General features: G+C 58.7%; 1 long non-coding RNA gene across 1 annotated transcript; it reads right to left on the bottom strand.

Annotated features, from left to right (window-relative positions):
* Positions 1–27,621: 27,621 nt before the first annotated feature.
* Positions 27,622–56,721, bottom strand: LOC101684034. Its single transcript, XR_201096.3, has 5 exons — positions 56,470–56,721; positions 54,087–54,299; positions 35,228–35,375; positions 32,188–33,383; positions 27,622–30,007 (listed from the first exon to the last, which is right to left on the bottom strand). It is a non-coding gene; the product is annotated as an uncharacterized LOC101684034 (long non-coding RNA).
* Between the last annotated feature and the right edge of the window lie 9,666 nt (positions 56,722–66,387).

Below are 66,387 nucleotides of genomic sequence, written 5' to 3'. Positions count from 1 at the left end.
CGGGGCTCGATCCCAGGACCCTGGGATCATGACCTGAGCCGAAGGCAGAAGCTTAAGGGCTGAGCCCCCACCCCAGGCGCCCCTGGAATCCATATTCTCATACACCTTCTGATGCATCAGAGTTTGGGAACTATAGTGTGGGTCTCTCTGCTGCTGGGCCAGTTGTGAGAGGGCACACAGGCAGGTCGTCAAGGCCCCCATGTGGCCCGCCCCAGGCTGGGGGCTTGGTCTGCAGACTCCCAACTCCAGGGAGAGGCCCAAACAACGCTCCCCACACCTTCTGTCCCAGAGGGGGCAGGACAGAACCCTGCTGCTGAGGTCAGGACCATATGGATCCCGGCAGCCAGCTGGGAGGGGCAGGGCCAGAACAGGGGGGGTGGGGGGGGGTGGGCAGTGGCTCAGAACCAGCCCAGCAGGGGCCTGCTGGGACAGGCACAGCCGGGGGGGTCGGGGGGAGGAGGCGGGGGCAGGGAACTGGGCACTGCGTCCTGTGTGTCCCCACACATTGGCAGCTCTCCACCCTCCACCCAGCTCAGCCTCCTGCCCCTCCAGCCCCATGTCTGAGCTGAGACAGTCCTGACTCTCTGGTGCTCTTGAACTCGCACTCCCTGCCCACCCTCCCCGCCCCCGGGTGCCCTCTGAGGCACTTGCTGCACCGAGTCTGGCTCAGGCCACCTATGCAAGTCCAGCTGCAGACCCCCCCGCCCCGGCTGGCAGTGGCACCTGTTTGGGCCCAGACTTTGTGGGAACGTCTCTTCCCCGGGCAGGTGGCGGCTGAGGTCTCGCCAAGGGTTCCCGCCGTGAGCCCGCTCAGGGAGCCCCCAAGCCCTGAGAAGCTCCCGGAGGAGCCGCCGCCACGCAGCTGGGGAAAGCAATCAGTGCAACCATGGCTGGATGGAAAGGTTAGTACATAAATCAAGGGAAATGTCAAGTGCCGTTTTACACTGATTGAGATGTAATTTGGGGCGGGGCAATGCCGGTCGCTTGCACCCAGGGAACCGGGAAGGAATCATGTCCATAATCACACGGAGACTGATGGCCCCTCACCCTGAAGGAGGCTCTGCAGCCTCCCCAGACAGAGCAGGTGTGGCCTGCACTGGTCCTCTGTCCATGGTATTGACCAGAACCCAGGACTTGTCACACACATGGAATCATCCATGAGGGGCCAGGGACATGAGGCTCAGCCCTGGGCCTCTGACGACCAGACTCAGGCCAGGGACATGAGGCTCAGCCCCAGGCCCCTGACAACCAGAACTGGGCCAGGGACACGAGGCTCAGCCCTGGGCCTCCAATGGGAAGACCAGGCCCCGGATGGTCAGACCTGGGCCCCCGCAGGCCAGAAGTGGGTCAGGGACGGGAGGCTCAGCTCTGGGCCTCTTATGGACAGATCAGAGCCACAGACGGCCAGAAGAGGGCCCTCGACGGCCAGAACTGGGCCAGGTTCAGCCCCAGACCTCGGAAGGCCAGACCCAGGCTCAGTCACACACGAGGGCCAGTCACACACATGGGCCAGGCCATGAGAATTTCCAAATGCCCCAAGATAGCACACATCCTGGAATCATCCATAAGAGCCAAGGACATGAGGCTCAGCCCTGGGCCTCCAACAGCCAGACCCAGGCCCCTGACAGTCAGAATCAGGTCCAGGGCCACAAGGCTCAGCCCTGGGCCTCTGACGGCTAGAATTAGGCCCCTGATGGCCAGAACCAGGCCAGGGACAGGAAGCTCAGCCCCCGACTTCCAATGTCCAGACCCGGGCCCCCGATGGCTAAAACTGGGCCTCTGACAATCAGAACCAGGGTCTCGATAGCCAGAACCAGGCCAGGGACATGAGGTTCAGCCCCGGACCCCTGATGGCCAGAACCAGGCCAGGGACACGAGGCTCAGCCCCCAGCCTCCAACAGCCAGAACCCGGGCCAGGGCCCGAATGCCTGTGAAGGGTGGTGTCACGCAAGCTGGGCACGAAAGCAAACAACTTCTCCAGAGGTTAAGAGGGACAGTTGAGAGTGACAGACCCTCACTCGGCCTGTGAGACGCACGCAACACCACCCCGGAAGGGAACAGTAGACAGACGCACAGCGGCGGGGTGGAGACTGGAGGCTGTCCCTTTCCGAAGCTGAGGAGGTCCGCAGACAGGAACCCGAGCTCCAAGAGGACCCAAACGCCACCGTCTGGCCACACCAAGAGGAAAACAGTACATTCGAACGACAGACGCACCCGGACGACGGTGTCCTGCAGGCATCACACAGAGGGCGTTAGCGACACGCTGGGGCCCCTCACTCAGACCAGCAGGGAGGCTCTCCACCTGGACTGTGAGCGGGACGAGGGTGCCAGCTACCATCCAGGGGGACAAAGCCAGGAGAGCAACTAATAGCCACACGAACAGGAACGGAAGGTACAGACAGAAATTCACCTCTGTTCCTAATTTGCCCAGAGTTTATATTGGAAGCAGATACTAGTTTCTGTCAGATTCTTCTCTGGCACTAACTGAGAAATTATGTGGCTGTTCTTTGCTGCTTTGTTCATATGGTCAACTACACTGATCGATTCGCAAGCATTACATCACACTACCTACAAGGGAATATTATTTGGCCATAAAAAGTGACACCGTGCAGGCACCTGCTAAGACATGGACGAGGCTGGAAAGTGCTAAGTGAAAGGAGCCTGTGACCACAGCCCACGTGCTGGAGGTCGGCTTCCATGAAGGACCTCGGCAAATGTGTACAGACAAGAAGCAAATCCACAGCTGCCAAGGGAAGGGGAGGGAGAGGAGATTGGGGAGCGGCTGCTAACGGGAAAGGGATGTCTTTTTGAAGTGATGAAAAAGTTCTGGGTTTAGATATGCTGCTCAACCATGTGAATATACTAAAAACCACTGAGTTGTATAAGTTAAAATAGTGACTTTTATGCTATGTGAATTATATTTCAGTTTTAAAATTGCACACACACACACACCCAGCCTTGGTGAGAGCCCAGCTCAGCCCTTCACCGCAATAGAAACTGGGAGCACGTCCCTCTCAGGCTTTTGCTTCCTTGTGCTTGAAATGGGGGCAATAACCCTGACTCACGAGGTACTTGTGCCAATCAAGTCAGATAAGGCGCGGAACGCCCTGGGCTATTGTGCTAAATAATGAGATAATGCATGCAATGTCACCATTTACAAAACGTCACCTGGCCCCATTCCCACCACACCTGTGGGTAATTTGGGCCTGACCCCTGGGTTCAGCCCTCCCCCACAGCAGCTCCTCCAGGCTTTACCTTCAGCCTTCTCCCCGAGCCCTGAAGGCAGCAAGTGCCCCCACCTGCTCCCTGCCCGTGCTGGCCGGAGTGGGACTTCCGGAATCACACCATGCCCACCCCTTTCCCTGCCACAGTCTGGGTCCCTGCCAGGCTTCTCACGCACCTAGAATAAGTCCACCTCTGTGCCATGGCCCGAGGCCTGGGAGTCTCTTCCTCTTCACCCCACTTTCTCCTCCATGCTCCCTGGGCTCCCACAGCCACTCCAGCGATGGCCTCCCAGTGGCTCCCTGCCCCAGGGCCTTTGGACCCCGTCTCCTGGCCTGGAGTGATCTCCACTCTTTGTCCTCCCTCAGGTGTCCATGAAAACGCCACCCCATCCAAGCCAGCGGCCCCCCAGTCCCTGACCTCTCCCTTGGCTTTGTTAGTAACCACACTTTCCATTGCTACATAAGGATTAACTCCTCACTACTGTGGTGTGTTAACTGTTACAATTGTTGGCATTTGTTTCCTTCTTTATTCGCCTTTCACACTAGGGTATAGGCTCCATCTACAGACCAGACCTTTGTTTGGGGCTCTCCCTAGGCTCTCTGACAGTGACCCGCGGGCCCCAGGACCTGAACAAGAGAAGCCTCTGGAGCCTCAGTTTCCCCAGCAGGACAGTGAGGAGAGCAGCTCGTGAACGCACAGCCATTCCTAGCCCCCCAGGTGCAGAGCCCCTGGTTCCACGTCACAGGTGGCAGTGCACTTGTCAGGGACCCCTTTAGGCACAAAAGCTGAGTCCAGAGGCTGGAGCAGCTTCCCCTTCACCCCCACCCTCTCCCCATCACGCGTCAGGGTGCCTGGAAGCTCCTCCGCGGGGTTGGCCTCCCAGGAACACTCACCGCTCCTGCAAGTCCCACAGGTGAGGGCCAGAGGGTGCACGCTCGCGCGGTGACACCGGGTGGCAGCAGAACGCCAGCGACGCGCCGGCCCGGGGCGCCCGGAGCAGGGCGGCTGGAGCAAGCGCAGAGAGTGTCGGTCTGGCCCCATCCCCGCATCAGGCCCCGCCCCTGTCCCGCCCCCAGCCCGCGGCCCAGGCCCCGCCCCCGACCCCCCCATCCTCCCCCCCACCCGACAGAAAGTACCCAGGTTTAGGGTGCAGTCTCCCAGGGTGACTTCCTGAAAAGGAATGTGTGCCCTGGGTGATGGAGCTGGGGAGTGGGGACAGCAGGCAGGTTCTGCCCGCAGAGCCGATTAAACCACCAGGCCTTTCCAAGCCCCTGACACCCATGTAATCTTTACCAGGACCTGGTGCACAGAGGAGACACTGACAGGGAGATCCCAGCCGTCTCCCATCCTGGCCATGCTGGTGCCCTGGTGTGAGCTGGCCCCTCACCAACACCCCCACGGAGACACTGCTGGTCCCTCCCACAGACCGTTCAGCTCCAGCCTAAGCAGAGACACAAGAACCACCTGGGCCCAGATGGGCTCTGACCTCCAGCCCTGGTGGGTTTCTTGGCGCAGCAAAGCTCTTCCCCACTTCTTCCCACTGCCCCCCACTGTGCTCTGGTGGGGGTGGGCCTGGAGAACAGCTGTCCAGTGGGATTCACAATGAGACCAACCATGAGAAGACATGGGAATTAGACCCAGATCTCCAGGTCTGTTTGCCCTCATGTCCCTTTTCCCCTGTCCATTCCCAAATGCCCTTTCAGGGGCAAACTCAAAGCTAGTTTGCTCAAAACTCTGAGCAAACTCAAAGCCTAGTCTCTGGAGTTACTCCCAACCAGACTGGGAAAGCATCTTTTGTTCTTCTTAGCTGTGGCCAGAAGGGACCCCTGAGGTATTACCCTTGAGGGGGACCCTAGGAAGGTCTCTCAACGTGATGCCATCAGTCACCCCTCTGAGGGCACCATGGGGTTTAGAAATCCACATGTTGATTCTAACCTGTTCCCGTAGTGGTTTTGTACTAAGATAAACACAGATGTCCTCTGGCATAGAATTCAGATTTTCCATTAAATCCTATTTTAAAAAAACAGGAATGTTGAAGAAGTTCTGAATCTGAATAGGGCTGATCCGGGGCAAGGGCACACTTTGCGTGCCCTCCAGTTTTAAAAGTGTGCCCACAGATATGTTAGAGAACATCCATGGAAAGCCACCATCAGCCCTAACACCCTAGTAAGAGTAAGAGTGAATTCGGTGGGAGCCTGGAGGGTCAGCAGCACCTATAGGAGCCGGACACCGACAGCTTGGGTTGGGGAGGGGGGGCGCTGTGTGCTGGGCTGTGACACAGCAGTCCTGGGTGCTGGGGAGGCCTCAGGGAGGGGTACTTTCAGGAGGGAGAAGCCAGGCAGGGCAGCCGTGCTTGCAAACCCATCCCCCAGCTGGCATCTCCATGCTTGCAAACCCATCCCCCAGCTGGCATCTCCGTCTTCCCTGGAGTCTTCCCAGGCTCTCCAGGCCCTCCCACCCCTGAGCCCCAGAGCACACCTCAGATGACCAGGGGCTGTTAAACGTTTTTAAAAGGTAAAATCAGGACTATCATCATACAAGCATAAAATGTTTCGAAGACTTTATTGAACTTATGAATTAATGAGGAAACCAGTAGCATGCTAGAACCAGCTGGCAGGAGAATTCAAAACACCAAATTAAACAGGAAATTGGGAAGGCTGCAGGGAATTTTTAAATGATGGATGGCAGGTCTCCCCGCTGGGCAGTGATCGATCAGATTCTCTAAACAAACCCAACTTCATTTCTAGGGCTGTGCACCAGTTTTCTGTAACAGAGTGCACCCAAGAGACAGGGAGGGCCCAGCAGGGTGTGCTAGACAGGGCCCCTGCAGAGCCCCCCCCAAAATGCCCCTGCACAGCCAGTTACCGGCTTGCTCTCTTGTCGCAGACCTCACAAGTCTGAAAGCCCAGCTGTGGGCTCGCTGGAGCCAGGCTCCCCACCCACTGGACCCCCTCGCCTCCCTCTCCGAACCTGTCAGCCTGCCAGCCCTCTCTGGGTTTAGGTAGCTTGGGCGGGCCCTTCTGTTCTTGTAGAGCCCAGTGCTCCCCCACGGACATCCCTTCCCTCTGCCACAGCTGTGATCCTGTTTCCGGGGATGCTCTGGGCAGCGGGTGTGCTCGGCTCACAAGCCAGCGGGCGCTTTGAGCCAAGCTCCCGACGACTCCACAGAAACAAGGCTTGTTCAGAGCAAGGCATGCACGTGTTCCTATGAGGGGATCTGAGGGGGCCTGGCAGTTGTCACACGGCTCTGGACAGGACAGAGCAGATTGGCACAGATGTCAGGGACGCGGGGGTCTCCACGGGCTTGGAAGCCTTTGGAATTTTCTCTGTCATTATTCCCTCCTTACCAGCCCTCCAGGACATACAGACTAACCCTCCAGCCCTCCAGACCAGAGACGCACGGAGAAAGGGGCTGGCCCCACCAGCTGGCCCTCGTGCTCCTGAGTCCGTGTCTCAGTCAGCAAGAGCCCACCAGCCCGGGAGCGCTGGGCATGCTGGCCTGGGTCCCGTGTTTTGCAAATACCCTGAAATGCACTTCACGATTCCAGAAGCTTCCACCAGCCTGCCATTACAAGGCACCCTAACTAACAGTCCGCTCAGCCTCCCCTATCACACAAGATTAATCAGTAACAAGCTGTAATGTTATGAGGTCATTTCCCCGCATGCAGTAACTCCAGGGTGACCCTATCTGATTGGCCAACGTGTAAAGCCTGGGGACCTGGCCCGCCTCTACCTGGGCACCGTGAGCCTTGCACGAGGTGTTTGCCTTTGGTGGATTTAGAGTGGGTGTTGTATCTCAGGGTAGGTGTATCCCACAGGGCCTACGCCACAGAGACGGTCATCTCGTTCAGGCTGGGACCACGGCCCCGTGAAGGGGAGGACCTCACCCTCATAGCTGAGGTGGGGTCCTGACTGTGGGCTGCATCTGCCCGGGTACTGCTCTCTGTGAAGCCACCAGAGTGCGTCCTCGTGTGTCCCCCAGATCCCACCATTCACTGATTTCTGATATTTGCTCTCAGTGGGTCTCATCATGCTCGTCCTGGCCCAGCCCGTGAGGCCCGCCACCCAGCACGACTGGCAGCCGGGAACACAGTGGGGGCTGCCGGGGTCCAAGCCCGGCTCCGTGGCCTGGGTGGGGACGAAGGGGCTGCTTTGTAGTTATGTGGCCTTTTACAGGAACAGAAGGGCAGTTCTCCCTCTAAAGTGGTTTCTGCCTCTCCATTTCTTACTCCATCCTACACGCACACACTTCTCCGTGTATGTACACACGCATATATACATCTCTCTCCATATCTGTAGGTGTCTTTACGACCTCATCTGAGGTCATAAATGCCATTAAATGTTCTTAAATATCACTTGGAAAGCTGCCCGGAGTCCCATCGAGTGGATGGCATAACTCACTGGCTGGTCCCCGATCCTGAGACAGGTGGCAGGCCCGCTGCCGGTGCTCTCCTGAGAAGAACGCCCAGAGCAGGACGTGCCCTGAGGCTCTCCTGTGGGTCATCCAGTTGTCCTCGCGAAAGCCCATCTGGAGACGGGCGTGCAAACACACGGTCTCTCCCATGGAACGGGATTTCCTCTGACTCTGGCTTTCGTCACTCGAAGAAACCTCTGCCACCTGGTGGGCAAATAAAGGGCCACTTTGCAGGCACGGGTGAGAAGGGCTCTCTCCAGGTGCACGATGTGTGTTCCTTTGTCCTGTGGGGACGGCCGGGCTCCCACCACGCGGCAATGCTGCCCCATCTAGCCTGCGGCTCCCGGGGCGGCCTGACCTCTCAGGAGTCTGAGCGCCCAGCACAGTCCACCTGTGACCACGTGGTCCTGACTGCTTGCCTGGAGCCGCACACCCGTCACCAACTGGGGTGCGTTTTTGTGTCCTGTCTTTTTCAGTAGATTCCGAACGATTCCCAAGGACTCAGTCTTCAATCCCCATGTCTCCCAGTGAAGCCTCTTCACTCAGAAAATATTTTAAACACTAGCTAGGTGCTCAATAGCCGTTTGCCATTTGTCTACCTGGTTGGGTTGACTTTATTTAATGTTGCCAAGAATGCCGGCCTCAGTGACCAGCAGAGAGATTAAGCAGCATATTTTAGCAACAAAAGAGCAAATTCCTAGGAATAAACATAACAAGAAACTGCAGGATATACATAAAGAAAACAGTAAGATGCTATCAGCAATGTAGAAAGATAGTCAACCAACTGGGGAAAAGACATTAGCAATGATAAAATAAACCATGAGCTACTCTCCAAAATATGTAAAGATCTCCTACAAAACAATAAGATAAAGGCTGGTCGTGGTGGAAAGGGAAAAAGATACAAAGAAACAAGTGGCTTTGTAATATCCGGAGAGATGCTCAGTCACACTCAGTGAGAGAAAATCCAGATCAGACTAAGGGGGATTCTGTTTTATTATCCAGATTGAGAAAGAGCAAAGTGCTAGCCAGCGTTCCCTATCGACAACCTCATACCAGCTGACAGAAAAGTTAGCACAGCCACACGTGGTGTCAGTGTCCCTGAGGGATCCTGCCACCCCCGGCTGTGTAACTCACTGACCCCGTGCAGTCAGCGCACATAGGCAGACGGTTTCCACGCATTTTTATAACCTAAAAGCCCATTAATAGCAAACTGTTAAATAAATCCTAACGGGCCTATAAAATAAACAGTTTTTAAACAGAATGAAGACCCAGATTTTGGCTTTGGTCGGCCAGGTGGGAGAAAGCCCCAGGCCAGTCCACATCAGAGCGGCTGCGTGGCCAGTGAGGCCCGGGACATCGCAGAGAAGGGACGCCCTGAACTCAGTGCTTCTCGCTCAAAGCAGGGGCAGCTGTCTGGTGGTTGGGGGAGGGGCGCCGCAAAGATGCCTAGAGACCGGGGGAGGCCACCAAGACACCCAGCAGGTCAGCAGAGCTTTCCCTGCAGTGGGAGGTGGTCTGGGGCTTCCCACACAGACAGGCACTCGGGGGCAGGGTCCCAGGGCCAAGACTTGCTCCGAGCAGAACAGGTGCGGTCCTGGGGTGCTGGGTCTGTAAGCTGTGGAGTGGGGTTCCCTGGCCATGTGCCAGGGGTTCCCTGGCACATGGCCATGACTTCCTGTCCCCCCCCACGCTCTGCCTTGATGTGTCCGAGAGGCTCAACATGCGCCAGACAGCCCCACGGGCACTGCAGGCAGGACGCTCCGTACCTACCCCTTCCACACACACCTGCTCCCCGTCGGCCACAGTCCTCTGGGCCCCTCGGCATTGGCATCCCTCCACAAAGCAAAAATCAAGACCCCAACTCCCTCAGAATGTCTGCGCGGCTGCCCCTCCTTCTTTTTTATACATGTTATTTTAGAAGACTTGTAGTTGACGGGAAAGTCGTGAAGACAGTCCAGAGAGCCCCCATACCCCAGCTCCCCTTCTCTCCTGCTGCTGTCTTCCACGTGGGGGACACCGGCCACAGTTACTTACCAGTGCTGCCAAGGCCACTAGCTGGAGCCCACTTGCATTTCATTGGTTTTCCCAACCTGCTGGAGTTTTGAACCATGAGACCATATTACCTGTTAATTAAGTTATTCAATTTCTTTTTTAAGCGTGTCTTGGTCCCAGTCTGGCCCATGAGTGGAGCTGGACCCGAGACGCCCTTGTGGGAACCACCGAGACCAGGTCAGGCTGGACAGAGTCGGGGGCTGTCCAGTGTGGGGGACACACGGATCCTCCGGCTCAGGATGGCGGATGACTGACAGTGTTGCCTCCTGACCTCCGGGGCCGATCCTGCCACAGCTTGTAGGCTGCTTTCCAGGAGAAATGCTATCTCGAGTGTGAAATCAGCCATTCCCAGGGCATGAAGTCACCGCTGGGGCTGGGCAAGGAGGGGGCCCCGGGCTCACCCCGAGCCCTGACCTGGAATGATCATTTCCCAGGGCAAGTGCGGCCGCCCCGCAGGTGCCAGGCACCCCGGGCAAGAACGAAGCCAAGGGCTCTCCCTCACCCACGCGCCCTCACCAAGCCTTGAACTGCCACAGAAGACACAGTGCAGGCTACAGACCCGCACCCTCCTGGCTGGGCAGGAGGGTGCACCTTGACCTCTGCCTTGGCCTGCAGCCAAGCACCTGCAGGCCCACGTCTGCCAGCAGGCGCACCTTTGTCTGACTCTCTGGAAGGGGCTGGAGTGCCGGTGACAGCCCCCCAGCAGCCTGTCCCCATCTCTGGCCCCACCCTGAAAGCAGGGGTCCGGCCCCCACTTTTGGTTTGAGGGATGAAGCTGGTAGGAGAATTTCCTCCAAAGGAATCCTGAGGTCTTCCCAGCACCCCAGCTGGGGGCTCCGAGCTTCCCCCTTGGACACCCTCTCTGTGCTTGCCTCAGGACCCTCTGATCCCAAGTCCCTGGCCATCCAGCTGGTGGAGCTCAGGGAGAGAGGGACTCCCAGGAAGGAAGGGGTGGGTCCTAGGGGTCCCTCCCCCATGGCTGCCCACACCCCTGACGGTGGGGCCGTGCAGCAGGGGCCCTGGAGGGCCTGGTCCTCAGGGCCATGCGGCTGTCTGAGCCCAATGGCCCCCTCCCGCCTGCCACCGGCCCTCTGAAAGGCCGTTTCATCCCTGTGTGGACAACACCACTGGCCGCATCAAAGAACTTCTTTGGAAAGTCTTATTTTTCCCCAAACCAGAAAAGTTCAGGCTCAGAGCACAAACATTCAGCTCATTATTTAGAAATAACAAGTCCTCTGGGTCCTGGTATCAGATCAAAGCTCAGAAATTAAATTCTCCAAAAGAGGGGGCAGCCTGGGATCAGCAGATTTGTGTTTGCTTATTATTATTTTTTTTTTTTTTTCATTCAGCAGCCAAAAAAAGGGAATCGAAATCTGCCTAGCGGTTTGGAAGTCTGGCCGGGGTTTGCGAGCCCGGGAGACCGCACTCCAGAGGCTCCTGGGCGTGGAAGCTGAAAATATTTGGTTGACATGACAATGGAGACAGCTTGGCCGTGTCCCAAGAGCAGGTCTGCGGGAGGGCGATGGTCCCACTTCCCCACCTTCATTCGCACACACATGCAGACACACGCGCACACACACACACGCGTGTCCCCAAGAGACATGCTTGTGTGTGCATACCATAGAGCGAACCCCAGCGAGAGGCATCGGAGACACAGCTCTGTCCCTGCCCTGGGGAGACCAGGCCTGACACCCTCCTCAGTCTCTCCAGGTGCCTGCCCCCCCCTTCACCAGGGCACTTCCTCTGCCTGATACACTGGTCCCGTCCTCTTCTCCACTTCCCCCTACATGTGATACCCTCGGGGCCCACCCACATAGCACAGGACGGTCTAAGATCAAAGCCCCATTGTCATATACTCCCCTGGGACAGCCCCAGTTTCCAATCACTAGGTTGAGGACGTCTTGGGTTTGGAGGAGAAGCGCGTTTGCCAGCCTACCACCTATGTAAGTAAGCCAAATTGTGTGCGTACATATAATCACATGACATGCTCACGTGCTCACACACAGAAACAGACACACTCCCGTCACCTTGTTCCCTGAAGGCAGAGCCTGAGACAAGGATTCTTGTGTGGTGGGTTGTTTGGGAGGAGTTCTCCGGCAGCAGGAGTGGGAAGGTATAGCTAAGAGCAGGAGCCACTATAAGAGGACACTTCCGCAGCCCCAGGCCCACCTGCTTCGGGACCCTCTGAGGGACCCCATGCCTGGAGTGTTGATCTATCTAACCCCCCGGTCCCTTTGCTTGTCAGCTGAGGGTCACTCCTAACATGTTACCGTGCTAGCACATCTGAGGTCCGCAGACAGAGCCTTGGTGCGAGTACACAGCGAGAAGCCTCTGGGGCCAGACTGAAATGTAGTGCTCTTTTCCTCAAAAAAAAAAAAAAGACAAAAACAGTATCATAGATGAGTTCGTCTTCTAGGCAATGTCATTTCAGATAATGTGCATTAATGGCATGAGAATCAGTGCAAACTAAGTCCCTGGGTGCCCAAGCAGATGCCTAGGGGCTGGCCTGGATGGCTGGCACCCCTGAGCAGCCTGGAGCCAGCCGGAGCCCATCCTCCCTGGACCCCCTCTGAGCAGAGCCGGGGATCCAAGCATAGCGCCCTCCTGCAGGGGTGCCCAGCGTGCTAATCTGCATGGAGGTCATGGGACCAACCCCCTTCAAAAGTGCGGGTCCGGGCACCAACATCAGTAACGTCAGCCCTTGTACAGCGCCGCTCCAAGAAAACTTGGAGACCCTTTCACAGGTGAGCAAACTGAGCCCCAGCAGGAGGACCAAGTCTCCCTGAGCCACGTTGCTGGGGGTGGAGGATATGAGTGTGTCTCACTCGCTGCACACCTTCCCATCCCAGGTCTTGGGAGTGCCGGACTCAGGATGGACGCACCCAGGGTCCCGCTGCCAGGATGGCGAGGGAGACATTGCAGAGGACCTACAGGCTGTCCGGAGCGGCATTCCCCTGGGGTCCTCTGGGCTCTCTTGGCTGGGGCTGGGTTCTGTGCTCCTTGTCGCCTGCATGTGGCCCAGGGCAGGCCCCCCCAGACACAGTTCCCCCTATGGCAGAAGAGGCAGGGAGGGCTGGATGACTGAGAGCCGCGTCTGGGACGGCGAGGGCAAAGTGCTCTGTAATGACGGTTATCACTGCTGCCACCAGAAGCTCTATGCCCCGGGCACCTGTCCTGTCATCTCGGTGACCTCATGCGCTGTGGCTGGCCTCTGCTGTCCTGGAGGTCTGTAGGAGAACCCCCTGCTCAAGGACGTTCCCAGACAGAAGCCCCTCAGCCGCTTGGCTTTTGCACCCTGCTTTCCTGAGGACAAAGGTTGTCGTGCGTTGTTACCTGTTGGTCCCCACAAACACTTAGGTGCTCAGAGAGTGTGGCTTGGCCGCCCAGAGGGCCAACAGGGGCTTCCTCCTCCTGGCACCATACCCAGCCCTACGAGGGCCCCCCATGCCCGGGGTGCAAGCCAATGGCAGAGATTATGGTGTTGCCGATGCCCGCCCCGGGGAGCCAAGAGAACAGCAGCCACTCCCACCCCCGGAGCCCCACCAGGCACGTCCTCAGGCCCAGGGTCCTCGTGCAGCCCCCAGGCTCCGGAAACACTGGGGTCTGCGCTCACTCACTCTGGGACTTCTTGGACCATCACATGTTTTTTATCTAGAAACCCGTTGCTGCCCGACCGAAGCGGTGTCCGGCAGGGGCGGGCACCATAAACCATGGCCTACGTGCCCGAGGTCACTGTGCACCCTGTCCCCTGCCTGCCCCTCTTTGACCAGCGGGGACAGCAGGCCTGGCAGGGGTGCGAGCCGGTCCCTGGCCAGCTGAGCCCACGGGGAACCGGGCTGTGGCCTGAATGCTCTCCTTGTCTCCGGGACCTCGTCAATAACTGCCCAGTGTCCTATTGACTCAAGATAAGTTCCGGGAGGCCCAGAGCGGCTGTCTGGCCCCGTGTCCACCAGCCAAGGCCGGGCCGGGCCAGCTGGGCTTGGCAGGTCCTGCAACCAGGACCCAGCTCGGCACACACCCTGCCCAGCCGCAGGCTGCACCCTTATCCGAGGGGCCCTCCCCCGGAGCCCTGCGGCAAGCACACCTATCAGCTCGACTTGGCAGTGCCAGTGTGTAAAGTCCGTCCCGTGTTCTCACAGCGCCGTCCAGACACAGGTGCTGGGGGTGACATCATCGCTCCTAGCAGGGATCACTCAGGCCTCCCGACTTCTATCAATATTTACGTTTCCAGCTCCGTGGAGGATCTAATCAGACTTCCGATGACACCTGCCTTGTGCCCACTGTGCTCCCGGTTGGGGGCTGGGAGGGGTTAAAAGTTTGTCCTGGTCGGGCCCGGTCAGCTGACAGGCAGGGCCTCTGGAGTGCCAGGCGAGGGCACAGAGCGGGGTTAGGGGATGAGGCACAGGAGCGGGAATGGATAGGGGTGACTCCAGGTCCCCGACCACGGTGGGAAGAGCGGGCATGTCCCCTCCCTCCAGGTGCTCAGATTGTAGCTGATCTCCCCGAATCCCACCATTCGTGTCCAGTGAGCAGGCCCCACACTCCGAGGCTCATCTGAGAAAGAAAGGGTTGGAGAAGCTCTTTCCAGAAAACTCTTTTTGGAACAAAGGCCACTTTGCAGTCTGGCCCCCAGGGGGCCAGTACAGGACTGGTCAGGCCCACAGCCTGGAGCTCTGCTGAGGAGGGACCTGGGACCACCAGGGCCGGGGCTGTGCTGTGGAGGTGCAACAGGCTTTCGTCCTGACCACCCGTGTGTCACCACTTCTGACCCCGAGGGCTGCCGGCTAACCTGCTCGGCTGGGGACGCCTGCACCCCAAAAACAGGGCGGCAAAACTCCGTGGGGTGGACGTCTGCGTAACGGCCCTGGCAGGCCCTCTGCTCCTCTGGAGCTTTGGTTCTGGGGAGAAGCCAGTCCTCCCTGGGTGCTGTGACCCCCATGCCTGCTCCAGAGGGCCCCCCCCAAACCTCAGAGAGACTACCCAGCAGCATTTGGGGTTTTATTGACACGCCTGAGCGGGAGATAAACCCCACCTAATGTCAGAACAAATACAAGGCTGAAACCCGAGAGGCCTGGGAGAGATAAGACAGGCATCCGCCCGGGGCTGTGAGGTGAGCAGGGTAGGGGAGGGAGAGAGGCTGTGCCCCCACCCCCACAACCACAAGAAGCGGGGAGCCATTCCTGGTGGGCCCAGGGACCCACAGACTCCATCCCTGCCCTCCTGGGACGCCAGTCCAGCGAGGGACATACTTACCAGGTGACCACAGAGTTGGGGGACAGTGACAGAGGGCCCTGGGCCCTCACCGGTTGGTGGCAGAGCTCTGGGTCTCTCACAGGCACGGGAGAAATGGAGACAGGTTCCATCTTCAGGAAACTGAATGGAGGTTGGAACGCGCCCCACGCCCCACACCCCTGTGCCTCTCATCATTATCTCAGGCTTGGTGTGGAGACGGGACAAAGACGCTGCTGCCTCCATGCCCACTGCTGGGGTGAAGCTGGCAGAGCTGGGCCCTCCAAAGGACTATTCCAGAATTCCAGGAGATGACCCCTGGCAGAGAGCCCTGCCCGAGCCTGAGGTTCCACTGCAGGTGCAAGTCAGAGCTGGACGGAGCCCGCCAGCCACCGTGGGCAGTCCTGCCGTCCAGTGGCCCCGTCTCCAGGCTGGGCCCAAAGAAGCCAGGAGGTCAGAGAGGGATGGGCTTGGGTCCCTCCTCCCCGAGAGCAGGCCGAAGAGCCCTAGGCTGCCCAGGAGGTAGGAGAGGCCCCAGTGGAAGGGCAGGGGTGGGGGGCAGCACTGCAGGTGACCTCTGCAGGAACTTCTCCGAAACTTGAGGGCAGGTGGCCTCCTCTGACAGGCTGGAAAGTCTGCAACCCAGAGGCCCTGAGGGGAGGGATGGAGAGCCCAGGGGCCAGCTGATGGGAGGCCTGGGCCAGAATGGCCCCCCATGGGCTCCATCATTTCCCTAATTTATGTCCGTTCAATTACATTATTATAATATAATAAGATGATTATAGTTTATGCCAACAAAGTGGTCATTTTAGATGAAATGGACAAATTCCTAGGGGAAAACAGCTGAGCAGGCTGTCAGGAGAAAGCTCAGGGAACGTGGATAAGGATTTGGACTCCCACTCAGTCCCAAACAAGGACTGGAGCCAGAGAGCAGGTCCGTCTGACCCCAGAGGCCTGGCTTTTTCCCTGAACGAGAGACACATTGGTTTGATGGAAGAAGAGCTTGGCCAGCCCTAGACAGGGTGTGTGTGTGTGTGTGTGTGTGTGTGTGTGTGTGTGTGTACGTGCGCATGCATGCGCACACACGTTTGTACATGTAAGCATGTGTGTACACATGTGTGAGAGCATTGTGTGCACGTGTGTGCATGTGTGTACACACAGAGTGAAGACATGCAGGCCCCAGTAACATCTGAATAGAAACAAGGGTACCATAATCTCACCTTCATTGATTAATGCCCAACGAAAAAGTATTTTCCAGAGCAAACTATTAACCCAATACAATGAATCCCATCCCTGCTGTGTGGGGCAAGGGAGTACCTTTTAGACCCTCGGGCTGCAGACTTGTCCCTGAGCTGGTCTGGCCAGACCTCGGTCGACCTGGGTCTGGTGACGTCCCTGAGATGGTGGGGAGCTGGCAGCCCAGTGGGATAGAGGGGCTTGGAGCGCAGCCCCAGGACAGAAGAATACTGGGGTCTGGGGCACTCCCATTCGAAGCCACACAGGAGGCTCTGAAAGCAGAAAGAGAGTCAAGGCCAGGGTCTCCAGGACTGGAGGAACGTAGTGAGAGAAGTAGCTCCGGAGGGTCATTCCTCTGCTCTGTGCTCTCTGTCTGACCTTTGCCCCCTGCCCTCTGTTCTCTGCTTCCTGCTCTCTGTTCTCTGTGCTGCTGCTGGTCATGGGCCCTGTTTCCAAGGAATCTGGGCGACTCTGAATTGCACAAAGGCAAACAGGGACGGAGGAAGGAGCCAGGGGCATCTGGCTGGCAGTCCAGATGCTCATGATTCAGGACCGCAGGCACCGCGCCCACAGGGAAAGCCCTCAGCACAAGCACCAGACACTGACGAGCTCCCGGACATTCCTTCCAGGCTGACGCGAGTTGCCAGGGAACAGATGCCAGGAGGGAGGGTAAGGCGCATTCAGTCGCCACAGGATGAACCTCTCTGATGTGCCCGAGGCTGGCATGGTGCCCCGGGCTCACTAGACCCCTGTGGGCCCAGAGAAGGGTGACCTGGGGCCGCCTAGGCTCTGGGGATGGAGGCCTGAGGGTGGGTCCTTGGACCTTCACTTGAGCAGGATGACCTTGGACGAGTCCCACATCACCTTCCCTGGATGGCGGAGGATACATGGTACCCTTGACCCAAGTAGGTGCTTCATAAATGGAGGTCTTAGTTAGGTCTTCTGTCTTTGGGAAGCATGACCACATACTGCCCCCGTGCCTCTGGGCGTGCAGTTAAGTCTGGCCAAGAAAAGTCTTGAGCCCCCCCACGTGTCTCTAGAGAGGAGCAAGTTCTGTGAGACACTCCGGAAAGGGAGGCATCGCCCCATCTGGTACAGCCACTGCCTGCTCCCCCTCAGGGTTGTCCTGACTCCTTGGGCACCAGCTGTTCTGATTCCTTCTTTGAAGCTCTGCCCTGGGCCCAAGGCACAGCCATGTGAGTCTCAGAGCCTTCGTTGTTCCTGCAGTTCCTTCTGTAGTTCAGGTCCTCTCCATGCTGGTGGTCAGGTCTAGACCAGGATCACCACCATCAACACCATCACCACCATCGTCATCACCATCATCACCATCACCATCATCACAATCATCATCACCATCACCATCGTCATCATCACCATCACCACCATCACCATCATCATCACCATCGTCATCATCACCATCACCACCATCGTCATCACCATCACCACCATCACCATCATCATCACCATCGTCATCATCACCATCACCACCATCGTCATCACCATCACCACCATCACCATCATCATCACCATCGTCATCATCACCATCACCACCATCGCCATCACCATCACCACCATCACCATCATCATCACCATCGCCATTGTCATCATCACCAACAACATCATCACCAACATCACTACTTCTCTCTTTTTACATTTTCCCGAGACACTGATGCATAAATTCCTCATCCTTTTTTAGCTTAGGAGCTCCTTTGTGTCAACTGCAAATATAACTGGCTGGGGCTCAGGGAAGCTGCTATCCTCTCAGTCACTTTGGCTTAGACAGACCTCAGACCCCCGGCTATACCCACAGGTGAAATACTCAAGGAGTCTCACACCCTAAATCTCATTTATTTATTTATTTATTTGAAAGACAGAGATCACAAGTAGGCAGAGAGGCAGGCAGAGAGAGTGGGGGAAGCAGGCTCCCTGCTGAGTGGAGAACCCAATGTAGGGCTCGATCCCAGGACCCCGGGATCATGACCTGAGCCGAAGGGAGAGGATTTAACCCACTGAGCCACCCAGGCATGCCCCTAAATCTCATTTAAACCTCACTATAGCTTTGGTAGGTGGGCATCCCATTTTATGTGTCTAACTGGCTGGTGGAGGACATTCTCCCAAATCCGATTCCATCTTTTTCCAAACCCTGATGCCCCTGGCTTGGCTGTAAGTTCAAGTCAGATGCTACTTACACCCCTGCTTGGACCCCACCATCACTCCCTCTCCCTGCCCTGGGAGGTCTCTGTCCAGCCCATCATTTGACCACCATCTCCGGCCCATCCACCCCTGCCCCAAGGATGTCCCTTGCTTGGAGACAGGCCCACAGGGCAGCACTCCCTGCTGGAATGGGCCAACAGCCCAGCCCTGCTCCAGGCAAAGCCATTCTGGGGACACAGCCCCTCCCGCACTTTGGGGAGGTGGGGGGAAATGTTGCTTGATTTCCATCCAGGCCGCTTTACCTGCTTCTGGGAATGAAAATGTCTTATGAACAAAGGCCTTCCTGTGGGATCGGGAGCAGTGAACAAAAGAAAACTTCGCAAAGACGGCTTTGGCATGAGGCACGGGTAACTCCCTTTCTCCCTCTCCATAAAAACCTTCTGCAAAAGTCTCTGCCAATTTTTGTGATAGCCAGAGCCCAGGGGGCCCCCAGGGAACCCAGCCACCTGGCACCCAGCCCTGTATGAGGCTGCTGCCACTGTGAACACGGGGAGGGGACAGCACATGACCCCCACGGCCGGTCTGTTGGTCTCTGCAGGAGCAGCCCCTCCCAGAGAATCCAACACCCCGGCCACATGCTGGAGCCACGTGGGAAGGGGACCCTCCAGCTCCTGTCAAGCCTTGAGCCAGATGGCCCAGCTCTCAACGTCCTGGTCCATGGAGGCCATGAGTGAGGAACGTGGTCCCTGTCCTTGAAGGCCACCAAGTTTTGGGACAACTTGTTACACGGCAACATGTCATCGAGACACTCTCCAGCATTTCTGGAACTTGGATCATGGCCCTCTTTGGGGGCGGTGCAGGGGGTGTGGGGGGCCTCAAGGACCAAGCAGAATTCCCGGCCCGAGGGGCCCTTCCTGTTGCTCAGGCTGTGTACTCAACAACAGAGACCCTCGAGTGCTAGCAGCCGGACCTCCTCCCAAAATGAGGGACAGCTGGGGGTTTCTGTTGAGGCCTCTCATCCTGGCTTGAAGACAGCCCCCTCCCTGCCATGGACTCATGGCCTTTCCCAGGTGCGTGTGTGTGGGGACAGAGCTCCCCCCCTCTTCTCATGAGGACATGCTCCCATCGCATCAGGGACTCACACATATGACCCCGCTTAACTGTAATTACCCCCTAAATGCCCCATCTCCAAACCTGGGCACACTGGGGGTAGGGCTACAGCCTAGGAACTGGGGGGACATAATTCTATCCGTAGCGGGCCCCGGGCGGAGACAGGGGCCCCTTCCTTTTGAGCCCTGCCCTTTGGGAGCCCTCTCCCTGCCCAGAAGCAGGTCAGGTCCAGCCCAGCTCTGGGCTCTGTGTGCTTCAAGGTTTCTGCTCCCAAGGGGCCTTCCTGGGGCACCCCTCATGGTAAACCTGCATTTGGAAAGGCCTTCTGAAGGGGGACCTTGGGCGCTGGCCTCCACCCATCCCAAGGAACCCCGTCGACAGGGCCCCATGTCGCCTGCCTTCCATCATAGGCTCCGTATCCCGTGGGGAGAGAGGTGGTAACTAGCAGACACTCCTGTTAGAGGTGCCCAGCCCTGCGAGGGGATTCGGGACAGAGGCTGGCCTTCTCCCTGTATAGATGGGGAAACTGAAGCCCAGAGGACTGTGGGATCTGCCCCAAGATGCCCAGCGGCCCTGCCCCAGACCAGCGCTCCTCCAAAAGGCTGTTTGCTTCAAGACTCCTAGAAGCTATTTTTGCTCCTTACGTTAAAACACTTGGCTTTCACGGATGAGACATGCCCGCTGATCCCCGTCAGCCAGCCATGAACGGGACCCCCGCTCTGGGACCCTGATGAGAGTGTGCCCCGCAGGTACAGAACGGCCAGGGGAGCCCCAGACTCCCAGGCAGCCAGTCTGCGCCGGGGCTCAGCCCATTGCCCAGGTGGTTGTTTTTTCGGGCACACTTGGGACCTCCTCCCTGGAGCCCCTGGGAAGGTGTGGGCCCCCCGGGTGGCCAGGCCACTTCCTGGAGGGGCCTGGCTGGACACCCCCAGCTCCTCTGCTCCTATTGACTCAGACCCTGACCACTTGCACACGGCTTGCCTGTGTGTGCAGGAGCCAAAGTCAATGGAAAATCCTCTCGGGGAGGACGCGGGACGCTTGACCCGTGGAGAGAGCCCCGGCCGGGAGCTCCGGCCAAGCGCTGGCGGCGGAAGCAGGTGCGCCCGCCCAAGCAGGGCCCCAGCGGGCGACAAGGAGCTGGCAGCCTGACCCCAGCCCGGAGAAGATGCCATTCTGTCCCATCTTGAAGTGCCGTTCCCTCCCCTCTGGCTCCCGTCCTGGGTCATGTGAGGGTCACAGCATTGCTCTCCTACGTACTTTTATCACAAACCACCCTCACGGACAAGGTCACACCTCCCACGGCGTGGGACCGGCCGCTCCCCTCCACCGACAGAGCCCTTCCTGCCGGTGTTGCTGGCCGTGCTGGGTAAACTCACACACGTCCTTCCCACCGCTGGGAGTGCACATCTGTGCTGTGTCCAGTTTTTCACTCCGTAAATAACACCGCCTTGAACATTCCCATAAAAGCCCCTGCATTCACGGCACAAGACTTTCCCCGAGACAGGCAGCTGGGCGGGGTATGGGCTCGGCGCCCCAAGTGCCGGTGCCAAGAGCCCCAGGCTGGTGGCAGGAGGGTCCCAGGGCCTCGCCAGCCCTTGGTATGGTCAGACTTTTCAGACTTTTGCCAACCTTCTGGGTGAGTAACGGTCTCTCATTGTGACTCGAACTTGCTTTTCCTGATTACTAATGAGGTTTGATCCTATCTGGGTTTCCTCTTGGGTGAAGTCACTGGCCCATTTTTATTTTTACTCTTAGGTGTTTTGTCCCATTGATGCCTTTTAAAGTTTGTTTTTTATATTCTAGACCTTCCTTTTTTGGTCGTACGTATGGCAGATCTCCTCCTACCTCGTGGTCTGTCTCCTCTCTCCTTTTATGGTGCCTTTTTATGAAACGGAATTTCTTAATTTTAATTAGGCTCTATCTGTCTTTGCCTCTATGACTATTATTTTGTAAATTGTTTAAGAAGTTCATACACAGTGCAAAGTTACGAAGACGGCTCCCATATTCTAATGTAAAACCGCTCTAGTTTGGTTTTACCTAGAGCATTTAATTGACCCGGGTGTGTGTGTGTGTGTGTGTGTGTGTGTGTGTGTATCACAGACGTGATACACAGTTCCCACCTCTTGTGTGTGGGTACCTAGGTGTCCCAGAACCATTCATTGAAACACCCATCCCTCCGCACGATGCCTCCTGCTTCGTGTTCAGAACTCCGTCTGCCCGGACACCTGGCCCTTTGTCCCGACCGCCTTCTCCATCTCTGCCCACAGCTGCCGCTCTAACCGGGGTTCCGGCGGATGTGGTAGCTACGCCCGCACTCTTCTGATTGCTGTTAGCAAGATGTGCTTTCCCCCATCATTTACCTTCCATCTACACGTGTCTCCATGTTTCAAGTGGGTTCCGTGCACACAGGTGGTCTTGTGTTTTGGCCGTGAATATTCTGCAAACAACAGCTTTGAATTTCCTTTTAGGTCAACGTTGATCTGGACACATACACATGAAAACACAGGCTCCCCACTCACTCCTGGGTGGCTGGACCCACCTTTCCCGCAGCTTGCTGCCCCTGTGGCCGAGTGGAAGGAGGGTCCTCGGCTGTGGGCCCAGGCTGCACAGTGGGCCCCGGCTGCACAGTGAGCCCAGGCTGCCTAATCTGGCTGCCAGGTTTCAGGAACAACTGAGATCGGGCTCAGAAAGCCTGACTTTCCAAATGCTGCCCAGAGCCCCCTTGACGTTTCTAACAGCACTGGGCCCCTCCCCAACCTGCCACAGTGGGACGGACGGGAGTCTTACTCTAAGCATCAGAATCACCTGTGGGCTCATTAAAGCCCAGACATCTGCATTTCCCAGGGTTCCCAGCCACACTGCTGCTGTCGGCCCCGGGAACCAGGCTGAGGTCCCAAGACGAGACCCACCAGTGACTCACCAGCAACCTTCCAGGGCTTCACGGAAGGGAGACTGGGTTTAGCTGGATAGGGGAGGCCCTGGAAACTTGCTCAGGCCCGGGTGGCAGGAAAGGTTGACAGGGACAGCGTGTGCAGGGCAAGGCCAGAAGCTTCAGGTGCTGGTGCAGTGGCCTAGAGGGAGGTGGGTCCCCGGAATGGCGTGGGCACGTGACTGCCATGTGGGGGCAGGTGCTGGGAGTCTCGCTCACTGTTACCATCCCCACATCCTCCGCAGGACGCAGGGAGGCCCCGGGGCCTCCTGTCGCTCAGACAGAGGGAGGGAGGAGGGCTGAAGACCCCATCCCGTCCCCAGCTCCACCAGCTCCCGCCCACGTGGAAGGCGCTAACCACCAGGCACTCAGCCTCACTGGCCAGCTTTGGCTCCAGATGACGTCCCTGAGGAGCTGAGGGTCTACTGACAGTAAAATCAGCCCCGCTGTACCAGGCCCCTCAGCCAGGGAACCAGCAGACATAAGAACTCCTTGGCAGAATGGTTATCAGTCACTTTGTGGGCCTTGGGGAAGAAAAGGGCTTTGCAGAACATCTCATTGACGAGGCAGGAGAACGGAGTGACAGAAAGGGTCTGTCCATGGCATGGAGTAAGGGCCACAAGTCCCTGTTTGCTGTGGAAGGAAGGTCATGGGGGCATGCTGACCCCATGCAGCGAGGCTGCCTATCCCGTGGCCCCGGGGCTCAGAGTGGGATCCCTCCAGCCTGGCGCAAAGCCCAGCAAGCCAGCATGAGAACGGGGACCTCTAGACCCCCTAGGCTGGCTGAATCAGAACCCGTGGCAGCTAGGAACTTGCTCCTAGGGTCCCACAGGGTGTTCTGTGGGCACCTAGTTTGAGAATGGGTCCTGCAGGGGTCCCTTTTCTCTGTGTGCCTACCAGCCCTTTGTCCGGTCTGCCAGCTGGCCTCCGGGGACCGGCAGTGTACCTCTGGCAGCTGGCACACTGGACATCACCAAAAGGTTGGAAGGAAAGACATATTCCTAGGTCTGCCTCGGGCATCTGGTGACCCACACGGTCGTCACAACCAGCAGCATCTCCTTGGTGTCCCTTGGAGTCTAAAGCCTTGGGCTCAGTGCAGAAACCCTCCCCAGACTGCATCTCGGCCTGGGACCAACTGGTCCTGAACCCCACATGGTAGCTAAGGGATTGGTCATGTTTTCTTGAGCTGAGATGCCGTTTCTGAACCCACAGGCACTGCTCCCCCTACGAAAACCCTAACCTGGACCCATACTCCCCAGGGAGGACCCCAGCTGAGACTCCCTACAGTCCCCCTCCCACACCTTTTGGTGACAACCGGCTCTCCTGCCGATACTCATGTCCGCTGGTCAGAACCGTGTGTCTGCCCCAGACCCGCCGAGCCTGAAGGGAGGACTCGCGTGGGAAAGGGAACGGGGAGCGGGCGGCTGCAGGGGGAGGGCGGACAGCAGGACATTCCTGGACAAGAGGAGACACGGGCTGCAGCCCCGAGGGAGCTGTGCTTGCCGAGTCCCGGATGCGGCTTGGGGCACAGGCCTGGTCTTGTCGGATGGGCAGCCCCTCCTGGTGCTGACAGCCCGGCCCCTGGGGCGGCCTCTCCGGGCTGCAGGTGGCCTATCAGAGGCGGGAGATCGCCCCGGGGCCAGGAGATTGATCGCATTCCTGGGCCCCAGCCCGCGCCGCCGTGTGCCCATCCCCAGAGCAGAAACTCTGCGCCCCAGTCGGCAGCGGCCTGGGCCCTGCAGGCCAGTGACGAGGTGAGCCCAGCACCCGGCCTCGCTTGGGCGGGAGGCAGATAAGACACCTACACAAACAAGGACACAAAGGCGGCTCTCACGGCCGCACCAGCTGCGGCGCCCAGCCCTCGGCGGGCACTTTATGGCATATTATCTCCACTGGGCCCCACAACAGCGCTGCCAGGTGGGAATTTTGCTCCCATTAAACAGATAAGGAAACAGGGTTCCGAGAGGCGAGGGGGTGGCCAAGGTCACCCAGGTTATAAAGCGGCTGGGTCTGCATGCAGCCCAGGCCCACCTGGACGCCAAGCCCACCCCCCTTAATGGAATGTCCTAAATAGACTCTTTGTTTTCAAGAAGACATTTGGAAAAGCAGCTTCGGTTGCAGGGGAGGGAGCAGGACCCAAGCAGTGGTGTCTCCCCTCCTCACACATCCACACTCACGCACACACAGACACGTGCTCACACTCATGCACACACAGGCACGTGTTCATATTCACACACACGGGCATGCATTTGCACTCACACACACACAGGCACACGCTCACACTCACACACACACACAGTCGGTGACGTGGGGCTGGCTGGGGCTGCCCCTGGAGAAGGTGACAGGGGTTGGGGGTTGCATGAAGGACCCACAGGGAGCCGGGGGTGGGGGGCAGCGGGTGTCTGGAGCCATGGGGGCGACGAGGGTCACAAGAGAGCAGCCGGGGTGAGCCCGTGTGGGGACCCCCACTCTGTATCCATGACTTCACCCAGCCCTGCGGGATTCGGGAGCCCCCAGGTCTGGGATGCCAGGCATAGTTGACAGCAAGGAAGCCTCAGGACAGAAGGGGAATTCTGAGGTTGGGTGGGTGAGGAGCACTGGCAGGAGGCAGGGGAGGGGGCTTCCGGAAAAGCGGCCACCTGGGAGGACCTGGCCTCGGGGTTTCCTGGCGAAATGTCCAGGCTGATCACCCCACCGAGGCACGCCTGGGAGGCACGCCCGGCACTCCACAGGCTGGAGCAGGACACACAGACTGAAGCAGACATGGAAAGGAGCTGCCTGGAGGATGGGGCGGGGGGGGGGTCAAGCGTGAAGCCAGCCAGCAAGCAGCGCAGAGGCCCCCAAACCTCAGCCATGACACAGCCCTGGGCTCTGGGAAGGGAACCCAGGAAACAAAGACTGGCTCTTGCAGATAAAAAAAGCTCACAGGGGGCGCCTGGGTAGTTCAGTGGGTTAAAGCCTCTGCCTTTGGCTCAGGTCCTGATCCCAGGATCCTGGGATCGAACCCCCGCATCAGGCTTTCTGCTCAGCAGGGAGCCTGCTTCCTCCTCTCTCCCTCTCTCTCTCTGCCTGCTTCTCTGCCTACTTGAGATCTCTGTCTGTCAAATAAATAAATAGAATCTTAAAAAAAAAAAAATTCAACAGTAAAACAGATCTGGATGACAAAGTAGAAGATATCCTCTAGAAATAGAGCCAAAGGGCAAAGCGATACAAAATTAGAGGAAAAAAAGAGGTTTTTAAACCCCGGGTGATGAGGTTGGAGGCCCAGAGTCCAGAAAGAGCTTCAGCAAAGGGGAGAGAGGATGCAGTGGGAAGAGAATCAGTCCACAAATGAGTCAGGAGAGCTCCCAGACCTTCAGGACACTACTGGGGACAAGAGGATGCCCTGAGGCCACAGCCACAGCCAGGGCTCACCATTCCCAGGACAGGCCTATCCCGGGAGGGCTGAGGATGTGGTTTCCAGCTTCCCATATGGAAAGCTACAGGACAGATAAGGCACACAGAATCTTGAAGGAAGCCATGTCCACCTGGAATTCAGCCTCCAGCCACGCTACCATGGACTTGCGATGCCTACGGGAGACCCATGTCCAGGAGGCAACCTTCCAGTTGTGCTGTGTGCCAACATTCTCACGCACTCAGCAACACGTGAGCTTTTCTCAAATGAACTGATACCATGGTTCTGCAACTTCTTGTACATTCAAGAAAGTGTCATTGACCACGTGCTTTGTCCATCTGTCGGTTGTGTTCATTCTTTTTGTCAGCTGCGTAGTATTCCTTCCTGGGGACTCCTGAGACTTGTTTAGCCACCCCCTGTTGAAGGGCTTTTAATCCGTGTCGGTATTTGTCCCTTTGGCCAGTACTTTTAAGGGCTTGTCCAGGAATGCTTCGACATCTGGGCGAGATGGGTGTCCACATGCTCAGGGATGGCGTGAGGATGGACGGACACAGCCCCCCAGCCCCAGGATGCTGGGACAGGTCCACTTCTCTGCACCGTCGCTGAGCGCCAGGAGCAGGGTGGATTTGGGGAGATGGCGGACGACACACCCCACATGCTTTCTGGAAGACTAAGCCAAGCCTCAGAGGTCCCCAGGTCAGTGAGGGAGCAGCCCACCCGAGGGACCCTGGTGGACCAGGCAGCTGAGCCACACCATCTCTCGGGCTGGGCCCAGGAGCAGGTGGCTCCGCCAGCAGCCAGCCCTGAGCTATCACAAGTAATACAAGGGACAGCAAGTGCCCAGCAGCGGCAGCACGCCAAGCACCCTTCCGGCCCCACTGAAGAAAGCGCACAGAGCATCGAGCGGCTCTCCCAGGCCTCACTGGTGGCAGACGCTGGGTCTGGGCTTGAACCCCGGTAAAGCCCATCTGCAAGGCCCACCACCACATGCTCACACCTAGAAAGAGGGCAGTGGTCCCGAGAAAGAAGGAACGGCAGCCTCACTGCCCTTCCTCCGAGGCTCAGGAGGTTTCCCCCTGAGCTCAGGGGCAGGCAGCCAACTCTCGCGACCACAGGGAGGGAGGAGGGAAGGATGTCTCTGCTTGCAGGTCGGGAAAGGACTGGCAGAGAACCCTAAGCTTGGGGCTCATTTTAGCTCTGTCACTCAAATGCTGTGACCTTAAAGCAAGTCCCAGTCCCTCCCTGAGACTGCTTTCCTCTCTGGTTCCCCAAGAGGGACGTCTCAGGAGCAAGTCAGCTCTGGGAGGCAGGGTGCTTCTAAAATTGTGATGGGCACCTGGGTTTGGGGGCAACTGTCACCCAGTGTACATGTGTGTCCGCATGCCCATGTGATGGGCGTGTCATTCTGCTCACCCCCAGGGACACAAATAACAAATAACAAAATAACACAAATAACAAATCTCCAGACAAATACAGATACACTTGGCTAGAAAGCAGAGCTGAGTGGCCCATGAAGGGCCCAGGCCGTGTGCTGCCCCAGCACGGAGCAGATAGTCTCCGCATTGAGAAGACAGATGTTTTCTCCTCTGAATATGTCTAGAGACATCACAAGCCCAGCATTTTGCCTGTGAGAGCCCTGGCTCAGAGAAAGGTTGTGACATCCAGAGAAACGGGTGCAGGGTGGCGCTCTCCGTATCAAACCCTAGTCCGACTTCTGTTAAAGAATGGCCCTGTCAGGGCACCTGGGTGGCTCAGTGGGTTAAAGCCTCTGCCTTAGGCTCTGGTCATGATCCCAGGGTCCTGGGATCGAGCCCCGCAGCGGGCTCTCTGCTCAGCAGGGAGACTGCTTCACTTCCTCTCTCTCTCTGCCTGTCTCTCTGCCTACTTGTGATCTCTGTCTGTCAAATAAATAAATAAAATCTTTTAGAAAAAGAAAAAGAATGGCCCTGTCATGAAGACATTCTGCTCAGGCCCCATGAGCCCAGCATGGGGTTCCTGCCACTGCGGCTCCCACACCAGCCGGTGTCCCTCGGCAAGGCCTGCCCCCTCCCCACCGTTGGCACATGAGTGGCCTCCTCTTTCAAAGCCAGCCGGGGCTTCCAGTGTGGAATGGCTTTCCCCCGACTCTCCGAGGTCCCCGGTGGGGGCGGGGGTGGGTAGATGCTCCTGGGAGCCCAGGTCAGGGTGTAGCCAATTTTCCAGTCCAGCCTAGCAGGACCCGTCTGGTGGGTCTCCCCACCTTGAGAAGCAAACCCAGGAAACCCCAGCTGTGAGAGAAGCCTGAAGTCCAGGGGCCGCAGTGAGTCTGACGGGCATCTCGGGCTGAGGGCTGGCTCCCCCATCAGCCCAGTTCTGAGATTCGGAGGCTGGTGGATGCCACCCCCTGGGGATGCAGGACAGCCCTGCACCCTCTGGGGGAGTGGGGAAGAGAGCCCGCGGCACCCCCCTTCCAGTCCTGCTCCCGTCCCTCAGCCCCAGAGAGCCCACCAGCGCCGTTCCTACAGGCCTCCTCAGCTGCACAGGCCGCCCGGCCTGCCGGCTTTGTAATGGTTAACTGGAGTAATAAAAACGGGCGATGATGGGGTTTTTGATTCCTTATCAGAATCTCCACGGGCTGCGAAGGCTGAGAACCACCTTCACATGCAGCCAAGCAACTCCAAGGGGAAAAAGCATCCCCAAACCTAACGCCTTCCACCAGTGCACACTTCGCAGTAAAAATAGAAGAGGAAATCCCTAGTCTGCGGCTCCGAGTGGGACAAGCGGTCCGGCGGCAGGACAGCAGCAGGACAGCAGCAGGACAGCAGCAGGACAGCAGCAGGGAGGGCTCTGTCCTTCCATCGCAGGCTCCCGCCTCTCCCAGGGCAAGTCAATACCATGTCATTGGGAGGCCTTCTGTACTTTGCCACCAGCCCGCCAGGCTTTACCGTGGGGACCAGAAACCCGCGCCTTAAATCTGCATTCGGCACCACGAACGCTCCGGCAGGCGGCCTGTCCAGGCAGCAGACCCCTGGGGTCCACATCCCCACAACACAGCGTCCCCAGACCACCCTGCAGCTCCGTGTGCGAGCACACCCGGACACAGGGCCCAGAGAGGCCGCGACCCACACCAACATGTGGTGGGCAGCCTGGACTCCTCCAGAAGCCGGAGGGCTCGTTCCCGGGGCTTCAGGTCTGGGGCCGCTCCGCAAGCCCCGCTCGCTGATCATGGCTGGTGTGCTTCTCACCTTCCATGCCTGAGATAGCGTGCCGGCGTGTTACCAAGTACAGCCAAATGTGCATATACTTCACCAAAAAATAAAATAAAAAATTCCAGAACAATCGTTCCAGCTGGTGCTTTTTGACGTTTGAGGGCCCTGGGCACGGTGATGGGCAGAGGCCTGAGGCAGGAACTGTGGCACGAGTGAGGCAGCGAACGTGTGAATGGGCAGATTCTCCCAGGGGCACGCGGTGTGGGGTTTAGGGGCCTCAGGGCGCCCCCTTTCTCTCTTAGGGCCTGGTTCCGGGCTGCTCGCACAGGGGCCGCCCCACCTCCTCCCACCTCAGCCCCCAGGGGCCACCCCACAAACCCTCTGTCCCAGGAGACCAGGACCCTATTCTGAGTCCTGCGTTAGGTCACGCGCCCTCCCACTCACATTTCTGCTGAATCTGTACAGCTCTTACAAGGACCCACCTGCACTCACGTTGTTGGGCTGTTTGCCGGCCAGCTGAGAACACGGCTCTCAGGTGTCTGGGTTCATCACTCACTCACTCATCATTCATCTACCCGTCTACCCCTCTGAAGTGGGTCTGCACCAGCTGCTCGGGACCCACAGGTGGAGACAGGGACACGATTTCCACCCTTGCAGAACTCAGTCACTCCACTGGTCCACGACGTATGGAAACAAATTATCCCGATTCAAGGTATTTCTATCTCAGCCCTGGTCCCTAAATGCTGCGGTTGGCCAGAGTAGCAAGGGGCAGGCTGACACTCCCCTGGGGGGGTGGGGGTCCGCCAGCAGATGCAGCTGTTGGGCCCTGCATGTGCAGTGATGGGGGTGGGGCACAGAGAGGACAGACGGGTGGACATACCTGTTCCAACTGCAGTGACACTCTTGTCCGGCACAAGGACTGTGTGCCTCATTCCCCGGGAACCCACGAGCGATTGGTGAATAAACAAACAATTGGCGAATAAACGGGCTGTGGTGTGTGAACCCTGCCACTTGACTCACTTGGCCCGCCCACAGCCATCCGTCCTGGCTCCCTCTGTCTGGAGACTGGGGTGTGCCTGCAGAGGAAGGCCAGGAATACAGAATTTACAGAAGGCCCACAGGGGCCAGGACCCCATAGGTGGAGCCTCCCCGAGTCTAGCACCCTCTGGGTGGCTGGCCTCCAGATTCCAGGTTTCCCTGCATGGCCTCTGGGAATGAGCCCGGCTCACTCACCCCTGCCCAGCAGCCAGCCTCCTGGCATCCAGCTGCCACCCACTAGCTGGACAGTCCTGGGGCACCCCTCGACGGCTTTGACTCTCAGTGTTCAAACCCTGAGGTCCGTGTCCACTTAAAGGTGGTGGGTTCCAACCCTTTGATTGGTGGGATCGGTACTCAGGAGGCCAAAACCCCGAAGTATGAAAGACCCAGGCTGGGTGAGCCGGCAGAGTGACAGCCCTTTCAAGCCCTTCTTGAAGTCTGGGATGGGGGGCAGGGGGCAGGGGCAAGCAGAACCTGCCTGTTCTGCAGATGGAGAAAGCGAGGGCTGCCTGGTAGGACATGAGGAAGGCGCTAGAACGTGCTACCCCTGAAAAGCATTGAAAGCTAGAAGTGGCCATGTCCACAAAGCGGATGGGACGTCTTGGGTGAAGATGTGAAAGTTCATTTGAAGTTCGCCAAGACTTTCAGTGCCCAGGGCCTTGAAATCGTTTCCTGGGGCCGTGGGAAAACCGCGTCTGAGCAGAGAACCGAAGGCCACAGTGAGGAGAAGCTTCCCGGGCTGGGAACTACGGGCCGGCCCGGCCGGGAGCAGACCAGAAGTGGGCTCTTGGATGATGCAAGAGGCCTGGGACTTGGGGCCAGGACGCAGACCCAGCAGGGAGGGAGCAGGGCGTCGGCCCATGTGGCTCCGACACACTCACCTCCATGTCCTGGGCCTGCGTCCTCGCCTCTGACATCTCCCCCTGCTCACTCCTGTCTGGGACACTAGTCCAGAGCTCTTCCCAGGGGCCTTCTTGCAGGACAGCATGGAGCTGGCTGGGCAGAGGGAGGGAGGCCTGCAGGCGTGGGAACACAAAGCATGGACCCAAGGGAGAGAATATGCGGTCAGAACTGATAGGAGATGAAGGATAATTTGCCGGGAGCAGGGAGGGGGGCACATCAGAGGCCAGGGGGAGGACAGCCCCAGAAGGGGAACTTCACAGCTCTGGAAAGCCCCCCGGGCGTGGGGGGTCCTGCAGGCTGCTGGTGGGAGCCCCAGGGAGGCAGGCTGCCCTGGCTGGCGACTGGTGGCTTCTTTGGAAGAGGTTTTCCTCTCTCCTAGCTGCAAAGGAAAAGAGAGGGAGGTGGGGGTGGGTGGCAGCTGGGAAACGGGGAGGCGTGGTGTGGGGGCCCCTGCTGGCCAGGCTCAGACATCCAGGAGGAAGGCAGGAAGGCTGCAGGCAGGCAACCGCTTGTTGGAGTTGACAGTGGCTGCTCAGCGAGGCGCGCAGCATCCGAGTTGGGACACGCCAGCCATGGCAGCCGCTGCCACCACCTCCCACTCACAGCCAGCTCTCTCCTGACATGTCCCAGGGATTCCTGGCTCTGCATCTGCTCTCTACTGTCTCACTGCTTCAGGTGGGGGCATGGGAGAAGGGGTCCTCATGGTCTCATGTCTGCTCTGTGACCAGTCCAGTGCTGGGCTATGAGGACAGAGTGACATGTCTTCAGCTTGGAGGGACCTGGGACACAAGGGTGGGCCCCCAGCGAACAACCAAACAGCAGAATGAGGTGGGGCATGTGCCAACTCTCCCAACAAGAGTGGAAGGCTCTTAGAGCCTGGGAAGAGGGCCTCTGTGAACCTTGACAAGTCCCTTCCCCTATCTGAGCCTCAACTTCCTTGCCTGAGCAATAGGTCAGTAGCCCGTTACGAGATGCATCTCATCAGCAACATTAAACATAGGTGCTTTCAATGGGTTTGTGGATGGATGGGTGGGTGGATGGATGGGTGAGTGAATGGATGGATGGATGGATGGATGGAAGGATAGATGGGTGGGTAGATGGGTGGGAGATGGATAACATGTTAGTTCAGAAAATGTAGAGACAAACACAATCGGAGGCTTTCATTTAGTTTGGTAGTATTCCCCGAGTGCTTACATTGTGCCCATCTCTATGCAAGGCACCAGGGGAGGTTCTACATGAAAAGTAGCAGACAGAGGGGAATTTGAGGTTGAGCATGGAATTTTCTGTTGCTAGTAATTATAATACATGGACTCACCTGGTACTGGAGACAGCCCTGACAAAGATGGTCCTTGTCCTTCTAATACTCTGGCAAATAGATGGTCAGTGATGTCCTCGGCCCTGGAGAGAGGAAGCAATGGTGCAGACAGGACAGGCTGCTGAAGACGGCTCCACATTGGGGAGGATGAGCAGCAGGCAGGTCCATGTCCTCCAGGCTGGCCAAGGAGATCCTCTGAGTGGCCTCCAAGGGTCTGGTGCCCTGCCCCAGCACCTGGCCTAGCTGACCTTCATTTTATTTTGTGTCCCCTTGATGCTGGGCTATGTGTCAGCTCACAGTGCCACTCACTGGTTGTCAGGGATTCTCTCCCATTATCACAGGAATGTGGCACTTTAAGGTCAGGTCAGCGCTGAAGCTGGAGGACAGTGTCAGGAAGCAGCTCAGAGCACCAGCCCTCACGTGAGGGTCTCTAGGCCTCACAGAGGACCCTGCCTTGGTCTGTACACCTGGCTCGTCCTCCAGTCCTGGCCTTTGCTCCCTTGTGCTTCAGCCCCAGATGAGGCCATGACCTTCTATCAACTCAGCTGACCAGTGAGTCTTCGTTTCCAAGTTGCAGTCCTATGACAGGGAGAGCTTCTGGTTGTCTGGTCACGGCTGGATGCTGGGTTGTACTGGCTATAAGTCCTCAGGTAGCCTCTGCACAGGGGGCTTTCTGGTGGGCTATCTTTCCCGGAGCAGGCATGGCCGTAGGGCTGTTCCAGATGGAACCCAGGGCCTCTGGCACCAGGGCTGTGGGCAGGGACGGTCGCTGGTGGACGCACCCACGGCAATGCTGTATGTGTTCAAGGCAGAAAAGGCACCTGCACAGTACCTGTCCACTCGGCAGGCCTCGTAGGGCCCAGGCATTCCGTGAGCCTCACTCTGGGTGCTTCTGGATGAGACTGACGTGTGAAGCAGCGGACGGAGTCAGGCAGATGGCCCTCCCAGAGTGGGTGGTGGGCCTGTTCCAATCCCCTGTGGGCCCGGAGAGAACAGAAGGCTCAGCAGGAACCTAGTGGTTCCGTTTCTTCGGGAACCTTTACCAATGCACCTCCCCCTCCCCAGCTTTCTCCTCTTCTCCTCCGTCAAGGACAATAAAGATGTCATCTTGGTGACTCTCGGCCTCACTGGGGTCAGCTTGGTGACTCTCAGCCTCACTGGGATTACAAACTACGACCAATCCACAGCTCCTGGGGCTAAAAAAACCGCAAAAAACAGAAAACCAGAATTGCATCACCCAGAATCAAAAAGAACCGCCAGCTTCCTCTCGCACCTCGAGGGCCCGCTGCGTCTCTGACCCTCTCCCTCCAGCTTCTCGGCCCCGCTGGAATGGCACGTGGCCCTCTCTGCCCAGAATGGAGCTGCCCAAGGCCGGCAGCTGCTCGCCACATGCACCCATTGAAATTTAACCCGACTGAAAATCAGTGAAATTGGAAAGCCGGGTTCCAGGGCTCCCAGTCAGGGTAGTGGAGGCTGCGGCAGCAGGCAGCATGCATGGGGACACTGGAGCATCGCGAGTCACTCTGCTGGCCTCTGCCAGCCTAGCCTATGCCCCCACGCCCCACCCCGACCACTTCGGCCTGGTTAGCACCACCATGCGCCCCCTTCACTCAGCCAAGCAAACGCAGCCCCAAGGAACCTGTGCCCCAAGTTGCTCCAGCTAGTTTCTCCGGTTGGGTCAGGTGCCCATGAGCCAAGGCACACGGGGGGTGTGGGCGCTGCCCTGGTCCATTCCTGGGCCCAGAGCAAGTCTGCAGGAACGTGGCCTCACAGGCAGCCTTGTGCGAAGACCCGGCTGCCGGGACAATGTTGCTCCCAGAGTTGAGCCTGTTGTGCCGAGTGTGAGCCAGGCCCTAGGCTGGCAGCCAAGCGAGACAGTGAGGTTCCCTGGCTCTCCCCCAAGAGGGGCTCTGAACCTCAAGCTTAGCCGAGTCAGGGGGCTTTTCATCTCTGCAGAGAAAGTCTTTGCAATCTGATGTTCCGAATGCCCAGTGTGGCCACTTTTGCGCTGGAAACAGGAGGCCTGGGTCTGGGGGTACTTCGCACTGGCTCCATGTGTGGCTTTGAGCATGGGGCTCCCCTCCTGGACCTCAGTTTCCTCCTCTGAATGCAGGGTGTCACTCTGGTCCCTTTGCCCAGGACGAGAGAGCTCACGGCTCCCTGGGCACATGGGAGGGGGGCAGTCATTGTCACCAGCCCCACATCAGGAAAAGGGATCAGCGCTAATGGTCCTGGGCTCCGGGGCTGCCCCACGCCCTGCTTCTGGAGAAAGACAATAGGACAGGAGGGCAGGGCAGGGGACATATGCCAGCAGGGTGGAGGCCGCGTCAGAGGAGCTGAGGAGCTGAGGGACCCCACAGGCAGCCCGGCCCTTGGTCAGATGAAGCCGGCCATACCAGGGCCAGGACCCTTGGCACAGAGGGACATGGGGACAGGAGATGAGGGGATTCTGCTGCCAGGGCCAGGGCGGGACGGCATTCTTGAAGGAGCAGGAAACAGATGGTCCAACCAGGACAGTGTCTTGGGCCTTCTGGGAGCAGGGAGGGGCCAGGAGCAGGGAGGAGGCCCTACCGGGGCGGACATGAAGCTGGTGGGGCTCCAAGCCGGGTGTCCCCATCACGGGGGTGGCGGAGGGGGTATCAGGGACATCCCTGACCCATACGGCCCCTGGGAGCCATGGTTGCCCTGGATGAGGAGAGTGAGGCCGTAGCAGGTACGGGGGGCCAGAGGCTCAGAGTTGACTGGCCGGGCCTGCTGTGATGTCCCGGCTTGGTGGGGATTGTGGGCATGTGGCCTTCTGTCCATGTGCACCCAGGCCAGGGGGTCTCGGCCTCCAGTCCCAGCAGAGGCAACCAGAGAAGTAGGAGAGGGGCTCTGGGCTGGGGCACAGCACAGCTGAAGGAGGCTCACAGCCTGTTCTCCTGTCACGAAAGCACCTGCTGTGGGAAATGTCCAGCGGAGCAGGGACAGTCCGTCCCAAGGGGCCAGAGGCTCCCAGCTCCCCATTCGCTAGCTCCGTGATGTCGAGCAAGTCACTCACCTTCTCCAGGCCTGTTTTCTTGTCTAGGAAGTGGGCGGGTAACAGTGCCCACCCCACAATCTCATGGGGTCCAGTGAGCAAGGGTGTGTACTGTGCCGGAACACAGAGAACAATAAACACCATTTCTTTTCCATTCCAGAAGCTGCACCTGGGTAAGACACACATCAGGTCATGTATTGTAAAGGCCCTTTGGATACCAGAATGACCACAGCAGGGTCCCACGCAGCCCCCACGCTCAACCTCTGTGATGTGGTGGGGGGGTCCGACAGCAACTCCCACAGGCACAGGGACACTGGGCCAGGGCAAGGAAGGGGCACGGGGTGGGGGGGGTGCATAGGACCTCTGGGTGGGCAACCCATCCCGCGGACACTTCCTGCTCAGCTCTGTCCACATCCCTGCCGGTGAGGTCTCAGGGTAGGGACTCCCAACCCAGGAGCCATCAGGAGGAGAGCAGGAGGGCGCCTTGACAGGACATCTGCCCGGAGCTGCTCGGGCCCCTCCGCCGGCCTCTCTGAGCCATTCCCTCATCTGTGAAATGGGAACGAGGGCCACCCCTAGAAGGGGATGCCCAGCAGCACGCATCACTGGCCACAGCCCCAGGGCTTCGCGAGCACCCTCTGAACTTGAGGCTCCCAGTCTTTAGAGTCGGGGAACGTGATCCAGCCAAGACTGGGCTCTAGTTCAGAGCAAACTGAAGACCAGGGTGGGACCCTGGGCTCTGGGAGAGGCAGCCTCGTCCCTGTGCCCACGCTGTCCGGGTCTGTGGCGACAGCCGAGGGCCGAGGACACGGATGCTGGGCTGGTGACCCGTTCGGAGCCCCCCTGCTCTGCAGACGGGGTCACCCTGCTGGCTGGCAGCCTGGGTTCAGCTGCCCACCACCCCCCCAGATAAGCATTGTCAGATACTGTGGGTCACAGAGGGGAGGCACCGAGCAAGCATAAGTCACAGCATCTCAGGACCCGAGGGAGGTGTTGGGTAAGGCTGGGCCCCCACCGGCAGCCCCTAAGGAAGTTTCTGGCTGAGGCACCAAGCACTGGTGCTCGCTCATGGCCCCTCCCTCCTTGGATGCTTCTCCAGGAGAACACCACCTCTGGCCCCCCCATCTGTGCCCACATCCCCCTGGGTGCAGAGACACCGGGCCAGTCTTGAGAGCAGGGGGCTGGAGACTGTGTGACATAAGAAGCTATGTCACGTCCTGCATCCTAGGGCAGCTATGACAACAGAAATACATCAGGAGGATGGACATCAAGTCCCAGGTGGACCTCAGGTGCTTCCTAGAGGGTGGGACTGGTCCAGGCCACACCCTGAGCCCCCAAACCCCCTGTAGTTCCTCGGCTGCGGACACATCTCCCCCCACCCCTTCCTCCTCCATTGCACGGCATCTCCCTGCATGTGCATCCAGGTCCAAATCTCCCTTTTATAAAGTCCAATTAGGACACACCCCACTTCAGCATGACCTCGTCTTAACTACATCTGCAACAACTGCATTTCCAAACAATGCCCCATCCTGAGGCCCCGTGTTTAGGAGGCAACACATGAAGCTGGAGGAGCACGGTGGGAATGAGGACGGGGAGTGGCTCTGTTTCCAATGACACTCAACCCTTAGGAGAACCAAGACAGACCGGAGGAGGGTCCAAGTCTGACTTTCTCAGAAGAGAGATCTCGTGGCAAAGCCCGTGGGCTAACGCTCTGCTGTAGGCACAGCCCCAGGGCAGCAAGGCCAAGGAGCAGGAGGAGAGGCAGGTGGCCAGCTGCTGAGTGAGAAGCAGCTTCCCCAGTGAACAGTGGTTGTCAGTCCTGTTGGACCGCTGGTCTCTCCGGTGGACGGGCAAAGAGGAATTCACCTGCGGCCCCATTATCTCCGGGGCCCACTGGCAACATGGCTCCCTGGGGATTAGCCTGCACAGCCCTGCCAGCGGGCAGACCCAGGGAGGTGGGTGCTCTGGGTCGGTCCCAGGAAGGGGAGCACAGACAGGAGGGATGGGGCTGCCCCAGGCAGAGCCCATCCCAGCATCTGACCTCACTCACTGTGTTTGAACCTCCAGCTCCCATGCAGACCCTCCAAGCCCCCCTCCCCGCACTCCCTTCGTAGCACTCGCTGAGCTGAACAAAGGCCAGGCTGAGGGCGGGGGGGGGGGGGGCAGGCTCTCCCAGGCAGCAGGAGGGCTCTCCTCTTTCCCATCCCACTCAGAATGACCCTGGGCTCCCCATGTGGGCTGGGGGGTGCTACGGCTCCTACCTCTGGGAGCTTCCTGTGGGACTTGCAAGTCATCTGAGGACAAGGGATGGAGACACGAGATTGATGGGCTCCAGGACCACCTGTCAGGGCCCCCCAGGCTTGCCATGCTTTGCAGACCTGGAACATCCCTGAACCTTGCCTCAGAACAGCCCAGAGGTGCAGGGACCCCAACAGGTGAGGATGCTAAGGCACGGCAAAGGGACCCCCCCAGGGTCCCAGCTCAAGAGGGACACCAGGAGACATCCCGCCCCAACCAGACGGCAGGGACTCATGGCCTCCAGCTCCTCCTCGCAAAGCCCAGCTGCAAACCCAGAGGCTAACAGAGACAACAAGGGGAGAGTTCCAAATGTGCACTGGGTGGGGGCTGTCAGGAGCCCCAGGACTGGAGGGGTGGCTCGGCGGGGGGCACCTACATGCTTTCCGCACAGAACGTGAGGACCAAGGCCTGGCATCTCCTGATTCCCGACCAGAAGGAAGGGGCTGCACCATAGGACCCGCAGCCCTGTGCTCCCACCCTGGAGAGCCCCCGACCCCTCAGGCCAGAGCCTCTCCCACCAAGAAACACTAGGTGGCTCCAGGAAGGGGAGCCCCATCTCACAAAATGGTCCAGCAGCTCCCCACCCCGAGCCCCAGCAGGGCCTCAGGAGGACCCCCAGGGGACGCCCTAGAGGCACCAGATAAACCAAGGAAACCCAAAAAACACCACAAAGCCTTTGAAAACCGAGACTTCCCTGCAGCCACCACCCAGGGCTTGGGCCAGGAACACGCAGGAGCCCCGGACAGGATGCTTCAGCCTAAAACAAAATCTTCACTAAATGAAAAGGGTACCGTGGAAAATCACACCCCAGTGAGGAAGACAAGCAGCTGGCACTAGCACCAAGAAGGACAAGATGCTAGAACTTTCCAGAGAGGATTTTATGTTGCCACTTTAGGAATGCTACAAAAAAGCAATTACCGGGCCTCCAGCGGCCAACAAAACATAGAAATTTCCAGCAAAGGAGCAGAAATTCTATAAAAGGACCAAATGGAAATTCTAGAGCCGAAAAGTGTCCGAAGAGAAACAAAGACTCAATAGATGGCCCCAGAAGCCAAGAGGACCCAAGGAGGACACAGTCCATGGGTCTGGGGACAAATCGAGAGAGACAGCCTATGAGAGCAAGAAAGAGAGCGGAGGCTGAAGAAGACGGAACACAGGCTCCAGGACTAAGACCTGCCAGGTTTCTGGGGAATGTGTGTGGCTGGAAGAGGGTTCGAACAAGGGGTGATGGAAAGCTCCTCAAATGTGGTGAAAGATGGGATCAGAAAAGCACAACACATCTCATCCACGGTCTAGACAGCCCGGCGCTCAGAGGGGAGGTTACGGCACGTGAGTCCTCAGGTCCGTCATCCTGAACCTGGAAGAGGAAGTTTAGTACAGCAAGAACAGAACACGAGGGAGTCGGCGAGCTGACAGGAGAGTAACAGAGACATCAGTGAGAAGGAAGCCGCTTCTCAGAAAATCAGTGTCGTCTATAAACCTCTAGCAGGACTCACAGAAAGAGAGAGACAGAGAATGCCACCCCTCCCAGGGAAAGGCCTGGCCTGCTACGCGGTCCTGCAGCCTCGAGAGCACAAGAGAAAACCGAGTCACTCTTCACGAGTCCTGCACCCAAGGAGAGCCAATCCCCCCAAAGCTCGGACCACTGGAACCCAACCCAAAGAGATAAGTCAAACAGTCCCCTAACCCCGTGAGAAACTGAATCCATAGTTTAAAATCCCCCAAAGCAGAGATCTCCCAGATGTGATGGTTTTATTGGAGAATTCCAACAAACATTTTAAAAAGAGCAACACTGATTTTACACGACTTTTTTTTTTTCCAGAACAGGGAAGAGGAGGGACCTCTCAACGTCCCTGATGAAGCTGGTGTTGTCCTGATGCCAACACCAGACAAAAACATTGCAACCCTCCCTCCCAAAAAAACCTGAAGCACTATAAAGCAATGTCTCTTGTGGACATTGTTGCAAAAATCCTCCACAAAACAAGCAAATCCAGCCCGTCCGTGTGTGAAAGGAACTACACACCGTGACCAGGTGGGGTTCACTCCCAGCTTGCTAGCTCAATACTTAAAAATCAGAGAATGTAACTCACCCTATCTATCCGCAAGTGGAACAGAGAGATGACGTAATCGTGTCAACTGATCCGCAAAAGGCATCAGACAGGAGCCGCCACCATTCGTACTAAAACCCCTCGCAAATTAGGGACGGGGGGCCCTTCCTCAACCCGGTCAGGATACGCAGCGGCTCCCGGGGTTGGAAATCAGCCCAGATAGCCACAGCTGTCACTCCTCAAGAAGAAAACCCCAGAAACAGACCAAAGACCAGCCCTCGATCCCGAAGACCGACGATGCTGCAGGTACCACTGGGAGGCACTTACCCAACCACTGTACCGAGAAGGGGAAGCATCCCAGGCCGGGATCGGGCGTAGGAGCTCAGATGAGGGGCTCAAGTCTGGGCTCTGCCCTGTTCTCGGGTTTCCAGTCCTGAGCCCGGGACATGGGTCATTTTCCCCGTTTTTCTGAACTCAGTTTCTGCTCCCTGTAGAACCAGCAGCAGAGACTGCCCTGGGCGCTCCTTCCGGACAGGGACAGTGCACGGTGCCCTCGGGCGGGGCAGAGGGCAGACAGGCCAGCAGATCCATTCAGGGGAGGCCCTGGCTCGGGAGCTGAGGGATGGGCAGGGTTTCCTGGCAGGCTGGGCGTCGGCCTGCCTGTGGACACACAGAGGTCAGAGTCACCACATCAGAGGGCCCGTTGTGGCTCTCTGTCCCTGACATGGCCTGGCAGCTGACTTTGGAGCAGGCCAGGCCCAGGGACGTGCCTTCCGAGGACTCACGCTGGAGAGCGAGGCACTGGTCCTTATGTAAAAATGGCAAAACACGGCAGGTTTGCCCCCACAGGTGGTGAGTGGAAGGGAAATTGTGTTCCCCCTGGAAGTGCGGAACAACTCGCATACTGATGATAATTGAGCCCCCCTGCTCCCCAGCTCCCAGCCCCCTGTCAGTCAGGCCTGGAACGCTGACTTCCTTCCTCATGGCCAGTCCAGGGTCCACCTCCAGCTCAGAGGGCTTTGTGGGGATGGGCCAGTTCAGGGCTGAGAGAACCCCCAAAGGGTCAGAGGGGCAGGACTTCTTGGAGGAGACCAATGGATCTGCAGGATAAAGGGCCAGGAGAGACAGAGGGGGAAGGAGCCCTGCCTGGTGCAGGAGGCCTGGCCAGGGGAGAAAACGTGTTGGGGGTGGGGGGCTACTGCAACCACACGGGGAAGGTGGTTGTTTGGGTAACAGTTGACTCCGGGCTGGGCCACTCTGAGTGGAGCTCTCCTGAGACCAGGTCATCAGGGCCAGGAATCACAGGGGTGGCAGGTCTCAGCTCAGAGCTCAGCACAGAGCAGGCGCCTGGTTCCTAGAGGCAGAGGGATTGCTGCAGCCAGACTATCCAGAGACCCTCCCCCGGCGCCTGAGAGCCAGCGTGTCTACCTTGTCCTCGCAGGAGACCCCAGCCTCCCTCCAGAGCAGGCCCCCCTGCTCACAGCCCACATCCCGGGCAAGATGCAGATGGAGCCCGGGAAGGGTTAGGAGGGTGTTGGAAATGGAGAGACTTCTTGCTGGGGCCTCCCTTCTCTCAAAGTCCTTTAGTTGCAGGACGGGGACTCTGGATCCAGGGCACCCAGAAAAGGACAGCTATGCCTGCCCGCTTCCCCACCCAGGAAGGCCGGGGTCCACTGCCCAGCCAGTATGAGATGTGACAGACAAGAAGTCACCCACCAGGGAGGGGGTCTTGCTGCTGGATCCCAGGCCAGGGAGCTGCTCTGAACGGGCCACAGCATCACTGGCCTGGAGGCCTCTCCAAGCCACTGGTCTGGGGATGTTTGTTACGCAGCTGTGGTGCTGGAGGGACACGTCTGCCTTTTTCCACGGCACAGCCTCCTGCTTGGGACCGAGGCCTGCGCTCACCTCTCTGAAGCCTGGGCTTCTGAACTGCTGAGTCTCGGGCCTCCATGAACACCTTGAGGTCCAGTCCGCCTCAGGGCCTTTGCACTTGTCCTTCTCTGCCTGGAGGCTCGTGCCCTTGCCACCTGCCACCTCCTTCTCCACACTGGCCTTGATCTCCACACCCAGCACAGCCCATGGCGGCTTTGTGCATCTGCCTGCCTGCTAGTCTGATGGCCGCTTTTCCCACTGGCTTTTCAGTCTCTTGAGAGGAGGGACTGAATCTTCTTGGCTGTCCTATGACCTTGGTGGAGCCCCAGCCCTAATACAGGGCACCAGGTGAATGTTACCGGATGTGGGGTATGACGTGGTCTGGTTGGCATTCGTGAGAGGACTCTTGGGGCAAGGCCAGCCTGTGGATAGAGCAGAAAGAGCACAGGCACCAGGCTCAGGGGGATGGAGGCCGCTCCGGGGCTGGCGAGCAATGCACGGCCTGCACGACGAAGGAAGGGTGAATGGGTGACAGTGTGTCTTTGTCAAAACCCACAGAACGGGACAATACAGAGACCCCGAATGTGAACTGTGCACTTCAGTTCCTGAGAATGAGATAAGATCAGCCCATCGACCAGAATCAAGAATTCAGATGGGGGGAGCGCCTGGGTGGCTCCGTGGGTTAAAGCCTCTGCCTTCAGCTCAGGTCGTGATTTCAGGGTCCTGGGATCGAGCTCTGCATGAGGCTGTCTGCTCAGTGGGGAGCCTGCTCCCCACTCTCTGCCTCTCTGCCTACTTGTGATCCCTCTCTCTCGGTCAAATAAATAAATAAAATTAAAAAAAAAAAAAAGAAATCAGATGAAAGGGGTGTCTGGGTGGCTCCGTGAGTTAAAGCCTCTGCCTTCAGCTCAGGCTGTCGTGATCCCAGGCTCCTGGGATCAAGCCCCGCATCAGGCTCTCTGCTCAGCAGGGAACCCGCTTCCCTTCTTCTCTCTCTGCCTGACTCTCTGCCTACTTGTGATCTCTGTCTGTCAAATAAATACATAAATAATCTTAAAAAAAAATTTAGATGCTAATAATGAGGGGGAAACCCACGTGTGTGATGGGAACCCCATACTTTCCATTCAATTCGACTATAAACCTAAAACTGCTCTAAGAACATTAAATGTATTAACCTTTAGAAGTCCCTGGGAAATGACGATAAGGCAATTCTGGGCCCACCAGAAGGGTTAAAATAAAGACAGACATCAGCAGAGTTTGGTGAGGCCATGAAGCGAGGGGGAGCCTGGTGTGCCATGCCGGCCATCCCCGAACCCCCATGAGGACCAGCACGCCCCCCAGGGCTGCCAGGAGAAGGCGCTCGGAGCCTTCGGCTCCCCCAGAAACACACCTGCGCGTGTGTTCATCCAGAGACACGTACAAAGATGTTCGAGGCATCGCACCAACAACCCAGTCCGCGAGCTGTACAAGGGGTGAACCCGTGCTGAACGCCGGAGCAGAGCCCGCACAGAAGGGGTCATGAATGAACGCGGCTGCACACGGCACACGGACGAACTTCATAAACACCAGACGGGGTGATGGGAACCAGACACAAGGAGAGCACGCTGCCCGGTTCTATTTATACGATGTGCGAACACAGTCAAAACCACGGTGTGATGACAAAAGTCAGTGGGGTGGGGGGAGGCCAGGCCAGGGAGCAGGGCCCCCTCCCTCCCTCTCCCTTCCCTCGGCTGCCTGCCCTCCCTCTCCCCATCTCCGGCTTGCCTTCGTCTAGCCACCCCAGTCCTGCAGGGGGACCCCCTCCTCATCTGGATCACAGCAAAGCCCAGCGGATTCTCCAGGGAATTGGCTTCGCTGGGCGAGGACTTTTTGAACCAGACTTCAGAGTGGAATTTTTTTCTCTCAAAATAGAGAGGAATTGGCTGTCCAGCAGTTAAAGATAGAATCCTGTGGCAAGGCCAGGGTCTGAGTCCCTGTCCCAGCTGGCCAAGGACAGGGGTGTGGAGGCCTGGCTCCACCGCTCCGGGGGCTTCGGGGCCCTCCCCTCCCGGTTGCAGCTGGCGCTAAGTCAGAGGGCCAACAGCCCACCCCCACAGGCTGGGGGCCTGGAGGAGCCAGTGGGAGAGCCAGGATGGGCTTCCTGGAGGAGGGGACCCCCGAGGAGACCAAGTACACTGGTGAGAGAAAACGGCTGGCACTCTGAACCTGGAGCTCAAGGGGGCTGTGGGCAGCGGTGGGCAGTCTGTTTGGGGCCAGATCAGGTAAGGCCCCCAGTGTCAGCTCAGAAGGTGTGTTTCATGTGTGCACACTGAGGGTCACTGAAAGACGTGGAGCAAGGGTGGTGCGTGAGGGAGAGCCTGCCTTGGGCATGAGGAGTCTGCTCAGAGTTGGGGGGGAGGGTCCAGCCTGGGCGTGGAGGGCTGGGAGCAGAGGGGACGCGGACCAGAGCCAGGCTCTGTGCAACCCCCACTCCTGGAGAGCAGGCGAGATCTGGTCCATCAGGAGGCCACAGTCTCCAGTGTAAAGCCACACCCAGCCCAGTGCAGGGAGCCCCCCAGCCACCCCGGGGCCTGGCTCCAGGTGCCAGAGGCAGCAGGCCACGGGAGCAGCTTGGGGCCCACCGTAGAGCCAGGACAGGCTGCCCCAAGCAAGGATAGGTACTTTGTCAGGAAGCCCAGGTGTGCACTCCTTACTGTGGACTATGGGCATGTGTGTGTGTATGAGTGTGTGTGTGTGTGTGAGAGAGAGAGAGATGGCACATCCCCACCAGGGGCCCAGGTGGAGGCCGAGACACCTGTGAGTCGTGCGGTCCACCCTGAGCTCAGCGTCCCTCTGGGATGTGCCCGCAGGGTCCCAGGCCTCTCTGCCTGTGCTGGCAGCTCTTCCCAGCTCTGACTCACCTCCCAGGGCCAGGTGGAGGGGGTGGCCGTGCACCTGCAGGGGCGCTGAACCCCCAGGAAGGATGTGCTGGAGTGACGACAGGTCCCTGCCTTGCCACCTGTGCACCTCAGGGCACTGGTTCCCCTTCCCACAGCGTGTTCTGTACCCGGACCCCCTTGGCTTGGCGTCCGTGAGCCCCCAGCACCCCAGCTTCTCTCTGAGGGGGCAAAGGTGATGGGGCAGACCATGTGGGCAGGAAGGCAAGGGTGATCGGTCCCCACTATGAAGCCAGGGTTTGCACACGGAGCCCCTAGTGGGACCAAGGGGCTGAACCCCCTACAGTCACCCCGAGCCACGGCGCCTGCACACACACACACGGGGGACAGACAACTGGGCTGGCAGAGCCCCCCCAACCCCAGCCATGTCGCTTCAGGTCACAGAGCACACTGTCCATGTGGTGGGAGAAAATCAAGGCTGGGGGGGGGGGTGCACCTCTGCTCAGGGCCACACGTCCGCTCAAGGAGGATGAAGCAGTCCAAGTGGACCCCGTCCCAGAAACTCTCCTGGTCACTGCTCATTTAAAGACAACTCTGTGGAGTTACAGGGCCATACAACAAACCGAGCATATTCAAGGTATAAAACAGGAAAGGGCCGCAGGTTGTGTGAGTACGTCATTTGTACATACACACCTCTAGACGCATCCCCACACTGGCCCCTCCCCGACAGTCTGCACTTCCTGGTGGTACCAGACACAACCACATCCTTGGAAATCCTTCCGTCTGACCTCTTTCGCTCAACAAAATAATACTTTGAGATTCTCCCCTGGGGTGGCTCCCACCCACATTGCTGAGTACTAGCTGAGTACTAGCCGAGTACCAGCTGAGTACTCAGTACTGAGTACTAGGGATGCGGCTGCCCCACATCTTCGCCAACACTCGGTATGATCGGTCTTTTTAATTTTAGCCGTTCTTCCTTGTTATTTCCCAAACGGCCAGTGACGTTGAGCCTGTTTCCAGGTGCTTATCTGCCACCCATACGTCTTATTTTTATACACCTTCTTTTCTTACCTGTGGGTTGTTTGTATTTTTATTATCAAGCTTTGAGAAGTCTTAATGCATTCTGGATACACGTGGTTTGCTGAGATTTTGTCCTGGGCTGTAACTCGCTTCTCGTCCCCTACAGCATCTTTTGGAAAATGGACGTCCAAGACGGAGCAGGAGCTCAGAGACCTGCTGGCATGTTCCCCTCTCTTCACGCTTGTCAGCATCTGTCCAAACGCCCCCGCCTCCCCCATGCAGAGGGTCACACCCCTTTGGGACCGTGCCTGCCCCACTCGGAGCCTCTGTCTCCCTGTCTGTGCCTGTCACTCTACAAAGCCAGAGCCCGGAACTCTTCGAGGCCCCGGGGTACTCCTTGCTCAGGGTCTGGGAAGTGCCAGGACCCAAGATGGGGCAAGAACCAGCTGTGTGAGTTTCAGGAACACAGCAGAAGAGGAGAGGGGCGGACGACCAGCCGGTGTTTTGAAAGGCTGCAGGTCTGCAGCTCCTGAGGGAGGGCAGGAAGATGGGGGCAGGCCCACCCTTGGGCTCCAAGCCTCCCCTCCTTGCACTCCCTGCACCTCCAGACCTGTTAGTCACCCAACAGCTGCAGGGCGGGGTGGGGGCTTCCAAGGATGGGGTCTTACCCGTCTCCCCCAGGAAGAACCACCCAGATGCCTCAGACCTCCCCTCTCTGGAAAGGCCAAGATGTTCCCCCAAACAGGTCTTCAGACACAGCGGGCAGCAAACGCCTGCTTTGAATATCAACGTTCTCCAAAGATCAAAAAAGAGAAAAGAAAGAAAGGTATTTTGGAAACATCTAATGTGCCAACGAATTAAGTGTCTGATTATTAACGAGCTCCCTCCCAGAAGAAGGGGAAAAACAGCCAGGATCCTCAGCCAGCCTCGCTGAAATCAGATAGAGAGAGAGAGTTTCTTACGCTGTGAGTACAGGCCACGAAAACAAAGCAGACAAAGGGGACCCCATCGAAGTTGTAAAAGCCTGCAAGGGAAGGGAGGCAATCCTCGGAATGAGACAGTAACACACAGCACAGGAGAAAACCCTTGCAAATCACTCCCCTGAGGAGGGGTCTGCGTCCAGAATACGTCAAGAACCACAACTCAACAACACCGAACACCGATACCCGATTGTGAAGGAGACGAAGGACTTGGACAGACATTCCTCCAAGCCTGTGGAAAGACGCTCAGCACCACCGAGCATTAGAGAAATTAAAATCAGAACCACAGTGAGGTTGGGATTGCTGTGTTCCAAAATACGGAAATAACACATGTCGGCAGAAACGTGGCGAAGGTGGGAGCCTGCACCCTATCGGCGGGGCCACGACACAGGGCGGTCCCTGCCGAAGACAGTGTGACTTTGGGCAAAAATGAACAAGAGAACGCCCTATGCTCCGACCCCGTGGTCCCACTCTGGGTTTACACCCGAAGGAAGTGACAGCTGGGTCTCAAAGAGGTTATTTCCAGGCTCATGTTGAAAGCAGCTCGGTGCACAACGAGAGGTAGAGGCAGCCCATGGGCCGTCAGCGGGTGAGTGGAAAAGCAAAACGTGGTGTACAGACACAGTGGGGCATCACTCCGCCTCAGAAAGGAAAGAACGACCCCTGCCCCCACGGGGACAAGCCCTGAGGACACCACCCAGACACAGGACACGCACGGGGACCCCACACACATGACCCGGAGTTATCAGCCTCAACGACACAGACAGCAGACAGTGGGGGTGGGACTGGGGAGCAGACAGGGGTCCATGCATCACAGGGACAGGGTCTCCGTGGGGGGATGGAACGTTCTGGAGACCTGTTCCACCACTGTGTGCCTATAGATAACACTACACTACGAACTTAAAAATGATTAAGATGGTACATTCATGACATGTGGGTGTTTCGTTTTTTGTTTGTTTGTTTGTTTGTTTTTTGCCACAGTTAAATTTAAAAAAGAAAAGAAAAGTAAAGTAAATGAGAGTTCCTTCTTCCTCATCCTGAAACTCGAATCTCCTGCAATGGGTCCCAACGGGCTTAAGCATGGGATTAGACATCCATGGTCCTCACAGCCACAGCCAGAGTGAGTCCCTCCCTCGTGCCGTATCTTAGCCCTGCTGCCTAGAGTCTCGGGAAAGCTGGCAAACGCACAGCCCCTCATCCGTCTGTCCATCCATCCATGTGTCTACCCACCCACTACCCAGGCACCCGTCCAATAAATATTCACCCAGTGATTATTCTGTACCCCACGCTCTCCCAGGGGCAGGGGGCGTAGTGAAGAACAGGCAGACAAGTTCCTGCCTCACTGGGGTCCCCTGTGGGGGGTGACGGGCAGGTGGGCAGCAGAGAGATGGAGACAGAGAAATGATAGGTAGATAGATGATACCGGATAGAAGGATAGACAGATGATAGACAGACGGATAGATGATAGATAGATAGATAGATAGATAGATGACTGATAGATGGACAGACAGATAGATGATCGATAGATGATCAACAGATGATAGATAGATAGATAGATAGACAGACAGACAGATGATAGATAGATAATACCAGATAGATGGATAAAGAGACAGATGATAGATGATAGAGACAAATAGACAGACAGATGGATAGATGATAGACGGATAGATGGGTTGACAGACAGACAGATGACAGACAGACAGGTAGACATGCTAACTCGCACACAGTACAGCCCACAGGCTACCAAGATCGCAGGAACCAGCGGCAACTGTTTCTCAACATGAAACAGGGTGAGGGGGTGGTGGGTCAGCCCCTCGGGATGGGGGTCCCCTTCTGGCTAGCCCCAGAAGAAGGGATTGTGGCGGGGGCCAAGAGAGAGGCTCTGTGAGGAAGGGGAAGAGCTGGATCAGAGCGGGGTGGGGGCAGGTAGAGAGGGAGTCAGGGCTGGTCCAGGGCCTGGCGGGGCTGAAGGGCAGCGTGCAGGTGAGCGGGAACCATGGGAAGCCCACGTGGGGACAGGGCTGAGGGAGGGGAGCAGCCCCCTTCCCTGGGGCTCCACATCCCTCCCCGTGTCACCGCAGGACTTCCTGCCCAGGTCCTCTCCTGGCCCCCGAAGCCGTCTCTCCACCTGAGCACTTGCCCTCGCGTTGGGGGGACAGGGGGCAGCGACCACTAATCCAGGCTCAAAGGGGGCCCAGCATGGGGGGTGGTCCTGGCTCCGCAGGGACGGGCGCACTCACCTGCAGAAGGGGCCCCCAGCCCCCCAGCTAATCCCACCACCAGCCTGATCGGGTTTCCCACAGCTCAGACCCTGCTTTCCCAGGGCCGCGCGCCCCACCAAGGTGCTTTCACGATTGTCCTGACAAGCTGAGCGTGAAGGAAGGGAGAAGCCGCCTGTCACCAAACGTCCCCAGTGGGTAATTATCTGGGATTAGCGCAGCTGCTCCTCACCAGCGTCCTGACCCTTGCAGGCACCTCAGCCAGGAGAGGCGGGAAGGGTCTGCCTGGCCCCACCGGCCCTGGCCCTGCGGCTGGCGGACCCGACCCCCCAGCTCCCGCCGCACCAACCCCCCCACAGACAGACAGAGCCGGTGTGGCCACAGACGCTGTTTTTGAAAGGTCTGCGATGTCCTCTTTGGCATCAGATAGAGCAGGGGAGGGAGTTCACACGTGACTGACCCTGGTCTGGGATCTTCAAGGTGCTCGTCTGGAGGGGGAGCAGTGTTTTCCTGGGAGGGTCATGGAGGAGCTGGCATGGCCGCTGTGTCTTCCGGGGCGGCTGGCCCCTGGTTCGGCCCCACCAGCCTCGTGAGAGACTCAGCCATGGGCACCTGATACAGTTGGTACTTTCACATCTTGGGCATTCTGATGGCTGTTCCTGGGATCCCATCGTGATTTTAATTTGCATTTCCTACGGCTACAATACTACGGTTCACATGTGCTTGTTTGCCAGCCTCCCGCCCATGAGGTGTCTGTTCAAGTCCTGCCCCCTTTTCCAGCTGGTTGTTTCCTGTTGTTGAGTTCTGAGTGCTCTTTATATATACTAGAACAAGTGCTTTGTCAGACAGCTGTTGGCAAACATCTCCTTCCAGTCTGCAGTTTGTCATTCATTCCCTTGTCAGCATCTTTCACAAAGTCAGAGTTTTTAATTTCTATCAAGTCAGTTTAATGATTTTTTTTTCTTTTATGGACTCTGCTTTGGGTGTTGTTCGTAAGATTATTCTCCACAGAGATGGGATTCCTGCCTGTAGCTGTGGCCCCAGGAACTCATGGCTGTGGGATCATGACATGTAGAGAGAAGGAAAGGGAGGCACCTGGGCTGGGGAGCTGGGGCTGGGGCACTGGATGACAAGTCACTGGACCCTGGTGGCTGCAGAGAGATGGAGGTGAGGGCAGATTCAGACAGAGCAAGGGCAGTGTCTGGTGTGGGAGGCTGGGTGCTGGGGGTCCTGGAGCCTCCCCAGATGGGTCTGTGCAGGGGGCTGGGTGCTGGGGGTCCCAGAGGCCCCCTGGGACAGGTCTGGGAAGGGGGCTGGGTGCTGGTAGTCTTGGAGCCCCCACAGATGGGTCCGTGCCAGGGGCGGGTGCTGGAGGTCCTGGAGCCCCCCGGGACGGGTCTGTGCAGGGGGGCAGGCACACACAGAGCCCGCCAGTGCAGATCACTGGGCAACAGGCCTCCAACGAGGCTACAGCTGCCTCATGGGGAAAGGACCGTCTGTCGGTCTGTAGACAGTGAATCCCGAGGCCGCACCCACCAGCCCTCAGGCTGCAGTAGCAGCATGGAGGGGAACCCCAGGGGTGCCTTGAGGCTAGCTCCACAGCTGTGGAGGGTGGGGGTTGGGGGGAGGGCCCGGGAGCCAACCTGCACCAGGGATAGAGATGCAGGTAGCAGCGGAGGAAATAGCCCCAGGGGAGAGACTTCACAGGCTCCGAGGAGGGTACATGTGCACACAGCCTGGCCCCCAGGACCTTCAGCACAGCAGACCCTGCTGGGTGCCTGGGACTCTGCTCTGTGCTTGGGCTGCAGATGCCCAGCCATCGAGGTCAGGACAGGGGAGCCTCGTGACCGGATCCGTGCCTATAGAGGAGACCCGAGAGCTTACGCCCTCTCTGCTTGTGGCCAGTGAGGACAAACGAAGGTCTGCTGTCCTCTGGATGTGAGGCCTCACAGGACATGGGCCCTGCCTGCGCCCATGGTCTCCGACCTCCAGCCTCTGGAACCAGGAGACAGGCTGCAGACTGTGGTGTCCCCTTACAGCTACCAGGACGCAGATGGAAAGCGCTAGAAACCACCGGCGAAGCCTCCTTCCTGTCTGGCCCGCCCCAACACCAGGTGCCTCCCCTTCACTCCTGCCTGAGTGCTGGGGGGTCGGGAACACCTGGGTTAGGGTTAGGGCAATCATCTGGGTACCAGCCCCCTCCTTTGGGCCCAGGAAACCTGGGGTTATTTCTGCTCACATTTGTTGACTGTGGGATGGAGCGTTCCCACTGATGGGCTCTGTCCAAATCCCCATAGTGCCAGGAAGAGCCAGGCCTGAGGGGAATCATGGGAAATGAGAGGCCACAGAGACCCCATGGCAGAGCCACCATAGCCCACCAGTTCCCCAGGGAGGGCCCACACACGAGACTGTCTCCTCAGGTGGGGTCCCCAGACGCCATCTCTCCGCCTGGCCCTGAGCCACCTCCCCATCCCCCCAGCACCTTGCAGGGAGCAAGGGAGCAGAGGCTGAGAATGGGGACAAAAGAGACACACAGGAGAGGGTCCAGGCCCCCAGGATACCTCCATGCCTCTGTCACCTGCTCTCCCCAGAACTGCCGCCAGAATGCGGGACAGACATTCCCTGAGTGAGCATGGGGTCTGGTCCTTGGGGAAGCAGTGTAAAGCAGGGACAGTCAGGGAAGACAGGAGCTGGCCAGGAGGCCCCCAGCCACACCAGGGAGACTTGAGGCCAGGCTGCAGGGGCTCTTTCTAACCTAGCCCACCCACATCAGCATTGCCTCGGGAAGCCCCCCCAGACCCAAGAATCTGCAGCCTCCCAGGGCTGGGCCCCTCCCAGGCCAGCTGCCGCTCTGCTTCACCTGAGACCAGTCTTGGGATGCTCACGAGCCCCACACACTCTCTTCCTTTTCTTGGGCATATAAAGGTGTCCCGCAAAGCTCTCTGCCTCCTCCCGCTGATGCTGACCAGCCCTGGCTTAGCACCAAGGATATGCCAGGAGCTGTGCCCTTTGCCAGCACAGACGGGGACTCCATGACAGGACGAGGACTGTGAGCCGTTGCAGTGGGAGAGGAGGGAAGAGCTGGGAAGGGGTTTGGGAGTCCTAAGAGATCACCCACCAGCTGCTGGCATCTGCAGACTGGGACCTTATCTGGGGACAGTGTCTCGACAGAGGTCATCAGGTTCAATGAGGTCATTGGGACTTAACCCAGGATGACTGGTATCCTTATAAAAAGGGGAAATCTGGACAAGGACAGGTACCCAGGGGGGAAGGCCACATTGGGCCCGGAGTGCTGTGGCCACAAGCCAAGGCGGGCAGGCCCTCCCCAAGCACCTTAGTGGGAGTGCGGCCCTGGGACACACGGTCCTGACTTCTGGCTGTGGATTGTGTGAGCTGCACCAGCAAAGAGCCAGCCGTCTTGAAGCACAGGTGTGGGGGGATCCCTGGAGCTCATGTGGGACCCAGAGCAGGCCCCCAGGTGGGAGCTGCTGGGGAAGAACAGGCAGGGCCTTGTCCCCGCAGCGTTGCCCCCTGGTGAGGTAAGCCCAATGCTGGGCCCCAACAAGCTGTCTGAGAGCCACGGCCGCCAGGCTCCCTACCTCCTGGCTTCTGCACCCCACGCCAGCTCCCTGTTGGACAGACTCCATGCCGGGGCCACACAGAGAAGGGGTTAGTCCCCGCTCAGGCAAATCAGCACCTTTAGCCTCGGCTCCTGGCATGGCGGAAGCCAAGGGCTCTCCACTAAGCCAGATCCCGCCCCATAAAATTCCAGTTGGTGCTTGGTGTGTGTTTCCACCGGAGAGAGAGGCACCGTGCAGACACGATGCAAATGTCAGGTCAGACTCTAAGCCCACCAACCCGTTGGATGAGCTCCCGAGCTGGGAGCTGGGGACGCACAGTTGGGTCCCGCAGGGGACCCGAGCATCCCTGCCCCTGGAGGGGAGCCCGTCGTCTCCCAGGGCTCAGCCGCCTTTCCTCCTCCCACTGACTTTATTTTAAGCCCAAATGTTAAGGACATTTGCAAAGATGTAAAACAATGCTATTCTTCTTCCTATTTTTTTGAGAGCATAGTTATTTTTCTAGAACACGTTACTTGCAGTAGCGTGTCACGGGTAGAGTTGCTCATGATAATTTCCCTGAGCCGGATTGTTATGCCCGTCTCAGAGATGAGCGAACAGGGACTCCTCACCCTAACCTCGTGTGACTTTGATATGACCCTGCTGTGATCTCGGCTGTCAGCCCCATCTGGCTCCTCAACCCCACACCCAAGTGCCCTCTCTGCCCGCTTGGCCACTCTTGCTCTTGGCAGGGGAGGTCTTGCTGGCACCTCCCGCCGCAGCCTCACTCCGAGGAGGCCTAGGGCAGTCCGGCCAAGGTGGCTGGGAGGACAGGATGTTTTGCTGGACTCCCATTCCAGTTGGCCAGAAGCAACTCCAGTTTGTCCAGGGAACCCTTGGCTCCATCTGCCTGGAATCCCAGACCTTTCTGTTGCTCGGGTCCAGGCCTGCAGGGGCAGCCAGCAGCGAGAGGGAGAGCCGTCCGCCAGGCACGTGGCCCAGGAGTGGCGGGGAGCTGCCTGCCCTCTGGACACTCCAGAAGCTCAGGCCCAGGGCTCTCCATTCCCCTTCTGCAGGTGCCCCCAGGAGAGCGGCCAGCATCACCATCTCCCCACGACGGGCTTAGGGGTCTGAGCCCGGGATCAAAGGGGCATCCTTGCCCAGGGAAGGTGAACCCTCCAGGCCACCCATGGCTCTGCCAGCCATGCCGGGCAGCTCCTGGCCACTTCCGTCCAACTGCTCACTGTCAAAGGCCATAGGCCAAAGCTAGAGGGCTCCCTCCTGAGGGCCAGGCATCCTCCATGATGAGGACAGCTGTGCCAACATGGGGCAGTACACAAGCACCCTCGGGACCACACCCAGGGCTGTGGTTCCCGTCGTCCTCACTGTGGGGGGCCCTGTGTCCCGCCGGTGGCCAGGAGTTGGGGACCACTATCTCAGCAGCTCTTTCTGAGCGCAGGCTGGGCCCCCACACGGCAAACACCAGCATTTCCCTGGCTCTCAACTTCTTGGAAAGGCTGTCCACTATTGCTAGAGCTCCCAGAGAAGCCTGGAGCACAAAACTTCCAAGAAAGGCCAGAGGCAGAAGTGCAGGGCCAGGCCAGGCATGTCCCCTTCTGCTCTTCCCCTCAGGGTCATGCCAGTCAGGGCTGCTAGCCCACCGGGTCTTGTGAGCCAGAACCTCTCCTCTCCTCCCGGCCTAGTAGGGAGACTCTGCCAGCCTGACTGCCCACCAGCACACCCCTTCTCCCCGTTCCGTCCCCTGGGAACCAGACTGCAGTGCCTGCACGGGTTAGTTGACACGTGGGACGGGGCAGGGGCCCCACAGGAAAAGACACCTGCTTTCCCTCCCCTCCCCGCAGCGCCCCGAGAATCCATGTGGCCGGTGGGGCTGCCCTCTGTCCACGAGGTCATCCACAGCCATTCTCAGTCCGGCCTTGGGACCCCGGGAGAGCCTCGAACCCGTGACGGGGCGGGACAGGATGGACACCACCATCATTGTCGCCTTACCTCCCAGACGCCAGCAAGAGCCTCAGGGAACCCCCAGGGCCTCCGTTCCATGCTTTGAGAACCGCGTGTTCCTCCCTGCGACTCCCTGTCACGTCGGTCTGCCTGGCTCACAGCTGGCCTCAACCTCTCCTTGGAGCTTCATGCTTCACGACTGTTCCGCTTTCATTCCTTCTGCTTATGGCACATTCCTTCCATATTTTCTTCTCCAGACTCCTGAAGGACAGAATCCATTTGGCCCGGCTCTCTCTTTTTGAGCCAGGAGCCCCTGCTCCCAGCCCTGTGCCCACCATGTGGGGCCATACTGCAGAGAGAAGCCCCCCGACCCCTGAACCCCTACGAACTGGGCCGAGTTCCACCCTCTGAGCCAGGAAGGGTCAGTGTGGTCTGCGGTCCAGCTTTCCTGCTTCTCCTCTGGGAAAGGAGGATTCTCCTGGGTCCCTCCCTGAGGCCTCACAGGTGATGTCTGCAAGACCCGGGGCCTCCTCTCCCCCAGATGGGCATCTTTGTGGGCATCTGTGTCCCATGAGGGAAGAGCAGGCATGGGGAGCACATGGAGGAGGCAGGGCCAGAAGATGCCCCCACCAGAGCTGAGTGAGGCTGGAAGAGTAGAGCCGCGTGCCGTCAGGAAGCTGGGGCCCACCAGGACTTGCCCAGGCCTGGCGACAGACTCTAGGCTGTCACCTTCCTGAGCCTCTGTGCCCTCTGCTTGCCTGTCCCCTAGACTCTGTTGCCAGGATGGACGCACTCTGCATCTGCACTGCCTAGGACGGGACCACGAGCCACGCTGGGGACAGAGTGTTTAATGTCACTTAACTCTCATTAATGGAGGCTTGAAGGGCTCCTGGTGGCTTGCGGTGGCTTGCAGTGGCTTGTGGCTCACCTCTGGGAAAGCTGTCACAGCTACTCCACAAGGTTACACGGTGAGATGCGGGCAGAGCCAGGCCCTGAGGTGCTGCCGGCGGCAACCATCCCTGGTCTCTGTCACCTGCAGACTGAGCTTTGGTCCAGGGGGTCTGACGGAGGGATACAGGACTCAGGAAGCCAGCCAGCTAATCTCGGGGGCCTGGGGGGACTCTCCCTTCTCTGCCTGGGAGCCCCCCGTACCAGCCTGGCTGCCCAGGCACATGGCTCCTGGAGCCCCAAGTACACCATCCTGCAAAGAGCCAGTGTCCACAACATCTGGAGAGGGAAACTCCGTGGGGGGACCGAGGCTCTGAGCGTCCACAACCATAAAGGTGTGTGGGCGCAGAGGGAAGACCAATTTCCAATTATTCCAGAATACAATTGCCAGCTGCCAACAAGTCTGATGTAAACTCTCTGGCCAGCCAAACCCCACAGGCTCCTGGAGATCCACCCCGCCCGCCTTGGGGTGGGATGTCCTCCGTGTGGTCCTGGGAGAAGGGGCTCCACCCGAGCAGCCTCAGGCCCCCCACCTCCCTCCAGCACAGCCTCAGGGCTCCAAGTTCCCATGAGCACCAGGCCTGAGCAGTGGGAGATAGACATCCCGTCCAAGCCCCAGGGCCAGGCACACAGGCCAGAGGCATGGAGGCCCGGGTGGCCTCTGCACCATTGGCGTGGGCTCTGGGTTGGAGCCAGGAGGAAACAGAGGGAGAGGTGAGGGTGGGCGGGTCAGTGGGTGAACACGCTTCTCTAGAATGCAGTTCTTCTCCAAGTACTCAATGCCCAGGCGAGCAGAACCCATCCACTCGCGTCTGGAGACCACACACCGAAGACTGCCTCCTGACATGGTGGAAAGCAAGGTCTTTCCTCACAGCGACCCAAGCTGGGGTAGGTGGAGGGGGGAGGGAGGGGCGGTGAGTGTGAGTCCCTCCACAGCAGGAACGGCGCCCTGCTGCTATCTCAGGGGTGGGAACTGGCTGGGGGGCAAGTGAGGGGCTTCACAGGCCCTGGGGGAGCCTCCCAAAGGCCGTGACATCCCAAGGCCACACAGGAGGGCCTGCTTGGATCCCTGCATGACAGACAACCTGCCCAGGAGGATGGGGAAACTGAGGCCCAGCTGAGCAGCGCACCTGGGGCCATAAGCAAGCCAGGCTCCTCTGGGTTGGGACCAGCCCTTCGCCTCCTCCCTCTACTGCCTGTGACTCAGTGTCCCCGGGGCAGGTGGCTCCCTACTTTCTTCCCAGCCGTGGCTTGGTCCAAAGCCCTTTCAACACACGCCCAGCCCTCAGCCAACAAGGACTCATTCAGCCTCAGGGAGGGCAGGGCCGGGGGAGCCGAGGGGAACATTTTTTTCAAAGTGTAAGTCATGCTTCCCTCAAAGGGCAAGGAGAGGCCATTCCTAGGATAGGAAACGGGGCCACCAATAAGCGGTAAGACATGGCCCACCTCGTTCGCAACCAAGGGTGCCCAAATCAAAACTCACCGGACGGAAGAGCACGGAGACCTCCCTGACGCCCAGCGGCCTCTGTCCCTGCAGGGAGGTGTCCGGTGCAGCCCCTCGGAGCGGGCCATGCAGAATCTCCATGAGCGTGAGTGCCCGTGTCTGTCGATGCCGGGAGCCCAGGAAGCAGCAGGCAGAGGGACCCCTGGAGGCACAGGTGTGCGCCAGCGGCAGACAGCAGGCGGCGTGAGGGCTCTGTGTCCTCGGGAGTGATCGCCACGGGTACTTAGAGTGGATTGGGCAGGCTGCGGGACAACACAGCACCAGAAATGCACTTAACAAAACTGGTGTGTGTGGCTGTGTGTGCGTGCATGTGTGTGAGTGGTTATGTGCGCACACATGTGTGGCTGTGTGTGAGCGTGAATTCGCGTGCATGTGTGCACACGTGTGTGTGTAGCTGTGTGCATGCACACGTGTGAGCATCTTTGCTCACGTGCACTCAGACTTCCATGGGTGCCAACCATATCACTGACCCAGGTCACCCTGGAAAGTGGCTGGAAGGGACAGGACTTTCCCCCCTACTTCATCATTCGGGGTTTTACGGGGATGAGTTCACCCTGGATTTGAGGGGAAAGCCCCCTGGGGACTTTTCGTGACAGTCGCTCCCACTGCAGAGAGCATGAACAAAGCCACATTGTCTGTCGGCCTTGGTTTCCTCATCTGCACGCTGGGGTGGCAGCCCTCTCCTGTTTGGTCCTCACGGCCCAGCGGTGGCATGGTTGGGGGGACTGGGCCGCTGGGCCTGCCTGTCCACCCCAGGGGCTCCCCACCCCGCCCTGGGCTCACAGTTTCGTGGTGGTGGCTACAAGGCCCGTGCAGCCTCCTCAAAATGAAGTTAATTAAAATTCAGTAAAAGGTAGCAGCTGCTCGTTTGCACCAGCCACGTCTCAGGGGCTCAGGAGCCAGTGACTCAGACCCGGGGCTCTCCATCCGCGCAGAAACTTCCACCGGACAACGCTGCCAGAAACATCCCTCAGACCTCATCTGGTTCTCAAAACTCAGTTTCCTTCCCCCGTTCTGTCTGATGCCTTCCTAAAAGGGTCTTGAGGGGAACCGCGTCCCTTTCTGCCCACTGGCCCAGCTTTGTGGGGTCACAGACCCCAGGCTCCCTGTGCCCCCACGAGGGGCATGAACGCTGCTCCGACACTCCTCACAAGCCAGGCTTGCTTACCCGCCGGCGGCGTGGGCCCCAAGCTAGGCCGCTAATCCCCCAGCCAGCCGCGGGTGAGACGGGGCTGGGCGGCGTTCGGCCCTCGGCCCACATCATTATGCATTTTTCATGGGAGGCAAACGGTTCTTTGAGCGTTCGTCTTCCGATATGGGGCAATCCCGACACAGCAGCCGTGGGCCTTTGAAGTGTTTCAACCCAGTATTAATAAATCATGGGGCAGAGACTGCAAGCAGACCGTTAACTGTTGGAAGGCCAGGCTCGAGACGGTCATTTTGCAGGAAGGAGGATGAGGCCAGGCCGGGAGTGGAAGGACCAGCCTCTGTGCTCAGGCACGAGGAGGCCCCATTCTGCTCCCTCGTGCCCATACTGTGTGGCCTCAGCCAAGGCCCCTGCCTTCTCAGGGTCCGAGGCAGGCTCCCAAACCTGGGAATGGGTGCACAAAGCCCTGCACGGTCTGGGCCTGCTGACTGCTCAGGCCCACACCCACAGAGCCCAGCCTCGGTCCTAGCGTGGGGCCTCCCCAGCCTCGTCCACACACTCAGGACCCAGGGAAGCAGCCACCAGGGTTGGATTGTGAGCTAAAGGGCCCGGAATTGCGTGAGCTGGGGACAAATGCAGTCATCAGTAAATACTACGTTACACAAACCAACAAATAAATAGGTCACATTAAAAACAAAAGTGAGAAATGCTCAAAGCCCATTGTTTTCCAGTAATTTCGCTAGGCTGTGCTGGAGGCTCCCCAAAGGATTCAGGTCTGTAGTGCGAATCTGATGCAACGGTGTGCCCCTGGCCGTCGACTCCCTGCGCTGTGTTCGATGACCTCACACAGGCAGCCTGAGACCAGCCCCATGGGAGAGAGCATCTGCCCTGCTGAAACCAGGGCTTTCTCCCCCAAAGAGCCAGGAGTCAGTTACCCGCACCCCAAGGAGCCCTCCGCACCTTGGGCACTGTCTGCAGACAGACCATGTCAGGCCACACCCGCTAGGAGGCTGCCTTTCTGAGCAGAGAGGCTGGTCATCAAGGGTAAACTGAGGCAGGCTGAAACGAAAGTGGTTAGGCAGGCTCCGTGGAGCAGGAGCAGGCACAGAGCAAGGAGACTGCGGGCTTGGCTGTGATCCCTTCTGCTCAGGTTTGAGGCCAGGGCTGTGGAGCACCGGGCGTCTGAGCCCCCAGCCGGTGTCCTGGCTGAGTAAGCTCCTGTCTGTTCTTCAGCCTGAAGACACAGGGAAACCAGGCCCCGAGGGTCACTCCGCTCAGGAGGAGGAAAGCACTCAGAGTGTTTAACCTCTTGCAAGCAGCAATCTAGGAGAGGCCTGAATCATCCCTCAAATGGTCCCTGCTGCCTCCAGGCTCCCCGACCTCTGGCCCCCAGGGCTGCTCACCTCCAACAGAAAGCCACGGTCAGCCAACACCACCCACCCAAGAAGGAGATGGGCCCCCAACCACAGGGACCTTCCTCTACCTCAAGCAGGTCTGCATTCTGCCCAGAGGTCAGCTCTACACAGCCAGGGACGTGGGGGCCGCCAACAAGAGACAGGCAGGCAGGGCAGCCTTGGCCCACTCCCCGTGGCATCCAGAGACAGTCTCTGGCCCACACTGGAGTCCTGTGTGGCCTCCAAGGGTGGCAGGCATCCACACCCTCAAACCAGCAGCTTCATAGGTCCCGTGGTCCTCAGAAAGAAAGGCTGGGCTGGAGGACAGGGGAGAGTTGCAGAACTGAGAGGACACAGGCCGCGGTGGGCAGCAGACAGACAGACATAGGAGGGAGCTGGAGCCAGCAGCTTGGTGGCTGGAGACAGGGAGTCAGGACGCAGGCACCTGGGGGCCAGGGACTGTGGTCTGAGGGCTCAAGAGCCAGGGGCCAAGGGCCAAGGCCAGGCAGGCTGGAGGTCTGGGGGACACGGAGCTGAGACTAAGGGCGGGCAGTCATGTGGGTGGTAAGCAGACCACAGGTGGACCACAGGGCAGCGTGGTCAGGAGGCTCAGGACTGGGGGCTGCAAGGTCTGGAGGACAGCAGCCCGATGGCCTGGGGGGCAGTGGGGCCGGGGACCAGAGCAGCCACCCACGGGCTGTGTGTGCAGGGTCAGCTGGCTCTGCCTCGGAATGCAAGAGGCACCAGCCTAGGCCCCCAGGGCCCTGAAGAGCCACAGACAGCCACCGGGGACCTGAGGTTTCAGCTGTGCAATCTTGGGCAAGCCACTCCCCCCACTCTGAGCCTGCTTGGCTCAGTAACGCCTACTCCTAAGCTACTGAGGATGCAGGGAAAGTGTACGACCTGTATGCACAGTCCTGGCCCAGCCGGGTCCCCATCCTTGCCGTGCTTGGCGGGGACCCGTGGTTCCGTGTAGCCCAGCTCAGGCCTAGGCTGGTGTTCCCGCCTTTGTGGGAGCAGTGGCTTGGCAGCCTCCGGTCTTCTGGCTGACTCTGAAACCCACTGCGGAAGATCACATGGGCACCCCCAGACCCCTGGACCCAGGACCTGGCCCCAGCCCTGCTCTTTCATACCCAGCCCGGCAGTGGGGGCGAGGAAGGAAGGGAAGGGAGGGGCACTGCAGGGGAGGCAGGATGTGGGCCCTGCCTGGACCCAGCTTGCTGGGAGGAACCTGGCTCTCTCCTCTCAGGGAGCCACGAGGCTCTCCTTCCTCCCCTGGGTCACCCATCCCGGCCCGTAAATCACCTGCCCATGCAGCAGGTGCACCAACACCACTGCCGGGGGCAGCCACGGGCAAGCAGGCTTGTCTGGAGGTGGCAGGTTCGGGGCTCTCTGGGTAGGTCTCAGGCCCTGGCATCCTGGGCGGGGCAGCGAGGAGCCAAGGGGGGCCAGTGCTTCTGTGAGCCAGGGTGTCGGGAAATCTCGGGGATTACGGGAAAGTTGGCATCCCAATTCCCAGCTGGGCCAACTTAGGCTCGAAGAGACCCACTCAGAGCCCAGCTTGGAGCATCTTGAGCACATGGTGGGCCTGCCCCAAATGCACCTTCTCCCCCAGCCTGGGAGCTGGCCTAGGCTGGCCCGCAGGCCTCCTTGGGAATTTGTGGCACGTGATGGGTCTGGGGCAGAGGAGGGGCAGCCCCAGCCTGGCTGGAGGAACTGCTTGGGGGAGCTCAGCCCTCACGACGGCCAGAGGCACTGGGCCCTCTTCTGGGAGTCCAGTCCCACCGGACCTGGAGCTCTGACTCCCTGCCGAGACTCAGGTTGTTGGGCCACATAGTTTCCAGATGACAGCGGCTGCCCGCACAGGCCAGCACAGGTCGGATGGAGCAGCAGATTCTGCACTGGGCTGGGGGAGGCCCCCAGACGCCCGGGGATAGCCCAGACCTGCCCTCTCCTCCCGGCCCAGGCGCAGGGGACAGAGAGTGTCCAAGTCCGAGACACCACAGACCTTCGCAGAGCGTATGGGCCAAGCCGGGTCTGCAGTGTTGGGGAGAGGCAGCCGGACTGGCGGACAGACAGATGGTGGAGTCCCCAGACCCCAGTGTGAGAGCCGCTCTGCCCCGCTCGGTCTGTGACACTAGGCTGGGTGAGGCTCACTCAGCCAGCGTGCTCACGGTGCTCAGGGCCTGCCCCGGGGTTTGCAGCCGGGGACCCTCTCTCTAGTCCCATGTGGAAGCCCTCCAATGCGTTGGAGCAGGAGGGACAGGGAGCTGCCCCCAGAGACCACCACCCCTCAAGGCACCATCCTCAGAAGCCCCACTTTCCAATAGCTGCCCCTCCTCTTTCCACTTAAATGGATTTCCAAACCTCTGCAGCCACACACGCGGCTCTCTCACTAGGTAAATGAATGGAGGCCAATGTGGAGGTGAAGGGGCTGGGCTCTGGGGCTCAGGCCACGGGCCAGAAGTGTCACTCCAGCGAGCTGCTCTCCTGGAGGGACAGTAGCTCCCACTCCTTGGAAGGGTAAGAATTAAACTAAACGAGTCCTGTAAAATGCTTCACCCAGGGGTCTGACCCGTCAGCTGTCGACATATCTTGTGATCATGACCACCGTCCAAACCCACGCCCGCTGCCTGGTCCGTCCAGGGCTGGCGGGAAGCACCCGGGCCCCGGCCATAGGGGGAGCAGAGTTTGTAAAGAAATCAGACATTGCTGCTGCTCCAAGATCGAGAAGCTTCGAGGCAGCAGCGGCAGCTTCTCCGGGCCGGGCTGCGGACCCTGCAGAGACAGACTCCCACCTTCCAGAAGAGAGCCTGGAGCAGGGATGATCTGAAGGGGGAGAGCATCCCCCACCAAGGAAGGAAAAACCGGCTGCAGCAGAAATCCAGGCAAGCGGGAGCCGGGCCGGGAGGCTCACAGAGGCTGTTGGGTCTGACGGACAGACGGATTTTAGGCTCCGCTCCTCATCTCTGATGACATGTTATTTATGTGACCTACAGGTTTCTATTCACAGAGTAATTTTCGCCTACCTCCCCGTCAAATAGAAGGCAAGTTTTCACCTTAAAGTCGTAGCTGAGCAGCGACCCAAGTAGCAGGAAAGGCCGTCCACATGAAAGTCGCCTCACAAAGGAGGCTTGACTGGCAGGTGAGGACAATAAAAGTCAGGATAATGTCCGGGCTATCAAAGCAGACCTGGGCAGGCCTGCGAGAACGGGCATGTCCCCAACAGAGGCCCCTCTCGCTCCTCACTTATCTGTCTCTCAGGGTCCCAAAGCACGAACCAACAGGCACACTGTTCATCGGCCCAGGGCGTTCTCTCTGTAAACACTTTCTAAATCCCGACCAAAGTCTGGTTACAGTTCAGCCAAGATGGGAGATGAGAAGGAAGGGACCACACCATTCAGCCGTCAGGACCCCTTCCTCACCGAGCATTGCCTCTTGTGTTACTTCCGCCCTCTCCCCAGGGGTCCTTACGGATACTCTTAACTCACACCCTGTAATTCCTGAATGTGGTATCAGCATGCGACGGGAGAAAGCACGCTGTCAGGGGTCAGCAGCTCCTGGCTCGGTCACCGGGCTGCCCTCAGATGGAGCTGAGCTCCCCCGATGCTCGGATTCCTCGCCTGTGAGAGTAGGGACAGAACCTACCTGCATGGTCCCATGGGAGTCCCGTGGGAGAGCTCAGCAGCTCAGGGGTGAACAACCATGAGCCAGCGTCTGGCACAGACAGTGTACTGCGCGGAATGGCACACAGGACACCCTGCAGCTCAGAGGCAGCCCTCACCGCCCCCCAGACCCAGCCCCTCCGCTCTGGCCTTCCACACACTCACAGGGGGCCCTGCTCCTCGGAGCGCATTCCTGAGTCCGGGATCTCAAGGGGAACTCTGGAAGGGGTGGCTCTCTGGGTGGCCCAGCTCTAAACCTCAGACAGTGGCAGGGCTCAGTTTCCCCTCCTACAAGATGGACTGAGCCACCTACCAAAGCCGTGGGAGGCTAATGAGTCAGTGTTTGTAAAACGCTTTGCGGATCAGATGAAAGGGGCCGCGGGCAGGGGGGCTGCCCGCTGGAGGCAATTACTGTGGGTACGCATGCACACTCAGCCCAGCTCCCTATGCCCCACACGCAGATCTCGGCCCCGGGCCCACATCTGGGCGGGCAGGTGGGCGGGCCTCCCAGTGGGGCTGCAGGTCCTGCCCCAAGAGGGGCCAGGAGGGGCCTGCACTGGGCTGGGTGGTGACCGCGGCCCTTGCAGCCAGCAGGTTGGTTGTAGGGAAAGAGCAGGACATAGGGGCCCCACCCCCGTGGTCTTCCCGTGCCGGGCGCCCTAACCCACCCAGTTCACAAACTGCAGCGGGAGGTGGGCATACTCTCTGCCCAGATCCCTAGCGAAAATGCCCCGTGTTCTGGAACCAAGACTGAGAGCAGATAAGGGAAGCACCCACAGCAGCCGCAGGCCCACAGCCTCCCCACCCATCACGTGCCCTGTGGACACAGCAGGAAGAGAGACCTAGGAAGCGTCCCCGAGGGCGTCGGGGAGCAGGGCCCCTGCCCCAGCACAGCTCTGCAGGCCCTCCCTGCTGCCAGGCAGGGATCCCTGGAGGAGTGAGGGTGAGGGTCGGATCTGGGCACAGCATCCAAGACATGAACTGAGAAGGGAAAATGCCACTGGGCCCCACATTAAAAGGACAACAGTCTGGATTTGGGGGCCAAAGTATAGGATCAAAATTAAACTTCACCGGTTCTTTCTATGCCTTCTCATGCAGACACAGGTGATTTTAGAATGACAGGTATGGCTCGCTCCCCTTCCCTCACTAGTGGATGCTCTGGCCTGGAAAATCAGCCTCTGCCAGTGCAAGGACTTGGCCCTGCCCTCCAGGTTCTTCAGGGAAGGAATGAAGAAATGAGTCCCCTTGGGGAGAGTTCAGAGAGCAGCTGACTAAGGAGGCAGGTCACAGTTACCCAAGGAATAACTCTAGCCCCCTCCTTATTTGGAATGGTTAAATTTAAACAGCAGGGTGGGCACAGAGAGGGCACAAAAGCAGCCCGTTTCCTGGAGAGCCACACCTCCACCCCGGGAGGCAGACAGAGAAGTGGCCTGGGCCCTCAGCACGCTCCGGCAGACCCCATCTCCCAGCAGGACCCCCGGCGAGGTCAGAGGCATGGGTCGCTTGCAGAAATACCTCGGAAATGCCAGATTCTGCAGAGAACCCACCTGCCAGCCACTGCCCAGAGCTCCATCTCCGCACAGCCAGAGGGACACCAGTACCCCAGCCCCTGGCAGTAACCCAACAGAGCCCTGGGCCCATCTGTCATGGTCAGGATCTGAGACCCACCTGGCTGGAGCCACTTCCGTCGCACACGAGGAGCAAAGAGACGGGGGCGCCCGGGGCCATCCCTAGCCAGGCCGCTGTGGATCAGACCAAAGGTGCCTTGCCAAACACACGCTGGTCTGCTCTGGCTGGAAGCCCAGAGGGTCACACAGCCAGACCAGGCCAAGGACGGGGCTCCTCTCTGTAGCCCCAGCTGGACGGAAGCCCTGACATGACGCATCGGGAGGCAGGCCCTCCTCTGGGCTCTCACAACAGTTTCCAGCTGGCAGCCCATCTCCCGTGCACCCATTAAGGACCAGAACTCCTCAGGGACCATAGCCCAGTGGAGGCCCTCTGTGAGTGGTGCCTCCGGGCTGACCCTAAGAACGCAGGAGTCCCCTGCTCCAGAGAGTTCTGGAGGGAGATAAGCGGTCCCTCTTCCCTGGGGTCCCTCTGCCCTGGGGCCCAGCAGCATGGCCCCTGGCCATGTGTACAGACGGCCTCCAGGAGGAGGGAGGGGTCCCCTTCCTGGGTGGCTAGGGGCATCCCACCTCCCCAGCATTTTCCCCAGGGCCCCAGGAGCCCAGGCAGCCGTACCCCCACCTGCCCACAGAGACAGCTCGATCCTCAGTCTCCTCTGGACCCATGGGCTCAGAGACAGCCTTCCACCTTCCCACATTCTGGGTACCCTCAGAGTCATTTGCAAGAATGAAGTTCAGGAAAACCCATAGTGATGCGCATGAACTCGGGCCCTAAAGATAATCTAGACCCACGAGGACCTCGACATAGGTCTGACCAGACAGCTCCCTCCACAGACAGGGAAACCAAGGCCCAAAGAGAGCTGGGCCTCTAGGCACATCCCTGGTTCCCAACCCTCCCCAGAAGCTGAGGGTATGAGCATTTGTCATTCTCCCTGTGGTTGGATTAGGTGTCCCTAAGACGCAGAGGGAACAGACTAGAACAGCCTCTAGGTAGGCTCCAGGCCCCAAGGCAGTCACCCCTTCACCTTCAGTCAGGGACTCCTCGACTCAGTTTCCCTGGTGAATCTCCGGCCCTCTCTTGTAGTCAGGAGAGTCATTCCCCAAGACATCCCTCCTCCAGGGTCTAACTTGGGCTGACCCTGAGGGAAAAGGCCCAGGAGCTCTGGACCTCTCCCATCCCTACACACTCTGTTCTTCCTGTGGCTCTATCTTTTCTCCCTACCCTGGCAGCAGGAAGGACCTGCCAGAGACCTGTGACTCAATGGGCAGTCAGTGTTTCTGGTCACGACCGAGAGGGAGAGAGAAAACCCCCTAAGGCCTGTACCGTCAGCCCAGAAATAAGAGCCCGAGGTCAGCTTGAAGCTTCCCACGGAGCTCAGGTCCCAGACCGCCACTGTGCCCCCCGCCCCACACTCACAGGTCCCGAGCGAGCACCAGGCAGCCCCTTCCCATGTCGTGACCAAGGAGGGCCTCCCCCAGGCTGGGGGGAGAGCAGGACAGAGCCACGGTGCACAGCCACGCTGCACAGCCATGGTGTGGCTGGCAGGAACCACAGATGTCGTGTTGGGTTTTTAGCCTCCCTGCCAGCTTATGAGAGATACGCTCAAACATTAAGAAGATGCTAAAAACTTTCCAAGTTCCTCCTTTTAGTTTTTTCAAAATGTGGCCTGCTGGCCTCCACATTAGGCAGCCTCTTCTGAATCACAGGCTCTATCCGCCCCCAGCAAGCTCAGGTCATCAGCATCTTGGCCCCCGGAGATGGAACATATGTCAGGCCCCCCGGAATCCAGCATCTGGCTGGGATTCCGGGTCCTGGCATCCCTGCACTGCGCACAGACCCTGCAAGCAGGGAAACAAGGCCCACATGCTCCCTGGGGTGGCAGCCGCTTGTCCAAGGAGAGCAGAGGAAGGGGGGATGGCCGCTTCTCTCCAGCTGGAGTGAGGTCCCGAGAGCGAGGGTGCCAAAGCCGCGGCGAGGCAGGGGTGTGGACCCACTATGTGCTCCAGAGAGACAAGGCCCCGTGGTGAGGGAGAGCAAGGCCGCTGGGCCCTGGCACCCACATCCC

Source organism: Mustela putorius, unplaced genomic scaffold, assembly GCF_011764305.1.
Source record: "Mustela putorius furo isolate JIRA1106 unplaced genomic scaffold, ASM1176430v1.1 tig00000139_pilon_pilon_pilon, whole genome shotgun sequence".
NCBI classification, from domain to species: domain Eukaryota; kingdom Metazoa; phylum Chordata; class Mammalia; order Carnivora; family Mustelidae; genus Mustela; species Mustela putorius.
Note: the sequence above shows the minus strand (reverse complement) of the source record. Positions and strands in the feature narration are given on the sequence as shown.